This window comes from Papaver somniferum, chromosome 6 (assembly GCF_003573695.1).
Source record: "Papaver somniferum cultivar HN1 chromosome 6, ASM357369v1, whole genome shotgun sequence".
NCBI lineage: Eukaryota > Viridiplantae > Streptophyta > Magnoliopsida > Ranunculales > Papaveraceae > Papaver > Papaver somniferum.
This window is the reverse complement of record NC_039363.1, coordinates 72,922,244-72,985,062: the sequence shown is the minus strand read 5'-3', so window position 1 is coordinate 72,985,062 and position 62,819 is coordinate 72,922,244. Positions and strand designations below refer to the sequence as shown.

The following is a 62,819-nucleotide window of genomic DNA, read 5'->3' as shown; positions in this document are numbered from 1 at the left end:
TTTTATTCGAAGTTCGTGATGAACTAACTTTGGGTCAATTCCCGGCATGTCCCCTAATTTCCAAGCAAAGATGTCCGCGTATTCCTTTAGAAGTTTGATTAGCACGGCTTCTCTTTCTTCATCCATCAAGGTGCCTATTCTGATAATCTTCGGATTTCCCTCAGTACCTATGTTGATTTCTTTAGCTACTTCGACAGGCGTAAACGTGGGTTTTGGTTCCCCCAAGAGAGGAACATTCTTTGATTGCTATTTGGTGTGCTCTCCGTTTTCTTTTGTCGCGGAGGTGCTGGCTTCTGCACTGCCAGTGGTGCTCACGTTCAGAAGGTTTTTTCCGGAGATTTCTTCCAGATATGTATCTATGGTTATTTCCTTATTTTTGGCTCTTCGGGACTGGTGGTTTTCTTCCCGCTCGTTATTGATCTGATTCTATGAGGTCTGACATTCCCGCGCAGTTACTTGGTCTCCTTTAATTTCCATGACTCCCTGGGGTGTTGGGAATCTGAGATATTGATGGTAAGTTGCCGCTACTCCTTTGAGCTCGTGAACCCATCTTCTTCTGATGATGGCGTTGTAAGGTGAAGGTACATCTACGACGCTGAATCGAGTGTCCACTTTCATGGGCCCTGCGTCTACTTGTAAGACAATGTCCCCTAGGGGCTTTGTAGCTGCGCCGTTGAATCCGTAGATGGTGTAGTAAGATGACAACAGTTGCTCGTCGTTGAGTTCCATACGTTTGAACGTGTCATAGAACAGGACGTTGACTGAGCTTCCTCAATCGATGAGAATTTTCTTGACATTGCACCCTGCTATTGGGAGTGTGAGGACTAGAGGATCATTATGGTCTTCCATGTCTTCTTCCACATCGTCTGCGTCGAAGGTCATGGGCGCGTCCATCCATTGTTCGTGCTTTTTTACCTCTTTCCCATCGATCTTATAAAGCTCACAATAATCTTCGAATTGTTTTATTAATTTCTTCCCAATCTGGGCGGTTAGGGATGGTCCTTGAATCTCTGAACATGAAATTGTGTTGAGGGTGCGGTTGCCTTCTGGTAATTGAACCTGCTTGCCTCTCTTGGTTCTATCTTCGTTATCAATCTTCCGTATATATTGCTTTAGGTCTCCTGCGTCGATTAGTTTTTGAATCATTATCTTGAGATTTTTGCACTTTTCTGTTTGATGACCATTGAAACAGTGGTATTCACAGTATTCCTTGGATTTTTCTGATCTAGGAGACTGCTTTCCCTTGGACCATGGCCAATCGAAGTTCTCCCTCCCTTTGATCTCTCTCAGGATGCGCGAATAACTGGTATTCAGCTTGGTATAGACTTGATCTTCAAATTTTCGATCATCTCTTCGTCTATCATCCCTTCGTTCTTTCCTTTCTGCGTTGGGATGCTCTTCTGTGATTCCTCTACAGCCTTGGAGTTAGCTTCGTCGCGTTGGTTTTCTACCTCTGCGCTGTGAATGATTCTTTCCTTGAGTGTTTGGTTCTCTTGTGCTAATATTGCCACAGCATCTGCGTATGCCTTCTGGTTCTTCCTTAATTCTGCTAGCTCGGCCATCATTTGAGCGGAATGATTTGACCCTTGATTTGGTGTTCCTGCCCGCAATCGCTCATCGGCGGATATGGTCTGTTCCTCGTCCACGATCTGTATTACTGGCTCTGGTGGATCTAACCGTGCACCCCAGGACCCCGACGGTTGTTGTGAGGGTTGACCTGCTATTAGAAGCGGTTGCTTGGTCGGGAAAGGTATGTTCTGTTCGTTGGTTAAGGGCATCCCATAGAGGGGTTGTTGTATTCCTGACTCTGCTACGACTTCCTGATGTTCCTGTAGTTGAGCATTGGTTATTCTGGGAGCTCCAACCTTGGATCCTCCAGCTCTTGAAGCTCCTGCTTTGGCTGCCGCGGCATTTACTGTGTTTGCTGCGATGATGTTGGCATTGATGGGGTCCGTGCTTTCCGCATTATCCTGCGCCCTATCTGCTGCCTTCATCTTTTCACCTCTCTGCTTACTCCTAGTTACCACTGGGTCGTCCTTGGCATCTCTTTTGACGAAGCTTTTGCCTTCCCAATATCTTTGCTTTTCTCCATCTTTTAATATTTCCCTGAAAAAGAGAGAAAAAATCACGAAGACAATGGGTCCCACGTGATATCTATTAGCGTTTTGAGTTCTCAAAGGTGTAAAATCTTGAAGATACGAAAGGCATCCATCTATGTAGACGACCGCAGATCCGTTCGAAGTTTTGATTTTCAAGGACGTGAAAACTTAGAAAATGCATGAAAAATCAGATCTACGTAGATAAACGCGGATCTGCTCATAATTTTGGTTTTTGAAATCATGAACGGAAAAAACCGTAGTGTTCCATACATCGTTACTTTCAGAAAATGAAGCCTGAAACAAGTCACAGGAGAAGATAAATCTTTTACCGGGATGAATATCCCTGTTTCTAGCGCCAGATTGTGAACACACAGATCAAAGTCATCTGAGTATTCACAAACAATGCGCGCAGACTCATGACAATACAATAAATAGGCTGCGCCTGAAGGGAACAGATTGGTTATGTCGAATCCTTGACTCAGAGTTCTAATACTCTTCCTCGTCTCATCAATTACAATCATTGTCCTTAGCTCATACAATAAGATAAATAATGGACGAAGTATAAAATGTATGAACATGATATGCTATAAGTAACGAATTGAATATATAAAGTATGGATGTATGAACATAGACGAAACGATTAACTTATATGATTCTCACTCAGATCCCTGTCTCCGAGATTGGGTTTTTCATTATATGGTGGGGATTACCGAAATAGTCGAATGACTTTGAGACTAATATAAGCCTGCGTAGCAGGAGGAACCTCACTTGCACTTTCTTTATTTCTCTGTCTCTCTCCTCTTCTCTTCTCAATGTTTTTCCCCCTCCCTTTCCCCCCTATTCACTTGGGAGAGAGGGGTATTTATAGGGTGGTTACATGGGGTTCACTTTTGAAGCCCGTTATAACCTTATCCTCTTGTGTCTTGTGCCGCTTACGCAGAGGTCTTCGTGTTCTTGGTCTTCTCTGCGTGTTCCAATTGAATATTCAGTGCTATCTGCGCTTCCTCCACAGGCTGACTGACACGTATGCTGTTTGAGGGTATTTAATGCGGGTAGTTGAGATGTCTGTCCGCGGTAGACAGTTGTCCTCTGCCCCTGTCTTGTCTGCGTCAGTCTGACTATCCCCAACCGTAGATCTTAGATCTTTCTGGGGATAAGATAAAGTAAATCTCGGGTTATCCTTCAGTGCTTCGCAGTGTTCTAATGTTTCCGTCTTCCTCGATCCCCTACCGTTGGATCTGGTGGGTGACGACGCTATCTTAATAAGGCGCGTCTCTTGACTGTCCACGTGTGATATCATATCTTGATGTTCTCAGCCGCATGTCCTCCACGTGTGTCTTTGTGAACACGTGGCGGAAGATGAAATGTGTACCTACACTATTCCTGCTTATGTACTCATACTTTTTTCGAGCAGTGTGATCGGAACATCTTCTACTTTTGTTATTTTGAAGGTGACCTTGTTGATGCTGTTGTTCCTTTCATGGGAGAATCTATTACAGATGGTACTCTGGCAGCTTTCTTGAAAAGTATGTCATAACTTCTCATCATCATCTTTCTTTGTAAGATTTTCTGTTCTGTGTGTTTGATTAAAGTATTTGTGCTATATGTAATATGTTCGATGTAGAACCTGGTGATAGTGTTCAAATCGACGAGCCAATTGCTCAAGTTGAAACCAATAAGGTACATATCAGGATTTATTTTCAATCATTCAAATAGTGTCTATTTCACAAACTGCGTTTCCTGAATCTTTGACATGCAATTATTAGGTAACCATCGATGTTGCTAGTCCTGAAGCTGGAGTTATCCAGAAGGTAAATTATTTGCTGTCGCTCTATCTTGTTTACAAAAATGTTTTCTATTTTTGTTCCTAATAAATATGCTTATGTTGGTAAGTTACTCTTTTGATTGAAAGTTTGTAGCCAAAGAAGGTGATACCGTAGAACCTGGGACCAAAATCGCAATCATTTCAAAATCCGGTGAGGGTGCGAATGTGACACATGTTGCTCCATCTGAGGATAAGAATACTGTAAAAGAGTCGCCAAAGCCATCAGCTCCTGCAGAAAAGGAGATAAAGCCTTCAGTAGAAACTGTTGTTGCCAAGGACAAACTTAAAACCCCCTCCCCAGCACTGTCCACAACTTCAGCTACAGAACCCAAGGAAAGGGAAATAAAAGTAAGTTACGTGACTTTTTCCATTTTATGTAAATATGTCTTGTCATTTTTGTTTGTATACCTTACCATAGAGGCTGTAATACATTTCTTTATCTCAACAATAAATAAGTTGTGAAAATAGCACATGGATCTTTGATTACTTAAGTCACTCTGGTCATCGTTGCAGGTACGAATGACAAGGCTTAGAAAGAGTGTTGCTGCACGCCTGAAATGGGCGCAGAACACGTATGCGACGCTGACCACGTTTAACGAAGTTGATATGTGAGTCAAATTTTTATTTTCTCCTTACAAGAAGTTTGGTTACCATGAGGATCCTCTTGTCGCTCTATACCTCCATTGTCTAAGTTCCCCTTAGGATACCTTATTCTTTCATTAACTGATGCATATATAGCATGACAACTGGTTCATATTTAATGTTCGTGGTAATGCAGGACTAACCTGATGAAGCTTCGTTCTGAATATAAGGACGCCTTTGTAGAAAAACATGGAGTCAAGTTGGGATTTATGTCAGGGTTTGTTAAGGTATGTGCCGTCCCTTGGCTGATCTTTGATCGTGGATAAGCAGATACATGTATTTCAGTTGACAATATTTCGGTTTTTGCCCCAGGCTGCTGTCAGTGGTCTCCAGAATCAGCCAATTATCAACGCAGTCATTGACGGCGATGATATTATCTATAGAGACTATGTTGATACTAGTATTGGTGTTGGTACTCCAAAGGTTTGTCATCTTCTGAATAAAAAGTTTTTTTTCTTTTTTCTTCTTCCGTATTACATAACTTTCTTCCCAATTCCGATTTACTATATCCCAATGAAAATGACCCTTTTGTTCCCTTTGTTCGGGTTGGGTGGTTTTGGGCGTGAGCAAATGGCACCGTTTAGACCGTGAGTGCTGCAGATATTAGATGTCTCGCCGGCGTGGCCAGACCGCCTAAGCGCCCTTGTTGCCAAGGGGAACACTCTTCGCTCGAACCTTCTCGATGCCGATAGTTCGGCTTTCCATCACGTTTTCAATCTCTGCACTAATCCACTTCCCCGGTGACACCCCTGCCAAGTACATCCCGCCTTACCGTAGCTGTCCAGTTCGGAGCAGCCGCCCAGGCTTGATCCATCGAGCTGCTGATCCGACCCGGCCACCAACGGTGATCGACCAGTCGTATTTCGATTTTTGGGGACTAGCTGATCCGCCAGCAAGGGATTGACCGCCCTTGCTTGCAAAATCTAATTTACTATATATGCGTGCGTAATTTTCTTCTCAAATTTTGGGATATATTGACTGAACGTTTTCCCCACCTATTCATTTTGTTTTTGAAGGGTCTGGTTGTTCCAGTTATCCGGGATGCCGAAAAAATGAATTTCGCTGACATTGAGAAGGAGATTAGCAGGCTGGCAAAGAAAGGTATTGATGGTTCTCTATCTATCGATGAGATGGCAGGAGGCACCTTTACCATATCCAATGGTGGTGTGTATATGGAAGCCTTTTGAGCACTCCCATAATCAACCCTCCGCAGGTACCTATTACTGACCTGGTTTGTTTTCCAATTAATGCTTCACCTAAGAGTTTAAGGTGTGCCAAATTTAAGTAAACTTGTTTGCTATACCAACATTTGGAGCCTTAATGATCAGCTTGCAGATTATTCTTACTGAAAAGAGTCCAATAACCGGATATTTATTTTGCACTCGGCCATCTTGGGTATGCATTCAATCGTGAGCGCCCGGTGGTAGTTGACGGCAATATTGTTGCAAGGCCAATGATGTACCTTGCACTGACATATGATCACCGACTGATTGATGGGAGAGAGGCAGTTTTATTCTTACGCCGGATCAAAGATGTCGTTGAGGACCCTCGCAGACTTCTCCTCGACATATGAATACAACAGATGTTTGTTGTATAATGATAAAACAGAATAAGCCTGTCATATGAAAACCAAATTTTGGAATCCTGTTTATTTAGATCCTTCGGAGATACTGAAATTCATGGTATACTTGAAAAACTGGGTACAGAGTTTTGTTATTCTTTCTGTTTAGGTTTGAGTTCCTTGTATGGGAACTCCCAAATTTGGTAGCTACCCTGCTCTTACAAGATCTGGCTTGTAACAGATTGATGTAAATTAAGTGACAAATTTCTCAGGGCAGTTGTCTCTAAATGGCATCTCATACCTGATTTACTTTTAACCAAGGGGGAGTGGCAGTTAAGAATTTGAAATTGGAACCTATTGGGCAAAAAAAAACAACCCCAAGCCTAGATATCTCGTCCCACTGTTGCATACATTTTGGCCTCTATCTGATTTCAGTTCGCTCCTCCCAACTTCTGGTGGGCTTATATAGCTATTTCTTTACTAGTACAACATCAATAAGACACCAGAGGCCGCTGCAGAGGCAGCAGAGCCGTGGAGCAATATTCATCACCAACCAGGTTGCCAGGTTGTTTAGACGCACCATATAAGCCTAAGTAAGATACGGGGATGTTTCTTGAGTCACTGAAAACTTAAACATCACAAGTATTTCCTAGTAGTGGCGAGTAAGTAAAACAACATAGACAGATAAACAAGCACATTAAGTACCTAACTACATATCAAACGTAACACCATTTCATACATGTAATATGGTCCATCTCTAAATCAGGAAACGTAACACCATTTCACACATCCAATATGATCCATCTCTAAATCAAGATCGCTTTGGGGGAACGTACGGGATATTATGTTCATCGCAAATTCCCTGCAAAGAGTAAACAAAATGAGTTTATTAGGTAAACTCTGCCACATTACCGAAGATGAAACACCAACAACGAGTTTAGATCACTAATTGCTATCAGATAGAAGATAATTAAGAAATACATCTCAGAGAAGCAAAGACAATGCGAATAGTGTTCTGCCTTCAACTATAAAATTAAAGTCTTACAAACATTACTTAAAAGATTCTAAAAACATATGGTTACATGTCTGAACGATTGAATGCAAGTCACTCAAAAACTCAGTAAATAAGTAGAAATCAAAAGGTGTTCTGAGCTCAGTAAACAATTGTAACAGCCAGTTATGAATAATGTTGTTGAAATTGATGGTTTTAATGGCACAAAGTACAAACTGTAAGCTAACCTGCAATTCTCCTGAAAGCGTCTCTGAAACAGCAAGCGTGTAGCAACCAGGAACGAATCTTCCTGGAAAAAACAAATAGCATGTAACTCTTAAAACTGTTATTATAAATCAACCGCTTAAGGGAAACCACTGAACAAAGCCAAGAACCCATAGAAGTTCTATTTCCAGCATACTAATGTAAGTCATGAGTCATTGAGGGGTTTGTTTCCACCAATCAGAATATAGTTGTCGGTCTCAGACAGGGCAAGATATCCATTGATAGAAACATGACCCAAAGTTACTATGATGTTCTGTTGGATCCTTTTGTTTAAATCTCTTGCGCCCGTAATATGGGTTGAATAATCCAACTCCCATTAAACAAGGTTAGAAGACACAGAAAAATTGAAAAGAGGGACAAAAAACGGTGATCAGGAATGTAGCAACGGCAATTCAAAACAAAAAGTCAAAAATTGCAATGACAGTCCACTATCTGATATTGTGAAAGGATTATTTCATTAGTGTGCCAGTGGCTCATTGGGATCTTTAAAAAATTTCTAATGAACCAGATGGAACAAATAAAGATAAAAAAGTAACCCACTATATTCACTTAGGAATAGCGGTGTACAATGGTTCTGTTCTCATCCTCTTCTAGTAAAGTTGCAAATGTAAGAGCACAGAACTGAGCAAGTTTTGAATGTATTTCCACGAGTCAGGATGGCAATTTTTTCTAAGGATTCCCAATAACAAAGAAGATGCGTCCTCATTTATGTCATGACTCTCCATCTTACTAGATATTCTTGACAAGCAAAACTTCAGAATATGAAACCAATCCATATTTCTTAATGCACATTCTAGTTTGTATACATGAACAATTAAACAACACCTTCTTTGGTTTTTGGCGTGCAGGTCTGTAACTGGAAACCTAGCTTCGAGGCAGAGTTAGGATTAACTACACATGCATATCTGAAAACAGGATGTCATATCTATCACCTAGTGAAGGAAGGTTTAAAGTTCAATCCCTTCTTCGCCTTTCCCCCATAATACTACTTATTTTCATATTCTATATTCAAAGGTTCATTGACACATCATACGTCTTAATCAAGAGTTTCACCATCAGAAGCTCAAAAAGGTTCAAAATATCAATCCTGTTTGCAATTAACTCTTAAGCTAGCAGTACTAGATGGTGAAATGATCCGGTGAACATCTCCCTTGTTGTAAACAAATCAACAAAAATGCACTGAACCAAAGAAGTTCAATCGTATGATGTCTAATCATGAGAAAAGCAAGTTCACTGTCTCATATAATCCTTTACATGCACTTAAGGTACACAAATTTGGAAAACCTCAAAACAATTCTATTTTACTTACCGATTCTCAACCATCTAGCAGCCCAACTTCTAGTCGGATCCATGACAGAAATTATCCTGCGACAACAAAAAACTTCAATAACCACAAAAGATGATAAAGATTCGTGAAAAGACAATACTTCCAAAGAGAACCTACCCAGTAAAATTCGACGTAGTGCACTCGCCTACCATTTCATGATCTTTGTCCATATTGAAAAATTGACAATTTTCACATCCCGATTCCCTGAACTGTAATCAGAAACAAAACCTACAATTGCAATTCCACCATTGAAAACATAATAAGATCGAATAGGTAAAGCTCGAGAAAGAAATAAACCTGGTCGTAAGTTTTGACAAGCCTACAACGAAGGCAAGCCCTAAGTTCGTGTCCGAAAGAAGTTGGTATTTGTGCAACGTTGCTCATATCTCCTCCTGTTCCCTACTTCTTCACTCGAGACTAGAAAAGTAGAAAAACCAAACACACAAGAAAGAAAAGAAAAACCAAGGTTAACCCAGTGTGATAAAAAAAAATAAGGGCAAACTTTCACTTTTGGAATCCAATGGTATATCTAACGTGGCATCAGTCACTAGATGGGGGTGTGTGTATTTTAGACGTGGAAATTCCGTTTGGTCAATTTATAGCATGGCCCACATCAGTTTGGTCCTACCACAAAACCAATGTTCTGTTTGTAGTTGTTTGAAAATATAAAATGGACAAGAGTATCCTACCGCCTTAAGGCCAACCATCTATCAAAAAGTATTACAATTTCTTCGTATTTCAGTCTCTTCATTTTCCATCTGATTTTTTTTTCTCGCTTTTCTTTGTCCTCCTCTTCATTTTTTGTTCATTCTCGATTCTCCATGTCTCCTCTCTTCATCTTCATTTAAGTTCATCAATCAAAACCAAAAAAGAAATGAAAAACATCGTCGAACAAAAATCACCAGGAAAAAACCGAGAAATCAAAAAATCAAATCCCTAAAAATGAAGAAATCAAGGAAGAAAACAGCAGAACAATCAATAATCGAAGAAGAAAACAATCAATTAGTTGTAGTTGAAGAAGTTCAAGAAGGATCAGTTCCAAAAAAATTCCAAATCAAATAAACCAGCAAAATGCACGATTCGAAAAAAAAACCTAAATCTCCAGATCAAAGTACAAGAAGTTGATTTTTGATGTTGAATGTTCTTCTGTAGTTGGTTTTTTTTCTTCTGAATGCATATTCACAATGTTTTTTGTTATTGCATGTTAATTCAGTTATACGTAGGGTATATCTTGTCGGAGTTCAAGGAATAAAATGAAGTCTAAGAAAATCGTAGATCTAGATGTTTGATACAGTGTTGGTCCTTCTTTGACTGAGTTCATTTTGTAGTATGAACTTCTTTCTTCTTTGAGAGTTCACATGAGAGAATAAAGATTAGAAAATTTTTATATCTAGATGCTACACAGTTCATTCTTCTTTGAAAGTTCAGGAAAGATAATGAAGTCTAGAAAAATTGTAGATCTAGATGGTACAGTTCATTCTATAAAATGAACTTCTTTTTTCTTTGAGAGTTCAAGGAAGATAACGAAGTCTCAAGTGTTGGTCCTTCTTTCAGAGCTCATTTTACTGAATGAACTTTGAACTGCTTTCTTCTTTGAGAGTTCATTATGTAGAATGAACATTTTATCTTCTTCTAGCAGCTAAGTGTTGGTCCTTTTTTTGCTATTTTAGACTTAATATTATGGAAGTGACCCGCTAATTACTTTTTTTTTAATGTAGAAAAGAAGATAAAGTGTAGCTTTGCTGCACTCAGCTTACTTGCCCATAAGATTAATGCACTAGGAAAACAAGAGGCTTTATATGAAGACCAAAAACAAATTTTGTATAGTAGTCCATTGGGAAATGTAATCCAAGTAATTCTGGAAGACAACATTGTTGCTGCTGAATGGAATAAGACAACAAATGTTGTACAAATTCTATGTAACTCGCACTAGTTTATTCGTGATAGAAATGATGATGCATTAATTTTCAAACTAGGGGACAACATATGTTCTTATATCCTCACCTGAAGAGTTTTTGCTAGTGCTTGGAATCTCATGTATCCCTGGAGGAGGAATAAAATAATCTTTTTTAGACTCAAGAAACCGGACTGACTACACTTATGGGAGGTTCTACACAACTACAAATTTGATCCACCAAACAAGAATGATTTTGATATAAAAAACAAGGATTTGAGAGAAAAAATCATTGCGTTGAGTAAATGTAAAACATCTAATGAATATCTTGTAACCATGTTTGAAATGTTTACCTTGTCAGCGGTTTTTCTTACTGGTGATGGAGGTTCCATTCACACCAAGTACCTAGGTTGCCTAGAGTCAGTAGGTAGAGTATCTTTGCACATCTCATATACAAGCATTTGATAGAAATCTTGATAAGAGGTTCTACTAAAGGGTATTACCTTTACTTGTTCGTGAGATGCAAAACTGTTAGATGATTGTTCATAATTGTTTAGCGGTTTGTTTGTATATTTCTTCATAATTTTTGTTGATAACTGATTAGTATAATTCTTCTTTTTACAGCTTTGGTTTGCTGAGCATTGAAAAACAATTACACCCAGGTGGAAGGTGCAGACAGCAGAAAATAAACTCTACCGTCCAAGATTTGAAAGGTAGAACATTGATACCATTTGCAAACACTTAGAAATGAATGTTGAAGATTATGAAGAGGTAAATAATTACTTTAAGATGCTACTGTTATTCAACTTGGAGTTCATTCTGGAATGAATTTTGTCTATAAATGTTTAATAATGATGCAATTGGGAATTCATTCCCCAGAATAAATTATGGCTGTTAATGTAGATGCTTCTCAAGTTGGAGTTTATTATTTGGAATGAATTATGATTATAAATGACCCTTGCATAAATGTTTAATAAGGATGCAATTGGGGGTTCATCGTATGAAATGAACTCTAATTCTAATTATATAATATATACTTCTAACTATAAAAATGTTGATGTTGATAATGTCTAACTATTTGGATTTTGATATGTGCGGCTATCATCTAAACTCATGAAAGAATACATTGATGTTGAAAACAAGCATAAGAAAACTTACGGTGTAAATACAGTACTTTCACATAAAAGTGAATCAGGGAAAGATCAATACTGCGGAATTTCTCAAAAATTTCATTCTATCTTTCATCAGTATATGCATAAAGACATAATAGACTTGACTTTTGAGTATATATGAGATAATAACACAAATCACAAACGTAAAGGCACATATATCTCATAAGACATTTGCAATATATAAAACCAATAAGATAAATACTGCAAGTTCATCTTCAAAAACTTAGAATTTAAATAAATAAATCTAAAAACATTGTAAGATGAAAATCGTTGGAAATAGCTATGTGTAATCACAATATTTGCTATACCAAACCCTAGTTATCCTTCTTAAACATAAGATAAATTCTCAAAAAGAAGTTTCCTAGCATTATTTAACAAAAACCTAAGAAAAAATATTCTAAGACACTCAAGAATAGTCAGCAATTAGAGATCGAACAAGAGTAAGATTATCAGTTGCTTTCTTCAGTTCAGTCTTCAGAAAATCAAGTTTCTTTGTTTCAATGGCAAGTTGATCACGTACAACCTTAAAATCTTGGAGAAGATCTCCAACCAAATAAGATGACATCTAAACAGGTTTATTGTCTTCATGATCGCATGCATGGTAACAGGTTATGATGAGAGGATTCTCATGAAACTCAATAACCTTACCATCTTCAGTTTCATCTTCCTTTTTGCTTCCATTCATAGTGTTGTTCATGAGATCACAAGAAGATTTCTTGAGGTTTCAGAATGTACACCTTAAGATATCATAAAATCAATCTTATATATATATGTTTTTCCTAGGAATAAAAACCCTAGGGACTCATATAGTTCCTCCCAGACAAAGTCGGTATTAGAACCATACATCCGATTATGAACCTTTCACATAGGTCGTTTGTGGACGTGAATAAACAAAATTATTTACTACCAATGAACCAACGGAGCCTAACACAAACATGTTTTGAACAGTTTATCGATAAAAGTTTTTAGCCTAAGCAAAACATCTTAGCTCAATAAATAAATTTAGAGCATAAGAGTTTTATTGATAGACAAAACAAATCAACTGCCAAATTAATAAACTTATTTGTAATGCACATAGGGTATTTGTGGACGTGAATAAGAAAAATAATTCAGTCACAGCGAACCAACGGAGCCTAACACAAACATGTTTTGAACAATTTATCGATAAAAGTTTTTAGCCTAAGTAAAACATCTTAGCTCAATAAATAAATTTAGAGCACAAGAGTTTTATTGATAGAAAAAACAAATCAACTTCCAAATTAACAAACATATTTGCAAGGAAAGACTTATTGGAGCTTCTCATCGTCTGGAACAAACAATATCATACAAATAAAAAAAGTTGTTGATCATACACATTATCAAGTGTGAATATTTTCCAGAGCAAGGATCAACAATAAGTTGATCATTTTTCTTTTTTATATAAATTGAAACACAAGTATAACAAAGACCACTTTGTCAAGAAGAAGATGCCTTCTTGAGAATATTGTGCATCCTCACATGTTCTCAATGGAGGAGGCACAAACAGAAGCAGTCAAGTTGTATGTTGCTCATCAACGTTGACTTTCTTTCCCTTACATTCTTGAGAAACAACAGAAACATCAATAAAGTTAGTATCAACAGAATTAATGGGAAAAGAACACGAGATACCTGATGTTGTCGCATTCTTTGCCTTCCTAATACTGAGTTTGAGTGTATTGATACTGGTCTTGAGTTCCGAAACACGATTGTTGATATGAATGTATTCAGGAAGAATTGAGACCTTTCTTTCCAATGATTTCTTAAACCTTAGAAGGTGATTTTGAAAGACTTCCTTTTCGCATATTAGTTTTTTTTCTTTTTGAAGCATCGAAACAGACGTCTGTCCTTACAACATTATCCCTTTGACAATTGTGAAAAGGTTTTGTATTACTTTTACAAGCAAATGTTGGCTCATCACAGAACTTTCTTTGTATTAAAGTTGGAAAATCACAACCAGTAACGTGAAATACAGGTTTGATCACTTCTTTAGACACCCAAACAAGGATATTATGAAGTTTCTCATTCCACAAACGAAAACGACATCTCCTTTCTAAGTGACCTTTATTTCCGCAATAATGACAACTGAATGGAATGTTATTACCTAAACTCATGTGAGCTGGTTTCGGAGGTTGACAAACCTTGTTCTTTTGAACTTGAGCTGCTGGTAGTAGATTTTCACTTCTGCCATCAGTGAGATTCTTCTATTGGAAATTTCTATTAGATTTAACAAAACTAATATTACTAATACTTGGAGCATTTATTCCCTTATATCCCAAACTTCGTGTATCACGATGATTTTTACATGCTCCTAGCATAATGGATAATTTGGTTGAGCTAGAGCTAAACTGTTTCAAGTCTTCTTCCAACAGTTCGACCTTATCATGAGCAACAATTAGGTCAGCCTCTAATTGTTTTTATCGAGAGAGAAAAACACTTTCTCTGTCATTGAAACAAGTTTATCGAGAGTTACACCTTGCTTCAGATTCTGCAAGTTTTTCTTTCAACATAAAGAGATTTCGACGAAGATTTTCACGTTCAAATTTTTTTGAACGCACATCTTCTTCACGATCTTTAAGAATGGATTGTAAGAGATTATATCCACAATCATAATCTTTAAATATTTTTCTCATTTTATTGTTTACTTGACAGAGAGGAGTCGGGAAATCAATCATACATGATGTTGACTTCTTTTTCTTAATAAGATGGTCAAACGGTTTGATATATTGCGGGACTTCCTCATCAACATCTGAATCACTTTTATCAGAAAGTTCATCCAATTGTTCCTCTAGGCGTGTTTCCCAATTATCTACAGTTTTGGGTAACGATAAAGATGTGAGAGTTTTCTCAAGTGAATCCAAGATTTGAAACAAGTCTGAATGTTTCTGGACTGGTGATGCGTCGTTGGAGATAATACTTTTGTCCATAAAGTCAGATTGCTAAAAACACAGACTTATGAGGTCTTAGCATGTTTGCATGCTATGATACCAATTGAAAATGCGGGGGTATAACAACCACACCCAACTATTTCATTCAACAATCCGTATGGAATAAACTCCAATATAATTCTGAGAGCACCAAGTTATCGAGTCTTAATCAAGATATACATTAAAGAGCTTTATATATGTCTCAACACAATCAGTAAATCAAACAGATAGAAATCCGCGAACCTGATTGTTATGAGAATAATTCGGATGGTACCAAAGACCAATGTCCGAGTGTCAATCAAGTATTATCCAACAAACAAGGTCGGATTTATTAACTATGATTGAACTATGCACAACCTATGATATTTCAATTATATAACAAAAATATAATGCGGAAAAGAAATAATATAGACACCAGAAATTTTGTTAACGAGGAAACCGAAAATGCAGAAAAACCCCGGGACCTAGTCCAGACTTGAACACCACACTGTATTAAGCCGCTACAGACTCTAGCATACTACAAGTTAACTTCAGACTAGAATGTAGTTGAGGCTTAACCAAGTCCCACACCGATTAAGGTACAGTCGCGTTCCTTATGCATATTGAATCTCGGAAGACCCTGCGCACTTGATTCCCCTAGTTGAATTCATTTACAGCCTAGAAGTTGCTACGACCCAAAGTCGAAGAGTTATAAATAAATCTGTCTCTCACAAATAAGTCTATTCTATTTGTTGTTTCCGTCTTAAGATAAAAATCAAGGTGAACAGGAAACACAACTAATAATCCGGTCTTATACTCCCGAAGAGCAGCTTAGAAATATTAGTTACCTCACAATAATCTAACTGATTAACAGAAGAAGTTATTGGGGAATCACAAGAGTCTGAGACAAAGAAACTGTTTTGGTTACTTTTTATATCTTACCTATCGGAGATAAATCTCGAGGAAATCTTAGAGAAGATTAAACTCAATACGATAGAAAAAGTAAGATCAGGATACGCATCTACAGAGAAAATAGTTGGACATGGATTCATGAATCCCAAATGAAGTCTTTAAGTCGTTAACCCTAATAATGGTTTTCAGAAGAACTGTAAACCTAGATTAATAGAGAATCGACTCTAGTTTGCAACTAGGACACACGAGAATATCGGGATTAGGTTTCCCAGATGCTAGAGTTCTCTCTTATATAGTCTTTCTAATCAGGGTTTCTTACAATCAAAGATAATATATCTTAGTAACAAAGCAATTAATATTCACCATTATATGAACTCTTGATTTAAGATTCAAGCTAAGTCTGCTTAGAAAATAAGCAGTCAATCTCAACTGTTAGATGATATTATCTTGATACACACAAATGAAATATACATATATTTAGACATGGGTGAGTTGTACCTAAACGTGTATAACAAGTTGGCTTAATAACAGTTAGCCGAAGTTAGACATATGAACATTTTTAGCTTAGCCATATTCAGCTAACACTTCTAGATCAAATGTGATAATCAATCAATTATGATAGATAATCAAATGAATCCAAATGTGATTTAAGAGACTTGTTCAAATGTTCACTATCTCATAGAAATACCCATGAACAATTTGAAGCATATTCAGTTTGGTTTGTAATTGTACAAAGTACTTATACAAGAACCAATTCATGAACATAATGCCACAGTTTGCGAAGCAAGTACGCATACCTTAATTCATTGAAGTTCCAGGGACTTTAGTTCGCAAACGAACCTTAGTTCATGAGTATGAGTTGTCATACTTACCGATGTTAGAACCTAACCACTGTGTTCGCAAACTGAGTACACGAACCACAGTTATGGACTTGCCTAGTCTTGTCGTTCGCAAACCACAATTCCGGACCTATCACAGGTAAACCCGTTTGCAAATACAGTTCGCAAACAAGAGTTCCGCACCTGGACTAGTACTTCACTATTCGCATACCAGGTACATAAACTGTGTTGTATCCAGACATTAGTAGTAGTTCTAAAACTCTCATTCAGTTATTGAAACATCCTTCGAAGACAACAATGGTAATCTTACATATACCACTAGCTTCAAGTAATTTTCAAGTGACTAATTGATCAATACGAAACTTCCCAAGTTAACATCAAATGATCATCTCACACACATCACATAAAATGTTCAAGGTAATTTTTCACATGATCATCTTGACTTAATATTTAGTTTTCAACAAATAAATTGTTTCCAACTAAACTTGTCAAGTAGATGATGAAGTTAATCCAAAGCTAAGAAAGCTTCAACCTGTATTTCGAGAAATAGATAAACGAGATAAAATCGACTCGAAATTTTATATGTGTATAACACAAAGTCTATATAGCTACACGACTTAGTCTCATTAGTAGATAAAATTGAATAAACTTCTGAGTGATAGATAAGTTTTAGTCTCCACATACCTTTTGTCGACGAAGTTCCTCCAAGCTCTTCAATATATCTTTTTCTTCAATTGGTGAACATCGTGAAGTATAAAGCTCAACTACACACTTTTATCCTAATCCGAGACATGTCTATAAGTAGACTGGAAATCAAGTATATAGTTTTGATCAACTAAACTTGACAAACAAGCTTGAGATAGCAACGCTTGAGAGTTCGACCGAGCATTGCTCTTACAAAACATACCAAAACTTGTGAGTTTTGATCGAGCAATGCTCTATTATTTTTCCTGAAATCCAAGGACTCCCTCTGTTAATTCCCATGTGTATGACTGCAACTGACTGCGCATTGTATCATCTTTTACATGCTGACAAAAAACCCTTCCCTGAGCACGATTATGGTTAATATAATGTAGGCACTAGGCACAAATCCTAGACAATATAGTAGATAAAAGGGTTTATTGATTCAAGGAATACTCGTATATGTCTTGGAATTATAATTTTAGAATTCAATCCGCGGGATATAGCACCAAAGGTATCCATATCAATTTACAAAAATCTAACAAAAAAAAAAAAATCCATAAAAACCGCAAATTATATAATCTGTCTAAATTAACTTTTTAGTTTCAATCATCCCACAAAAACAAAAAACAATCTCATCCTCAATTTCTATTTTCTTCTCGCCACTAAACTAATAGCACCAAACCCACCACCAACAACTAGCAACACCATCAACTACTAGCCAATAATAACACCAGCACCACCACCGTCATTGCCACCATCACCACTGCCGCTACCAGTACCAGCACCACCCCACCACCACCACTAATTATCATTATCATTGCAACTAACACCAACCACCATCGGTGCACAACCAACTAACGCCGTTATATGTCAACACCACTAATACCAGTACCACCCCACAACCAGCACCACTGCTACCACCAACGCTAGCATTATCGTGTCACCACCAACCAGCACTACCATCACTATCAACACCACCACCACCAACCAGCGCTACCTCCAACCAGCAACACTACCACCAAAAATTTATCATCAATATTGGTTTCAACAACAAAAACTAGGAAAAAATAAGTTAGAAACAAATTTGGTTTCTGAAAAAGCGGGGATCTAACAACCACACACAATATTTCGTTTCGGTAATCTTTATGGACAAACTCCAATATATTCCCAAGAGAATCAACTAGACAGTCATACTCAATTAAGAAAAATACATCCAAGATTTATATCTCTATTTCTCAATGTAATCAGCAAATCAAACAGGTAGAAATCCGCAAGCCTGATTATTATGAGAAACAACTTGAACGATACCAAAGACCAATGTTCAAGTGCCGATCAATTTATATCAACAACCAAAGGTTGGATTATCTAATTGATTGAACTACGCACAACCTGTGATATTTCAATTATATAGAAACTAGAATGCGGAAAAGAAAAAACACAGACACCAGAATTTTGTTAACAAGGAAACCGCAAATGCAGAAAAACCTCGTGACCTAGTCCAGATTTGAACACCATACTGTATTAATCCGCTACAGACTCTAGCCTACTACAAGTTAACTTCAGACTCGAATGTAGTTGAGCACTAACCAATCTCACACTGATTAAGGTACAGTCGCGTTCCTTACGCCTATGAATCCCAGCAGGACTCTTAGTACTTGATTCCTTTAGCCGATCTCACCCACAACTAAGATTTGCTACGATCCAAAGTTGAAGACTTGATAAACAAATCTGTTTCACACAGAAAAATCTATTGGATAGGTAAATTTTTCTCCCGTAGAAATAATTACGACTTTTTGTTTCGACTTTTGATAAATCAAGGTGAACGGGAACCAATTGATACACCGGACTTATATTCTCGAAGAACAGCCTAATAATATCAAGGGAAATGTAATAAAAGGTCCTACTATTAAGACCCGATTCACAAATAGATCCTACTGCTGCAAACCATTTACAAAATGGTCATACTTCTGATTATAGGGGAGTTAAGTCGGTGGGCCCTCCAAAGTCAGAGTTAAATCAGGTGCTCAATTTACCTATTTGTCCTTAAGTTAACTACTAATAGATCTAGTACCATAGACTGGGTATTGTTACATCTCGAGGAGAGTTTCGACGGATTGGATCAGTCACTACAAAACCAGACTATAATAGGTTATTCATCTCCTTCTTCATTACATGCGGCCGTCTTTTTCCCATTTCTCTTCTCTAACCTTCTGTAACAGTGTTCGATTGAGTGAGGAAGAAACAATTTCGAGTGAGATTGATCATCAACGGTGAGGTTTTCGCTCACATAGTTTGTTTTTATGGTTTTGTTTCACTCTCATGGTATTTGGTGACTGATACGGGTTGAAAACAGGTAACTGGTTGTTCAGAACCCTAGTTTTCTTTCAAGACACAGTCAACATATTTACAAACATAATGAGGTTGGTAATCTTGAACCCATATTGTGCACTTCAAATTATTTTCAGAAACCTTAATTTTTCGAATTTGGGGATTGTTTTCATAAACCCTCATTTTTGTAGATTAGGGATTTATACAATGTTAAATGTTATAACTGTTTGTTGTGTTAGTAATTAATTGTGTAAATTGTATTTTCTGAAACCCTAGTTTTAGGCTATGCTGATTTGGTGATGTATGATAATTTAAGTTGTGTTTGTGTGTTTGAGTAAGTTTGGGAGAATGGCTTTATCTCTGATTCGAAATTGCAGATTAAAAAGAACTCATGCGACAGGAAAATGGTTCTTTCTGAGTTACCAGTTTCTTTTTGATCCCTAAAATCTTGGATTTTCATATGTATCTGTCATTTATATCAATTTGCTTTTGATTTAGTAAACAAAAGGAAATGAATTGTGGTTTTCCTTCTATTTTCAAGGAAATGATACTTGAACTAAATTATGTTTGCCTCTTATGCATGGTGATGCATCTTTCTGATTTGCTCCATTTTTTGTAACAGAAACCAATTGGCGCAAATTGCGATGTAATCCTTTTTGATGTCTAAGGCCGCCTGGAAACTTCAGTTCTCTTAAATCCTGTGGTGTGTTTGAGTAAGTTGGGGACAAGGAGTTTTTGTTCGATATTCCAAGATTTTGGGGGGCTGGAAAATTAGTTGGAGAGAACATAGCTTGTCGTTGTTCTGCTATGCAGTTGGTTGACTATATGGAGAGATCAAGCTCTATTACTCATAACCTGCATAGCTTCGGTACCAATTTACGTCCACAACAGTACTACCAGTATTGTTAAGTGTTTGGTGTTTGCATATGTTCTCCACCATTTTGGCAGGTAGCTTAGTTTCATTTTTTTTCTTTAGCTTTCCCACTAGATGGTCAGATTGATTATTTTTAACCCATGTTATCTTTAACTCATTTTCAATTGTGCACCTAGTAACCATGTGAACCTGCGCTATTGTTTGACTAAACGGTTTCTTTAAAATTTCAATGTATGTTTCAAGACCTTGCTCATGTAGTATGTTCTATCTTGTACTGAGTATTTGTAGGTTCTTTCAGCTATTTTTTCATGCTGACATTCTTAGTTTCAAAATATCCATAGGTATACATAAAACATTTCTAAAATTTCTTCATGCTTTCTTCTCAGGTTAGTGGTTTAATGCTTGCAAGCCATATTGTTTCAAAAGAATCCCAAGCACAGGACATTTGTTCAACCAATGTTTGATCCAATATGAGAAGTTGAGAAAGAAGCAAGCCTTTCTTGGATTATGCAATTCCTATGTTTGCGGTACGCCAAATATCCTCAAGTCCAGTTGTTATTTCATTTTGAAACCATGAATTCCTCTGTTCACTATGTGGAAATTGTCTTTGTCTTGTCATATCACAGTATGATATAGAGTAGTTACATGTTTATAGTCAAATCCCATAATCAATCACTTAAATAGGTTCAAAAACGGATCAGTGATATTTCTACAACCAAGGCAAAACTGATGAATACCATTATGTACAGGAACTGTTCGTGCTATGGCGGGAGAAGGCAGTGCTGCAAGAAGAAGGCAGAATCATGTTCATCTGCTACTGGTGCAACATCACCTGCAAAGTCTTCACCGACAACATCACCGACAACATCACCAACTACAAGTTCATCTATGAGCGGTAGAGGATCATGAGGTTCAAGATGTAGAGGTTGGAGGAAGATATGGTGGTGGGATTACAAGTGTATAAGGCAATGTCAGAGGCCATTGCTGGTGTATGAAAGAATATGAAGATGATTGTCTTCAGGATTGCATAAATGTTGCCAGGTGTCAGGGTTGCCAGGTCTGATGGTTTAACTGCAGTTAAATCTTTGAGTTAAAAGAGAGGGTATTTTCGGGACAAGTAACACCGTTTTTCCCCAGCAGTTATGTCGGACAAAACATGACCATTTTGTAAGCCAATTACAAAAGTATGACTCTTTTGTAACCGAATTATAAAAAGTAGAACCATTTTGTAATTGTCCCTAATATCAATCACCTCACAATGATATTAACCGTATGAAAGCGGAACAAGATATTGTGGAATCACAAACGATGAGACGAAGATGTTTGTGACTACTTTTTATCTTACCTGTCGGAGATTGAATCTCGAGAAAATCTTAGAGAAGATGGTACTCTATATGATAGAACAAAGTAAGATCAGAACATGCAACTACAGAGAAAATAGTTGGGTCTGGATTCAGAATCCCAATGAAGTCTTTAAGTCGTTAACATATAATGGTTTTAGAAAAACCTAGGTTAAAGGAGAATCGACTCTAGTCGCAACTAGTATCACACAGGAGGTGTGGGGATTAGATTTCCCAGCTGCTAGAGTTCTCCCTTATATAGTCTTTCAAATCAGGGTTTGCAATCAATGTTACCTTGGTAACAAAGTATTCAATATTCACCTTAGATGAAAATCTGATTAAATTCAAGATAATATCTTTCAACCGTTAGATCGAACTTAGATTGTTACACACAAATGAAATGTGACTTCATTTAGATATGGGTAACTGTACTTAAACGTGTACACCTTGTTGTCTCAACAATAGTTAACCGAAGTTAGCCATATGAACACTTTCATATCAACCTTGTTCATCTTAATCACAACTATTTCAAATGACTCAAATAAACTAGTTCTAGAGTTGTTCAATTGTTTATATTCTCATAGAAGTATACAAGACATAATTGAAGCAAAATCGATTTTGAGTCACTCGAATAAATTCATGAACATTATAGTCACGGTTTCCAAAAAATTGCATTCCTTAATTTATAAATGTATTTTTCATGAACAACCCGATTTTAGAACTTAACCCACTCAAGTATGCAAACGGGTACGCATACTGTCGTACACGACCAAACTCAGTTGAATTCCTGACTTGAACTGTTAAGCCGGTACGCATACGGGTACGCATACTAAGTTCCCAGACTTCAACTATTAAACCAGTACGTGTACGAGTATGCATACTATGGTTCCCGGACTTGAAATAACTTGCAACGGTTAGCATATAAGTACGCATATTGTGCTATATCCAAATGATGGTTAATAGTTCTAAACTCCATTTTAATCATTGAAACATTCTTGGAAGACGGGAATAGCTGTATCACACAAACTATTAGATTCAAAACAATTTTCAAGTGATCAATCAATCAATACGAAATATTCCAAGTCTACATCAAATGATTGTTTCACACAAATCATGTAAAATATTACCATGCGATTTTCACATGATCATCTTTTGATTTTCTTCAAGAATAAAGATGAACTTGGTTAAAGCGAAAGCTTACTAACACATATTTCGAGAAATATGTAGGCGAGTTAAACTCATCTCGAAATATCAAATGTGTATAAAGTAAAGTCTATATAGCTATACGAATTTTGTCTCAATAGGAAATATAATAGAAATAAACTTCTGAGTGATATATGAGTTCCAGTATCCACATACATTTTGTTGATGAAGTTCCACAAGATCCCCTTAGTAGTTCTTCGTCTTCAATCGATGAACGCCGTGAAGTCTAAAGCTTTACTACACATTATATCCCAATCCGAGACATAGATATAAGTAGATTAGAAATCAAGACTTATAGTTTTGACAACTAAACTTGACAAACAAGCTTGAGATAGCAACACTTGCGAGTTCGACCGAGCAGTGCTCTAACAATCTCCGCCTTTGTCAATTTAGTGACAAAACTATCAATATATATATAGATTAAAAAATAAATAAACTTTGTAGCTTCTCATCCAAATGCTTGATTTACTTGGTTCTTCAATATTACTCGAAATATTCGTCACTTCCAAGTAATCCAGTGATTATGAACGTGTTCAACTCAGCATCATAGTTGTTGAAGATCCATAGCCATAACAGTAAGAAAACAATTGTTCTCAGTCATAGTTATACAATGTCATAGTATTATTACACAACATCAAAGTTCAATTGTATCACTACTTTGACAATAATACAACGGTGATATTGTTAGAGCATTGCTCGGTCAAACTCGCAAGCGCTGCTATCTCAAGCTTGTTTGTCAAGTTTAGTGATCAAAACTATAAGTCTTGATTTCTAGTCTACTTATAGCTATGTCTCGGACTAGGATAGATTGTGTAGTTGATCTTTAGACTTCACGGTGTTCATCAATTGAAGACGAAGAACTACTAAGGAGAGCTTGTGGAACTTCATCAGCAAAAGGTATGTGGAGACTGAAACTCATCTATCACTCAGAAAGTCAATTTCTACTCTATCTCCTATATTGAGACAAAAGTCGTATAATTATATAATATTTGATTATATACATTTGATATTTCGAGATGAGTTTAACTCGCTTACATATTTGTTGAAATATGTGTTGGTAAAATTTCGCTTTAACCAAGTTCATCTTTTATTCTTGACGAAAGTCAAAAGATGATCATGTGAAAATCGCCTAATAACATCTTACATGATTTGTGTGAGACAGTTATTAGATGTAGACCTGGAATGTTTAGTATTGATTATTTCAATAACTTGAAAATTGCTTTGATGCTAATAGTTTGTGAAAACAATTGTTGTCATCCTCTAAGAATGTTTCAATGATTGAGATAGAGTTTAGAACACTTGACCGTTATTGGATTATGGACATAGTATGCATACTTGCATATATGTTAATCCAAGACCGGTATAGTGTGCATACTCGTGTGTGTACTGGCTAGGTCAGGTAAAGTCCGGGAGCCTTGGTATGCGTACACGTACGCGTATTGGAGAACTCAATTGAAGTCCAAGAACTATTGTATGTGTACCCGTACGCGTACTGAATTCAACTGTTGTTTTGGATGTGTGATAGTATGTGTACCCGTTCGCATATTGTCGGACACAATCCAAGTCAAGCTACTTAAGTATGCGTACCCGTTTGCATACTTGAGTGGGTTATGTTCTAGGATCGGTTGTGACATGAACAAATACATTTATATATAATAAGGAATGCATTCTTTTTCAAACCTTGGCTATAATGTTCATGAATTGATTCGAGTGAATCAAACCGATTTTGTTTCAATTGTGTTCTTGTATACTTCTATGAGAATATAGCAATTGAAAAACTCTATAACTAGTTTCATTTGAGTCATTTGAACTAGTTGTGTTTATGATGAATAAGGCCAATATGAAAGTGTTCATATGGCTAACTTCGGTTAACTATTGTTGAGCCAACCTAGTGTAAACGTTTAGGTACAGTTACCTATATCTAAATGAAGGTACATTTTATTTGTGTCTAACAAGCTAAGTCCATCTAACGGTGGAGAGATATTGCTTTTGTCAAGCAAACTTAACTTGGCTCTTAAATCAGGTTTCATCTAACGGTGAATATTGATTGCTTTGTTCCAAATATATCAAATCCTGATTTGAAGACTATATAAGAGAGAACTCTAGCGACTGGAAAACCTAATCCCCACACCTCATGTGTGATGCTAGTTGAGATTAGAGTCGATTCTCCTTTAACCTTAGGTTTATGCCAAAACCTTGTAGGTTAACGACTTGAAGACTTCATTGGGATTGTGAAGCCAAACCCAAATATTTTTTTTGTAGTTGCATGTTCTGATCTTACCCTGTTCTATCGTATTGAGTATTATCTTCTCTAAGATTTGCTCGAGATTGATCTCCGATAGGTAAGATAAAAAGTAGTCACAAACATCTTCGTCTCATCATTTGGGATTCCACAATATCTTATTTCGCTTCCATACGATTAAGATTATTGTGAGGTGATTGATAATACTTGGATGTTCTTCAGGAATATAAGTGGTTTATCAATTGGTTCCTGTGCACCTTGATTTATCATAAGACGGAACAAAACTCATAGGTATTTCTGTGGGAGACAGATTTATCTATATCAATAGACTTTTCTGTGTGAGACATATTTGTTTAGCAAGTCTTCGACTTTGGGTCGTAGCAACTCTTAGTTGTGGGTGAGACCAGCTAAGGGAATCAAGTGCGTAGAATCCTGTTGGGGTTCAGAGACGTAAAGAGCGCAACTGTACCTTAATCAGTATGAGATTGGTTAGGGCTCAACTACATTCCAGTGCGAAGCTTATTGGTAGTAGGCTAGTGTTTGTAGCGGCTTAATACAGTGTGGTGTTCAAGGCTGGACTAGGTCCCGGGGTTTTCTGCATTTGCGGTTTCCTCGTTATCAAAATTCTGATGTATGTGTTATTTATTTTTCGCATTATATTTTCTATATAATTGAAATATCACAGGTTGTGCGGTAAGTTCAATCAGTTCTTGAATCCGGCCTTTGGGTTGTTTATTGAATTGATTGACACTTGGATATTGGTTTGTGATACCGTCCAAGTTATTTCTCTTATTTTCGCAAATTTCTGTTTGTTTGATTGCGGATTGAATTGAGAAATTGAGATATAACTCTTTGATATACTTTTCTAAAGATTGAGTCTGATTGTCTAGTTGATTCTCTTGAAAGTATATTGGAGTTAGTCCATTAAGATTTCCAAACGAAATACTGGGTGTGGTTGTTAGACCCCCGCTTTTTCAGATATGTATCACTCCCCCTTAGTCAATACTTCATCTCACAATGAAAACCACTCACCCTTACATAATGATCTGTAAACCATATGTTTTAGTAATATGAACTACACAATAATTCTCCCCATTTTTGTCAATATAAATTGGCAAAGGTACAAAAAATAGCGGGATCATAATGAAATTCTCATAGAGATACTTCATGACAAATTGAGAACATATCAACTTTGTTTCGATGATTTTACATAGTCGAAACATAGTGTATTCATCAACGAGTTTATATAGATACAGAAGACTCCTATAATATTTCACAGCCGCACTCCCCATTTGGAAATTAAGCAAGTTCAATTAAGAACTCTCACCCATAAAATGTCATTCCCGAAAGAAAAACAACAGCGGCCTTACTTTTACAAGAAAAGAAGGATTTATTTGTATACTTTGGTACCTAACAAAATTTTATTTACGTAGAAACAAATGCGAAATTGAAACAACACTACACTGGAGTTCTAAACCTTGATTTCCCAATAGATAGAGATAATTCCAGGTGCAAAATGGCTAGAATACTAATGAACCAAAACAATACCAATAGACTGCCGTAAGTGTTGAAACGTTGCAATATCTAAAGGTTTGGTGAGAATATCAGCCAGTTGTTGTTCAGAAGGCACAAATTTCATGTTAATAATATCATTTTCATAGAGATCTCTAATAAAATTATACCTTATGTCAATGTGCTTAGTTCTTGAGTGCTCAACAGGATTCTCAGTAATGCGAATCGCACTTGAGTTGTCACAAAAGATCTTCATTATACCAGTGTCAATTCCATAATCAGCAAGCATTCTTTTCATCCATAAAAGTTGAGTAGAACACAAACCTGCAGCAATGTATTTTGCTTCGCATGTATACAAAGATTGTGAGTTTTATTTCTTGTTATGCTATGCCACAATATTTAAGCCAACATAGTAAAATCCCCCTGAAGTACTCTTTCTGTCTTGCACACATCCTGCCCAATTTGCATCTGAGTAGGCAGTAAGATCAGTGTTAGTATCAAAAGTATAAGACAGACCACACCTGATAGTATGTTGGAAATATCACATGATCCTTTTTGCAGCTGCAAGATGAGATACCTTTGGATTAGCCTGAAATCTATCCCAACAGCCAACACTAAACGCAATATCAGGTCTAGTAGTTGTAAGATATAAAAGGCTTCCAATGATAGATCGATAAAGTTTTAGATCCACATTTAATCCTTTCTCATCTCGACGTAGTTTACCAGTTGTGGGCATATGAGTTAGTTTTGGAGTTGACTTATCAAGACCGAACCTTGTCACAAGATCCTTAACATATTTTTCTTGAGATAATTAAGTAAATTCCATCCTTATGTTGTTGAATCTGTAATCCTAAAAAGAATTTTGATTCACCAACATTGCCCATCTCAAACTCCTTACCAAGAGATAATTGAAAATATTTTGCAAGTTTCTCAGATGTTGATCCATAGATGATAGCATCTACATGAACTTGAGCAATGACAACATCTTTCCCACTCCATTTGGTATATAATGTTTTATCAGCTTCACCTCTCGACAAACTTTTCCTAAGAAGAGAAGTAGTTAATTTTTCGAACCAGACACGAGGTGCTTGTTTTAGCCCATATAATGCCTTGTTGAGCTTAAGGACGTGATCTGGGAATTCAGGATTTTCAAATCCCTTAGGTTGAGGAGCATAGACTTCTTCCTTTAAATTTTCGTTTAGGAACGAGGATTTTATGTCCATTTGAAAAAGCTTAACCTTAAGAAAACAAGCATGAGCTAATAACAAACGAATGAACTCAAGGTGCCACATGTGCAAAGGTTTTTCAAAGTCGATACCTTCAATCTGTGAATATCCCTGAGCGACAAGTCTGGCTTTGTTTCTGACAATAATGCCAAATTCATCAGACTTGTTCTTGAATATCCATTTGGTACCAATAATATTGATATTGGGGGGACAAGGTACGATCTCCCGTACATGTTCGCTAAGAGCTTCATCAATATTTCTCGGTTCTACTTGCGATAGATAACAACCAAAATTGCAAATTTTTTGAAGTTGTCCTCTCGTCTTAGCTGTAGAATCCTTTCCTCCAATAATACTGTTAGTATCATGATTCCTTTGAACCCAGAGGTGCCGTGGAGGAGCACGTTCTTGTTCAACAGGACTAGTCTGATTAGGGATCTTCTCCTTGTCACTCGAAATATCAGGATCAACAACAGTTGGAACAAATTTTACTGACTTTGGAATTTCCTTGACTCTCTAAATTGTCTCGGTTGGAGGCAATTCAGCAGGAGGGCTATCATGAAGAAAATTTCTCAGATCATCAATAATGACATTTGCAGATTCCATCATAACTTGGGTTTTGAGATTAAATACTCGAAAACCACGACTATCAGAAACATAGCCAAGAAAGATACCTTCATCGCTTTTAGAATCAAATTTCCTTTTTTGTTCTCGATCTTTCAGAATGTAGCACTTACTTCCAAACACTCTGAGATAGTGCAAATTTGACTTCTTACCGTACCACAACTCATAAGGAGTATTTAGGGTTTTTGACCGTTGGTAGACACGGTTGATCAAATAGCATGCTGTAAAAACAACTTCTCCCTAAAACTTTAACGGTAAGTTTTTGTTATGGAGCATTACCATCGCCATTTCATGAATGTTCCTATTCTTCCTTTATGCAACTCCATTTGCTTGTGGAGTAATGGGTGGTGAGTATTGTTGAATAGTCCCCAGTTTGTCACAAAATTCAAACATCTTAGTGTCCTTGAATTCAGTTCCACGGTCGCTTCTAATTTTCTTTAGCTTGCGACCTTGTTCATTATGGATTCTATTAACAATAGTCTTGACTTCACCAAGAGTTTCATTCTTTGAGCTAAAAATGCCACCCAAGTGAATCTGGTATAATCATCTACCATAACTAAAGCATACTTCTTCCCAACAAAAGTAGGTTGTTAAATAGGCCCGAAGAGATCCATATGCATTAAATCAAGTGGATCTTTAGTGAGAATATCTCGAGATGATTTATGTGGAACTTTCGTTTGTTTACCCTTTTGATAGGAACCACAGACACCCTCAATCTTAGCATTGATTTTGGGAACACCTCTAACAAGTTCTTTATGAATGATCTTAGTTAGAAGGCGATAATTGGTGTGACCAAAACGTTCATGCCAAAGATGAGTAGATTCCACCTTAGTCAAATTACAACAATTGCTAAACTGAGTACCTAAGAGATTACAGTTATTTTTACCACGAGTTCCCAGAAAAGTTACTTTTCCAGTTTTGTCTACAATGTCACATCTATTCGCATGAAAGACAAATTTATGGCCTTTGTCACAAATCTGACTAAAAGAAAAAAGATTAGCAGTCATACCTTTAACGTATACTACATCATGGATTTCAGGAACGCCGGGTAGTTTGATCGTCCCCTTCTTGCTTATGTAGCAATAACTCCCATCTCCGACTGTTACTGGTCCTCCTTCAAAATCGTTTGAATTCACAAACCACGAAAGATATCCAGTCATGTGTCTGCTGCATCCACTATCAATGAACCACTGAAAGGGTGACATTGATTTTAGAACAAAAGCTCCCATACTAACGCTACTAACCCGATTTGGTTTTCTTGTTAGATTTGTACACTTTCTGAGAAAAGAAAACAGCTGTTCAGCTTTCTTGTGAAGATTACTAGCAACCTTTAAACTTTTCTTGAAAGACGTACATGTATGTTGAAAATGATTATGAGAACCACAAAACATACATAAACCAACATCTGTAAACTCATCTGAGAAGTTCTGATCGTATCAGGTTTCACAAAGCCTAAACCTCGCTTATCTCCTGACTTTCGACAATTCTTCAAAGAAGAATTAAAGAAGTTTTTCATAACCATCGAAGGAACTTTGACAGACTTCAAATCCTTATAATTTGCAATATCTGCAACAAGATCAGAATTGATCCGGATTTGTTCATCCAACTTCTTCTGGAAACTAACTATCTCTTCAGAACATTCTCGAAGATCATAGTTTTTGATATAAATTTTGCGATGAAGACCATCAATTTTTCTTATCAATCGTTGGTTTTCTCGACAAATATTTTTGATGATTTTTCTAGATCAAAGCACTCAACCTCATCGATGGTTTCTAGAACACACACGGAGTTGAGTAGATCTAATTCCGGTGAAGCGTTTATAGAGACTTTACTATCCATATAATGTAAAACATCTACTCCCTCCGTTCCATTTTACTTGATGTTTTAGGGATTTCTTTGTATTCCAAAATAGATGATATTTTTAGTATTTTTCTCATATTCTCACTGATTTGCCCTTGCTTTGGAATCACACAATATCATTAATTTTTATTGTAATCAGTACTCTAATATTTAAATCTACTCTATTTTTTATTATGTTCCAAAATGATGGAGAATTTGGTAGTACATCCCAAGTAAATCACTACGGGATTGATAAATATTCCTAGAATCTAGAAACTAAAACTAGGCCATTTAGATTTTATTCTCTCTGATATTTCTTAGTCTCCGTGAAAAACTCTACAACATCAAGTAAATCGGAACGGAGGGAGTATAAAATAATAGGCTTGGGACCACCCAAATCCTATTATTTTAAAGAGATATTACTTAATCGATAAAATAATAATTTATTATTTTATATATATATAATATATTAATTTAAAGAATAATTCTTAATTTAAAAAATTTCTTTGGAAAAAACGAGAGTTTCCATATTAAAAACCTAAAAATAAAGTATCTTAGGATAAATACCGAAATAGATTTTTAAAAGTGAAAAATATAGAAAAAGATAAAACAATAATAATGGAAATATTTTTAGAACGGCATGCATAGGTTTTTAAAGTAATAAATCTTATTAATTTCCATGGAAAAAGATTTTAATATAGATTTTTTTTTGTATTTAACATACAATTTACAATTCAATTTAATCACAAACAATACAAGTTTCTAAATCACTAGGATGTCTTCTCATCTCAAAGGTGTGTGAAAATTATTTTTTATTTTCTAACGGAATTATTATTTTATATAATATTTGGGACCTATTAATGTTTAAAGGGAACTTTTGAAATGTATTATATTATAATTTTATCGAATTTATTATTTTAGCACTAAGGCCCCGAATCGGGACTGAGAAATTTTATTATTTTAGCGAAACTATTATATTATCGAGTATTATTTTAAAAAAGTTTTATTGTAGTCAGATTGCTACATACACAGACTTATGAAGTCTTAAACGTATTTGCCTGCTCTGATACTAGTTGAAAAAGCGGGGGTCTAACAACGACACCCAATATTTCGTTAGGAAATCTGTATGGACTAACTCCAATGTAATTCTAAGAGAATCTACTAGACAGTCAGACTCAATCAAGGAAAATATATCCAAGAGTTATATCTCTGTTTCTCAATGTAATCAGCAAATCAAACAGATGGAAATCCGCGAGCCTGATTATTATGAGAAACAACTTGAACGGTACCAAAGACCAATGTTCAGGGGTCAATCAATTTCAATCAACAACCAAATGTTGGATCTACCAATTGATTGAACTACGCACAACCTGTGATATTTCAATTATATAGAAAATATAATGCGGAAAAGAAATAACACAGACACCAGAAGTTTTGTTAACGAGAAAACCGCAAATGCAGAAAAACCACGGAACCTAGTCCACATTTGAACACCACACTGTATTAAACCACTACAGACTCTAGCATACTACAAGTCAACTTCGGATTGGAATGCAGTTGATCCGTATCCAATCACACACTGGTTAAGGTACAATCGCGTTCCTTACGCCTATGAATTGCAGCATGACTCTATGCACTTGATTCCCTTAGTTGATCTCACCCAGAACTAAGAGTTGATACGATCCAAAATCGAAGACTTGATAAACAAATCTGTCTCACACAAAAAAGTCCATTGAACAGATAAATATGTATCCCACAGAAATACCTACGAGTTTTTGTTCCGTATTTTGATAAATCAAGGTGAACGAGAACCAATTGATACACCTGACTTATATTCTCGAAGAACAACCTATAGTAAATTGACATAGTTTTTCTTAACCGGAAACAATTGAATCACACACACACACACATACACACATAATGGAATATATCAATTATACCGAAATTTTGTTAAGCAAAATAAAAATATATGCAATATAAGCAGGCTTTTCTTAAACAGGAAAACAATTAACTAACAAATTCGTTACCTCAGATTCCGCATCCTCTTCTCCCCACAAAGATATATCATTAAGCGCAAGTTCAAGATAGAACTCTATCCCAGTATATTGTCATCCTCTCGCAATAACAATAGAACAACAACAAGAGAAACCTTTACCAGAGAAAGGTTGAATTGGTTTTAACTAATGCGTGCCAATAGGAAAAGCTGAAAACCTGAAACACGTATGTTTATGCTAAACACAGCTCATGTAAACAAAAATTGATTCAACACATTGTGACTTTTCACATATGAGTTTCAGTCGTAACACCTTATGATCCTTTGATAAAGCCTACCAACATGGGCTAGAACTTAACCCCGCTAAATCAAAAGGTCACACAAACCATAAGGTTCACATCATATAAGATCGAATATTAAGGTTATGAAAACCGAAATCAGACATCCCATAAACCGAAAACACATAGAACAAAAATAGACATTCAAGCACAAGCTATGTATCGGAAACTATCATAAGAAAAATTATAAAATAATAATTTTATTCATAAATAATTGATAGTTTTATTCAAAAAATAGACCTTATATAATAATTGAAATAGATCAAAAACTAATGTCTATTTTCGTGGATTAAGTGTTACCACGTATAACATAATCCCTAGACGTGATCTGATTGTTCACTGAGGTTTCTTCAGTGTTTAAGTTCTTGAGTCTTCTCTTTTCTTTCAGATGATTGAGTCTCCTCTTCAAAATATTCACCTCCACAATCAACTTCAAAAGACTCGACTCGAGCCACTTCTCATTCTTTACGGATACTTCTAATTGTTCAAGAGAAATTTCAAAATCTCGCATTAGGAAGAGCATTAGCTCCAAAGATATTTGATTCTCGTTATGTTTCTTTGAGAAGTAGCATGTAATCTCAGGAGGAAGGTAAGTTTCAAGCATCCATAATTGAAAATAAATATCAATAGTATTTTCACCCATCTTGAACCGCAGACTAAACATGGAGGAAAGAATCGGTTCTTAAGATATTTTATATTTCAAATAGAACTTGGTTTCCAAGTTTTGAAACACCTAATATAAGTATTTTTATTTGATAAAATTCGTGAAAATATACACTTTCGGAAATTAAATCAGTAAGGATTTTCCGAAATATTATTGTCAAGAGAATCCGAAAATATCTTGCACAATTTTGTCATGAACTTTCCTAAGATCGAAAGTATTCTTCTAAAATAGAAAAGTATTCCAAAACTAGAAAAATTCTTTAATTGTTCATGATACAGATATACAAAGTAGTTTTATACTTTTTCTCATATTTCAATACTCTTTTAAGAACTTCCCATTTATTTAAATCGAGCACAAAGTTGGGGAATTCCGATCAACAAACTTAGTTGTTGAAGTGAGCACTTGATTGCTCATCTTTTTTTGTGGAACATGATCTATCTTGATGATTTTAGACATCCTTTTTCTGTTTTCTGCTTTGTAGCAAATTATTGAAGGATACCAGTGTATCAAAATTACTGGATGTCTTTAAATCCTTCTTGAGTCTAAAAATTAGACGTTCATAGTCATCTTTATCTAAGGTTACAACATGGTTGTTTTTCTTAGAATTTATTTTAGATGATCCTCTTTTACCTTTAACTTCAGACTTTGATATCAACTTGTAGGTAGATATAGGATGAAGGTCTTTCATCTCTTGCACCATTGCATTTTTCCAAGCTCAAACATCAGATCTCATATCCTGTTGACAAAGGTATTAACCTTTCTATCATTGTTCCTTTTAGGATAGGAATTTTAATTACTAAAATAATTCATTTGTCTCAAAATAGGACAATGAAGATCTGGGGGCTTTTTAGAGGTAAATTTACTTAATTCTTTTGAAACAAAAGATAGAGCGTCCTGCATCTTTCGAATTTTACAACTCCTTTACATATGACCTTTATTCCCACAATAATAACAATGCTTACTAAAAGGAATTTGAACGATGTACTACCCTTGTGCTGATCTTTGCTCTGAGACCGAGCATGATTGCTTCTAAAACTATTTTATTTCACAGTTTCACTTGAGCTCTTTGGAGAATCAGAAGTATCTGTTGGTTTAGGTAGATCCTCTGTGAAAATGCGGGGATCTAACAACCATACCCAACAATTGGAAATCTGAGAGGACTTACTCCAATATACTTTCTAGAGAATCAACTAGAAAGTCAGAATCAATCTAGAGAAAAGTATATCAAAGAGTTTTATATCTCTAACTCTTAATTCAATTCGCAATCAGCAAATAGAAATCTGCGAGCCCGTTTGAATATAAGAGGAGTAACTTGAACGGTACCAAAGACCAATGTTCAAGGATCAATAAATTTCAATCAACAACCAAATGTTGGATTTCCCAATTGATCGATTCAACGCACAACCTGTGATTCAATTATATAACAAAATATAATACGGAAAAGAAATAACACAGACACCAGAATTTTGTTAACGACGAAAACCGCAAATGCAGAATAACCCAGGGACTTAGTCCAATTTGAACACCACACTGTATTAAGACGCTACAGACACTAGCCTACTACCAATGAACTTCGGACTGGACTGTAGTTGAACTTTAATCAATCTCATACTGATTCAAGGTACAGTCGCGTTCCTTACGTCTTTGATCCCAGAAGATACTACGCACTTGATTCCCTTAGATGATCTCACCCACAACTAAGAGTTGTTACGACCTAAAGTCGAAGACTTGATAAACAAATCTGTCTCACACAGAAAAGTATATTGGAATAGATAAATATGTCTCCCACAAAAATACCTATGAGTTTTTTGTTCCGTATTTTGATAAATCAAGGTGAACAGGAACCAGTTGATAAACCGGACTTATATTCCCGAAGAACAGCCAAGTATTATCAATCAGCTCATAATAATATAAACTGTATGATGGCGAAACAAGATATTGTGGAATCACAAACGATGAGACGAAGATGTTTGTGATTATTTTTTATCTTGCCTATCGGAGAATTAAATCTCGAGAAAATCTACTCAAATGATAGAATCGCGCAAGATCAGAACACGCAACTACAAGAGAAATAGTTGGGTCAGGCTTCACAATCCCAATGAAGTCTTTCAAGTCGTTAACCTACAGGGTCTCGATAGAAACCTAAGGTTAAAGGAGAATCGACTCTAGCTTTTGCAACTAGTAACACACAAGAGGTGTGGGGAATAGATTTCCCAGTTGCTAGAGTTCTCCTTTATATAGTTTTCAAATCAGGGTTTGCAATCTAAGTTACCTTGGTAACAAAGTATTCAATATTCACCGTTAGATGAAAAACCTGATTCAACCAAGCTAATATCTTTCAACCGTTAGATCGAACTTAGCTTGTTACACATAAATGAAATGTGCCCTCATTTAGGTTTATGTAACCGTACCCAAACGTGTACACATGTTGGATCAACAATAGTTAACCAAAGTTAGCCATATGATTAACTCTCATATCAACCTTATCCATCTTAACGATAACTAGTTCAAATGACTCAAATGAAACTAGTTAAAGAGTCGTTCAATTGCTATATTCTCATAGAAGTATACAAGAACACAATTGAAGCAAAATCGGTTTGATTTACTCGAATCAATTCATGAAAATTATAGACACGGTTTGCAAAAATTTCATTCCTTATTATATAAATGTTTAAGTTCATGTACACAACCGATTTTAGAAAGTAACTCACTCAAGTATGCAAACGGGTACACATACTTAAGTAGCCGGACCGAGTCTGGTTACGCCAGTATGCGTACGGGTGCGCATACTACTTCACACTTCCAAACTCCAGCAAAAATTCACTGATGGAGTGTAGAATACATCCTATTTATTATCTATTGTTTATGCTTTCTCTGCTATTTTTCTTGTAAATTATGTATTTTACGCATGTTTTTGAGTTTTTAGGTACTCTGGAGTCGCACGGGGAAAAAGAAGAAGAAATCACCCAAATTGAGCCGAAAGGGCAAAAAGGAAATTTAAGAGGCTGTCATTCTTGGGAGCCTGGTCAAGGTTAAGGGGCAACCCTGTTTGAAGGAGTCTTAAACAAAGACCAGCTGAGGCTAAGGGGAATACCAGCTGGGTGGTTCTTATCAGTTGGGGTGTCTAAATCCAAACTCAGTTACAACCCTAAAACGAGAATTCTCTTACATGCCCCATCATTCCATCGCCTGAAATCAATGAAGTAAAAAGAGAGAGACGAAAATGGAGGCACAACCATTACTGAGAGATCGAGCGGAATTATGAAAGGAGTTCAATAACAGAAGAATTAGGGTTCGAAGTTGTTAAAACTGGTGAGTTTCATGGGTTGGAAGTTCTGTTGAAGGTGATTTAGGGTTTGAGAAGATATTGTAGATGGAAATTTGATTGAACTGAAGAAGTAATTGAAGCTTAAATTGAGATGGGTTTTCCTCGATTCAGAGTTTACAGTGAAGAATTGGAGTTGTTGCCTTCGAACTCAGTGGATGGAAGAGATGTTGATAGTTAGGATTTGTGAACAGAATCTGCTGTTAAAGTTCGGTAAAATGGGTTAGGAGCGAATGGGTTTAATGGTAAAATGGATTTGGAGTAGATGCAGATGTTGTTGAAGTTGTAGAAGAGGAATTCATGGAGGATATTCAAGGGTTTTGAGCATGGTATATTGAAAGAAGTCTGTGATGGTTTGCTGGTGTTGTAAATGAGAAGAGTGAATCCCAGTGATGTTGTTGATGAAATAGGTCAGTGGTTGTGTATAAGGATGAGTAGCTGCTGCTATGAAGAAGTTCTGTGGTTGAAATTGTGTGAATGATTCAGATTGAAGAAGCTGCAGTTGTGGGTGTTGGAAGCCTGAAAATAAATAATTGAAGCGGCTATTGCAGTAACAGAATGATTGAGCTGATAAATTGCGTTAGATGTATGTTAGGATCGCTACAGGGAGAAGAAGAATGGCTTGAACTCGGCCTGAGAAATGCCAGAAAATAAACGAGACTCTGCTGAAATCATTTCTCGGCTGAGTCAACTCATTACCGGCCGATGAGACGATTCAACCCAAGCCAGTAAGACCATTCAGCCAAGTCAAGTCATCTGATTTGTTGTTGACTCAATGGATGACTCTCTCTTCCCTTGACTCCATTGACTACCAACGACCGTTAGTTTGACCGTTCACTTTAACGACATCAGACAATATATTCCTCCGGTGACCGGCAGTGATACTCAGGTGGCCGACGACGACTTTCCAGGCCGGATTCCGGTGGTTCCAGGATTTTCCTGGCGACCAAAATAACAGATTTTTGTATGAGTTTCTCTCATGGGATGTGAAGACCTAGAATTGGAATGGGTTTGAGGAATTGGGCTTGAATTTGGAGGGAGAAGATGGAAGAGTTTTACAAAGACAAGGATTTGGAAGTTGAGCTACAAAAGGAAAGGGATTCTATTCCTAAGAGGATTGCAAACAAATTGAAGCCTATAAATAGAGAAGTTCTCCATAAAAACTTCTACACCTCTCTACACACACAACACTTGTGTTTTTGCTTGCTTTCAAAATTCTTCTTTTAATTATTTGTGTGAACTTTAAAAATTCTCCCTTTAATTATTTGTGTGAATTTGAAAAACATGAGTAGCTAATTTTCTTATTGATTGAGGATGAATTCCTAGTTCTTAACATGTTTTGAGTTCTGTTTTTAAATCTACTTTGAAGTTTTTCACATGATTATCGTTTGTTTTTACTAATAGGAATGTTTATACATTCATGGTTGATTGATAGATTGTTTAGGTGGCCAACAAAATTGATTTGTTAATTGATCTAAAGCTAATGAAAGTTAGGGGATAAGTAATCGTTTCTTGACTCTTTACATAAGTAGCAAACACGAGACCTTGCGGAGGGATTCCGTGGAGCAATTGTGTGTGGAAACAACGTTAGCAAGTAGACCTTGAGCTAAGAGTCTAACTACTAATATCAACCTAATAAATTCTTAAATCTTAATGCGTTTAACTAAATTACATCTTGAGTGAGCTACTACTAGGTGGTTTTGTGTAGTCGAGAACTTCCGTATCCGGTGATACTAGGGATTTAGGGGGTTTAGCACTGAGCTAGATGCTTTACCTACGGTTGGTGATAATCTGTGACTAATAAAAAGTGGAAAAGAACATAACTTGATTTATTGTTTTGCAACGAAGAAGGATTCCTTGATCTAATCTCTCTTATTGATTTCAACTTAAACTTTTAATTGCTTTATTTACTTTCTCTTGTTTTTAAAATATAAAACCAATACCCCCTTTTTGTGACAACTAAAACCTCTTGCTCCTCGTGGGAACGAACTTGACTCCACTATATTACTTGTTAGTTAGGTGGAAAAATATTAATTAATTTGTTGTGGTTACGACACGCATCAAATTTTGGCGCCGCTGCCGGGGAGCAGCGAACGATTTTAGTAGTTTTATTTTTCTTTTTGATTTATTCTTGCTTTGTTAGATTCTATATCGTATCTAACTTAGTTTTCGAGAATCTTGTTTCAGGTACTATATCTTTGGTGAATGCTTAAAGAGGGCAGACCGAGTCCAATTGGTATACGTCTTCGATCCGGCACTCAACTAAAGGACCTCTTTCGAGCGGTTAACACTCCGCTTCCTCCTTCTTCATCTAGTGAGTTCGCAGATTCCGATATAGACGAAGAAGAAATGGTTGATCGTACACTCAAGGATCTAGCTTCTCACAAGCTCGATACACAACAATGGTGTATCCAAACTAACTCAACCTTCGAGATCAATCCGGGGTTGATTAGAGAGTTACTAAAGTTTCATGGCATGGTGAATGAAGATCCAAACAAACATCTTATGGACTTCCAAACCATAGTCATGGCTATGCTTCCACCAGAAACTAATGCGGATGGATCAATGTTGAAAGCTTTCCCGTTCTCTTTGGCGGGCAATGTTAAGGAATGGTTGTATTATTTTCCTTCCGGAAGTATCACCACATGGAATGGGATGAAGAAACTTTTCTTCGAGAGATATTTTCCTGCATCAAAAGCTACTCAAATTCGCAAGGAGATTTGTGGGATGAAGCAAAATGTGGGAGAGTCATTGTAAGAATGTTGGGAGCGATACAAGAGATTGGTGGCAAGTTGTCCACACCATCAATTCAGTGACGTCATGATACTCCAATACTTCTACGAAGCTCTCCACCCAAGTGATGGAACTCTTCTTGACACCGCAGGTGGTGGTGCACTAATGAACAAGATGTTGACCCAAGCTAGAGAATTGATTGAAAGTATGGCTGCAAACTCGCAACAATTTTACACAAGAGAAGAACCAATGGTTAGGAGAGTGCACGAAGTTAGTGATTCATCATCACACCTTGATCAAAGGATGAGTAACATGGAGATAATGATGCAAAGTATGGCTGCAGTTATCATACCTTCATATGATGAGACCGAACAAGTAAATGCTTTATATCCAAATCTAAGGCCAAGGTACGATCCATACTCCAATACTTACAATCCCGGTTGGAAGGATCATCCTAACTTTAGTTATGCGAACAAGCAAGCGGCGACTCCTAATCCATATGTGAAACAAGGTGGTTTCCAACAATCACGCTTCCAACCTCAACAACAATTCCAACCACAACAAGTCAAGGAGCGTGATTCTTCGAGTGATGACAAGCTCAATGCGTTAATGCAAGGCATGCAAGGTCTTACTTCTATGTTACAACAAATCCAACAAAAGAATGAATCGGCCATTAAGGATTTGGAAACCCAAATGGGACAATTGGCAACCGATGTGCATCTATTGATATCTCAAGCATCCACAAAGCTTCCTTCACAACCATTTTTGAATCCAATAGAGAATGTTAATGCGGTTACTTTAAGAAGTGGAATACAAGTGGAGAGTCCAAGTCACCATGAAGAAGCTAGTGAAGAGGTAGTCAAAGACAAAGAGGAAGTCGCACCAAAGGAGAATTCAACACCTACCAACCAATCCAAGGAAACGGTTCCTAGTTTCACTACTCCACCTCATTTTCCTAGTCGTTTTGCTAAATCCAAGAAAGAAGTTCAAGACAAGGCACTCATGGATATCTTCAAGAAGATCGAAATCAACATCCCATTCATCGAGGCCATCAAGATAATGCCAAGGTATGCTAAGTTCATGAAGGAATTATGCACAAAGAAGGATAGGTTGCTTGATACTGAAATTACTAAAGTTGGCGAGAGTGCGTCGGCTATGCTATTGTAGAAGATGCCTACAAAGTGCACGGATCCCGGTGATTTCACGGTGCCAACTACTATTGGTACAAAAAGGTTTGAACATGCTTTACTTGACTTGGGAGCTTCCATAAGTGTAATGTCGGCCGATATATATGACTCCTTGAATCTTGGACCTTTAAAAGAGGCAAGAGTTATTATCCAATTAGCAAACAAGTCTAACATATATCCTAAGGGACTTGTAGAAGACGTGCTAGTGCAAGTGAATGAGCTAATTTTTCCGGTTGATTTCTTCGTGGTGGATATGGACAACAATGAGAATTGTTCATCTACTTCTTTACTTCTTGGGAGGCCATTTATGAAGACCGTAAAGACGAAGATTGACGTTGATAAGGGTACACTTACTATGGAATTCGATAAAGAGATAATCCACTCAACATATTTGAAGCCATGTGTTACCCAAGTGATGTGAATTCCGCTTACTCCATTGATGTGGTTAGTCGTTAGCGCAACAAATGGTGGAATTGAGTCAAAAGGACGAACTTGAGGTGGTGTTGCAAAAGAGCATTGAATTGGACGTCCACGGCTTGTCTAATTTGGATGTTGAAATCTCCAAGGAATTGGTGGAGATGTGTGGAGCCTTGACGGCATTGCAAGAAGCTAAAAAGGGTAATGTTTCATATATTTCTTTACCTATGGATGATGAATTACTTGTACCATCTATTGTGAAGGAGCCTAAGCTAGAATTGAAGCCACTTCCGGACCATTTGAAGTATGCTTTCTTGGGAGATGAAGATGAGATTCCGGTGATTATTGTAAAGAACCTCACACCGGTACAAGAAGACTGTTTTCTTATAGTTTTGAAAGAGCACAAAACGGATATTGGGTGGACAATTGTGGACATCAAAGGAATTAGTCCATCCGTGTACATGCATAGAATTCTAATGGAAGAGAACGTGAAGCCGGTACGTGATGATCAACGTAGGCTTAATCCTCCCATGATGGAGGTTGTGAAGAAAGAGATACTCAAATTGCTAAGTGTGGGAGTGATATACCCAATATCCGATAGCAAATGGGTTATTCCGGTACAAGTGGTACCAAAGAAGTCCTGTGTTACGGTTGTTAGAAATCAAGACGATGAACTTGTTCCTACAAGAGTTCAAACCGGTTGGAGAGTATGCATTGATTATAGAAAGATTAATTTCGCAACTCGAAAGGATCACTTTCATTTACCTTTCATTGATCAAATGTTGGAGCGGTTAGCGGGGCATTCTCATTATTGTTTCTTGGACGGTTATTCGGGATACAACCAAATTGTTATTGCACCGGAGGACCAAGAGAAGACCACTTTTACTTGTCCGTTTGGAACGTTTGCATATAGACGGATGCCGTTTGGTCTTTGCAATGCACCGGCTACTTTCCAAAGATGCATGGTTAGTATATTCTCGGACAATGTGGAGCGCATCATCGAGGTATTTATGGATGATTTCAGTGTTTATGGCAATTCTTTTGATAGTTGTTTAGACAACCTTGAACTAGTTCTTAAACGATGCATAGACACAAACCTCGTCCTTAATTGGGAGAAATGTCACTTTGTGGTAAACCATGGCATAATACTTGGTCACATCGTGTCCTATCGAGGGATCGTAGTGGACAAGTCAAAGATAGATTTAATAAGGAACTTACAATATCCCACTTCGGTGAGGGAAATCTGTTCATTTCTTGGCCATGCAGGTTTCTATAGGCGGTTTATCAAGGATTTCTCCAAATTCTCCATGCTGATGTGCAAGTTATTATAAAAGGATGTACCTTTTGACTTCAACAAGGAATGCAAGGATGCCTTTGACAAATTGAAGGCAATGTTGACAAGTGCGCCAATTATCAAATCACCGGAGGAATCTTCCATTTGAATTAATGTGTGATGCTAGTGATTATGCGGTTGGAGCCGTTTTGGGTCAAAGAGTGGACAAATTGTCCTATGTTATCTATTATGCATCGAGGACCCTTAATGATGCACAAATCAACTATTCTACCACGGAGAAGGAGTTATTGGCTATAGTTTTTGCATTGGAAAAGTTTCGATCATACTTGGTGGGCACAAAGGTTATTGTATATTCCGATCATGCCGCACTTAAATACTTAATAAAGAAGAAAGAAGCTAAGCCAAGGCTAATCCGATGGATCCTATTGCTACAAGAGTTCGACATAGAAATTCGAGACAAGAAAATTGTGGAGAATACCGTTGCGGATCATCTCAGTAGACATGTTATGTCTCAAGAAGAACTTCCATTACAAGACCGCTTTCCGGACGAACAACTTTTCTCCTTGGAAAATTCTACACCTTGGTACGCGGATATATTGAATTACTTAGTGACAAGGAAGGTACCTGATACAATGTCTAACTTCCAAAAGATGAAACTTAAGAAGATAGCCAAGCAATATGTGTGGGATGAACCATACTTATGGAAATATGGCGTGGATCAAATGATACGAAGGTGCGTGCCTAATTCCGAATTTCAATATATTCTCTCTTTTTGTCACACTCTTGCTTGTGGTGGCCATTTTTGTTCTAAACATACCGCTCTCAAAGTTATCGAGAGTGGATTTTCTTGGCCCACCTTGTTTGAATATGCACATGTTTTTTTATAAATCGTGTGATAGATGTCAAAGAAAGGGCAATCTAGGTGCTCGAAATCAAATGCCACTCACACCAATCCTCACCGTTGAGATTTTTGATGTGTGGGGAATCGATTTTATGGGCCCCTTTGTCAATTCAAATGGAAATTTTTATATACTTCTTGTGGTGGATTATGTTTCGAAATGGGTGGAAGCTAGAGCCACCAAAACTAATGATTCTAAAGTTGTTTGTGATTTTGTAAGAGAAAACATATTCACTAGGCATGGTACACCAAGAGTGGTGATAAGCGATGGAGGCTCACATTTCAAGAAGGCTTTCCACGCTCTCCTCAAGAAATACAACATTACACATAAGATTGGTATGCCTTATCATCCAAAAACTAGTGGACAAGCGGAAATTTCAAACCGGGAAATCAAGTCCATTCTTGAGAAAACGGTGAATACTACAAGGAAAGATTGGATCTTTAAGCTTAATGATGCACTTTGGGCGTATAGAATGGCGTACAAGACACCAATTGGAATGTCTCCATATCGGTTGGTTTATGGTAAAGCTTGTCATCTTCAGGTTGAACTTGAACATAAGGCTTATTGGGCGATAAAGAAGTGCAACATGGAGTATGACGAAGCGGGGAAGCAAAGGAAGTTACAACTAAATGAGCTAGAGGAGATACGTAATGATGCATACGAGAGTTCCCGTATTTACAAGGAAAATACCAAGCTTTTTCATGATAAGATGATTTCTCGTAAAAGCTTCTAAGTGGGACAAAAAGTCATTTTACATCATTCTCGCCTTAAACTATTTCCTGGAAAGTTAAGGTCCCGTTGGATTGGACCATATGTTGTTACTATTGTTTTTCCTTATGGTGCAGTTGAAATTACTAGTCTTAGAGACAACTCGGTTTCCAAGGTCAACGGCCATAGATTGAAGCCATACTACGAGAACATCGCATATGTTAATGTAGATGAACTTTCATTTGAAGATTCACTCCCTCTAGAGGAGTAATGTGAAGCAAGAGCTAAGTCGGGCCGTCGACTTTAAAACAAGCGCTTAATGGGAGGCAACCCATAGGTTTTGTATTTCTTACCTTTTATTTTTTATTTTATTTTTGTTTTGTTTAATTATTTTTTCTTGTTCCATATCATACTAGGATTTCCCCACCTTGACTTTACTTGGACGATTCAATTACATTGAGGACAATATAAGGTTTAAGTGTGGGGAGTGGTTAAGCATATTTTAAAAAAAAAGAAAAAAGAATTGCATAAAACCTCCAACTTTTAGAGATTTTAGAGTCACTAGCATACTTCTAGGTATGTTTACATAGAGAATTATGACCGACGTAACTGAACTTGGAAGTGTTAGGGAACTACGTTTGGATTTCTTGCTTGTTAGAGTGTCAAATAATGGATTTAATTATGCCGGTGATGCAGACTAGGAGCAGGGAGACATGCATTATTAGAGTTGTTGATCAATCATTAGTGGAGACTACCCTATTTGTATCATGCGAGGCACCGAACAGATTTCTTTATAAATAACTAAAGAGCTTTCTTTTGAGTGTGTGTCACCGTACGTTAATTACGGGTAGAATGGTGAGCTACCCCACCTCCCACCAATAGAAGCACTACTCTTTGATCTCTTGAGTGCTAATTTTGTCAATCATGAGGGTGACGTCTATAAATGAAAGCCTCCTTCTTTTAGTTCGATATGCAGTTAGCACCATTCTCTCTCTCGACAACAACGGATCCATAGAAACACCATCATCATCAACAAGGGAGCGACATCAAAATCTACAAGGAAAGTTGAAAAGGTTCAATGTTTACAAGCAACGGAAGAAGAAAAGAGAAAATTTCATATCCAAGTAAAGAAACTAGACAATGAGCGGAATTATATATACATGTTGAAGACTTATTTACAAGAGCAAAGAAAAGCAAAAGGTGAGAATTATTGAAGTTTATGATTTTGAGACGATACAAGTTGTGAAGAATCAAGCGGTAAAGTACTTTTCCCACGGCCATGGTTTGTTTTTATTTTCACTTTGTTTTGTATTTTATTTCTCTTGTCTCTAAAAAAAAAAGTAAATTAAAAAAAAATGAAAAAATGAAGAAAAAAAAATGATGGCAAGAGAAATTTTTGTTTTTATCTTTTATTTAATAAGCCGTGGGGAAGAAAAATCTATAAGGAAGTTTCAAGCAACAAGGATTTAAGGTAAAGAGTTACAAATTGTCAAGGAATTACGAAGTTCGAGAGTTTATCATCATAGTTGAAGCCGAAGACAAAGACCAAGAAGATGAAGACGAGGAGCGGAATACGTTTCTATTGGATGCCGTGAGAGTGGTGTTATCATAATTGCAATCGGATGTGAAGGTAAGTAAGTAATCTCATCCTCGATAATAGTGGCTGATTTCCTTTCTTAGAGATCGTCAGAAAAATGGTTTTTCAAAACGTTAAAAGATGTGGGTTTTTAAAATAGTTCGGAAGTTGTCCTTCCCACCATTCAACGTGTTGTAGGAATTCTCTCTTCATTCCTACCTGCACACATGTGAGAACCATAAAAGTACGTGTTTTGAGTGCAATTTCATAAAGCCCTTTTTGGTGAGGCAGAAGTCGAGGCGAAATCCTTATTGATCGCTTCTCAAACACGCATTCTCTAATTATGGTGTGGTTATTTCTCACTCAACATCTAAGAATCAGAATATGTTCTTTAGTATTTCTAACTTCTGATTACTAGCATGTAGAAACTCTATGTCCCCATAGCTCTTTGGATGCTTGGGACGCTGGAACGCTTTGAAGTTGTAAGTTTTAGTTTGATTTGCTCGAGGACTAGCAAAGTCTAAGTGTGGGGGAATTTGATAGGGTGTAGAATACATCCTATTTATTATCTATTGTTTATGCTTTCTCTGCTATTTTTCTTGTAAATTATGCATTTTACGCATGTTTTTGAGTTATTAGGTACTCTGGAGTCGCACGGAGAAAAGAAGACGAAATCACCCAAATTGAGCCGAAAGGGAAAAAAGAAAATTTCATAGGCTGTCATTATGGGAGCCTGGCCAAGGTTAAGGGGGAACCCTGTTTCAAGGAGTGTTAAACACAGACCAGCTGAGGCTAAGGGGAATACCAGCTGGGTGGTTCTTATCAGTTGGGGTGTCTAAATCCAAACTTAGTTACAACCCTAAAGCGAGAATTCTCTTACATCCCCCATCATTCCATCTCCTGAAATCAATTAAGTAAAAAGAGAGAGACGAAAATGGAGGCACATCCATTACTGAGAGATCGAGCGGAATTATGAAAGGAGTTTAATAACAAAAGAATAAGCGTTCGAAGTTGTTAAAACTGGTGAGTTTCATGGGTTGGAGGTGTTGTTGAAGGTGATTTAGGGTTTGAGAAGATATTGTAGATGGAAATTTGATTGAACTGAAGAAGTAATTGAAGCTGAAATTGAGATGGGTTTTCCTCGATTTAGAGTTTACAGTGAAGAATTGGAGTTGTTGCCTTCGAACTCAGTGGATGGAAGAGATGTTGATAGTTAGGGTTTGTGAACAGAATCTGTTGTTGAAGTTCGGTAAAATGGGTTAGGAGCGAATGGGTTTAATGGTAAAATGGATTTGGAGTAGATGCAGATGTTGTTGAAGTTGTAGAAGAGGAATTCATGGAGGATATTCAAGGGTTTTGAGCATGGTATATTGAAAGAAGTATGTGATGGTTTGATGGTGCTGTAAATGAGAAGAGTGAATCCCAGTGATGTTGTTGATGAAATCGGTCAGTGGTTGTGTATAAGGATGAGTAGCTGCTGCTATGAAGAAGTTCTGTGGTTGAAATTGTGTGAATGATTCAGATTAAAGAAGCTGCAGCTGTGGGTGTTGGAAGCCTGAAAATAAATAATTGAAGCGGCTATTGCAGTAGCAGAATGATTGAGATGATAAATTGCGTTAGATGTATGTTAGGATTGCTACAGGGAGAAGAAGAATGGCTTGAACTCGGCTTGAGAAATGCCAGAAAACAAACGAGACTCTGCTGAAATCATTTCTCGGCTGAGTTAACTCATTACCGGCCGATGAGACGATTCAACCCAAGCCAGTAAGACCATTCAACCAAGTCAAGTCATCTGATTCGTTGCTGACTCAATGGCTGAATCTCTCTTCCCTTGACTCCATTGACTACCAACGACCGTTAGTTTGACCGTTCACTTTAACGGCATCAGACAATATATTCCTCCGGTGACCGGCAGTGATACTCAGGTGGCCGGCAGCGACTTTCCAGGCCGGATTCCGGTGGTTCAAGGATTTTCCTGGCGACCAAAATAACAGATTTTTGTATGAGTTTATCTCATGGGATGTGAAGACCTAGAATTGGAATGGGTTTGAGGAATTGGGCTTGAATTTAGCAGGAGAAGATGGAAGAGTTTTACAAAGACAAGGATTTGGAAGTTGAGCTACAAAAGGAAAGGGATTCTATTCCTAAGAGGATTGCAAACAAATTGAAGCCTATAAATAGAGAAGTTCTCTATACAAACTTCTACACCTCTCTACACACACAACACTTGTGTTTTTGCTTGCTTTCAAAATTCTTCTTTTAATTATTTGTGTGAACTATAAAAATTCTCCCTTTAATTATTTGTGTTAATTTCAAAAACATGAGTAGCTAATTTTCTTATTGATTGAGGATGAATTCCTAGTTCTTAACATGTTTTGAGTTCTGTTTTTAAATCTACTTTGAAGTTTTTCACATGATTATCGTTTGTTTTTACTAATAGGAATGTTTATACATTCATGGTTGATTGATAGATTGTTTAGGTGGACAACAAAATTGATTTGTTAATTGATCTAAAGCTAGTGAAAGTTAGGGGATAAGTAATCGTTTCTTGACTCTTTACATTAATAGCAAACACGAGACCTTGCGGAGGGATTCCGTGGAGCAATTGTGTGTGGAAACAACGTTAGCAAGTAGACCTTGATCTAAGAGTCTAACTACTAATATCAACCTAATAAATTCTTAAATATTAATGCGTTTAACTAAATTACATCTTGAGTGAGCTACTACTAGGTGGTTTTGTGTAGTCGAGAACTTCCGTATCCGGTGATACTAGGGATTTAGGGGTTAACACTGAGCTAGCTGCTTTACCTACGGTTGGTGATAATATGTGACTAATAAAATATTGAAAAGAACATAACCTGATTTATTGTTTTGTAATGAAGAAGGATTCCTTGATCTAATCTCTCTTATTGATTTCAACTTAAACTTTTAATTGCTTTATTTACTTTCTTTTGTTTTTAAAATCTAAAACCAATCCCCCCTTTTTGTGACAACTAAAACAACTAAAACCTCTTGCTCCCCGTGGGAACGAACTTGACTACACTATATTACTTGTTAATTAGGTGGAAAAATATTAATTAATTTTTTGTGGTTATGACACGCATCATTCACGGACGTAAACTTTCCACCAGTATGTGTACGGGTATGCATACTTTCCCAGACATCAGCAACCGCCAGTACGCGTACGGGTACGCATACTTCAGGCTCGCGGTTTTGGACTTACACACAAATGTGATTAACACACTATGTTTATATCCAAACATGTTTACTTGATTTTGAACTCTTTATTTAAATCATTGAAACTTTCTTAGAGGATGACAATAGTCGTTTTCACATACTATTAGCATAAAACCGATTTTCAAGTTATTGAAATTATCATAATGAAACATTCCAAGTCTTCACCAAATAATTGGATGTTACTCGGTAATTTTCATATGATCATATTCCGACTTTCGTCAAGAAAGTAAGATGAATTTGGTCGAAGCCAAAGCTTGCCAACACATATTCCGAGAAATGTGTAAGCGAGTTAAACTTTTTTTTGAAATCTCAAATGTGTATAATAAAAAACTATATCGTAAAACGACTTATGTATCAATATATGAGAGAGTAGAAATAGACTTTCCAAGTGATAGATGAGTTTCAGTCTCCACATACCTTTTGTTGATGAAGTTCCACAAGATCCCCTTAGTAGTTCTTCATCTTCAAATGATGAACACCGTGAAGTCTAAGGCTCAACTACACAATCTATGTCCTAGTCCGAGACATCTATAAATAGGTTAAAAATCAAGACTTATAGTTTTGATCACTAACATTGACAAACATGCTTGAGATACCAACGCATGCGAGTTCGACCGATCAATGCTCTAACACTCTGTCGTGGCAACTTCTACAAATTTTGGTGGAGGAAGTACTGATTCCTTGATATCCCAGGCCGTTCATATCACCATCACTTCTTCTGGTTTCCAGCAAGGAGGATAAGTTGGTTGTGATAGCATTGATCCTTTTTAGTTTTGCAACTTCTTCTTCCAAAAGCTTAACTTTGTCAAGAGCATTGATAAGTTTGTCCTTAAGAAGGTTCTCTTTGGAATAAACATGCTTTTCTTTTTCTCCACACTTAACTGTTGATACTTAATTCTTGCTTCAGTTTCAACAAGTTTCTTATTCAACGGATAATGTTTCCTGATGAGATTTTCATGCTCAGGAGTCTTTGAATTCAGACTTTCCTTGCAATCCTTGAGAAGATATCTTGTATTCTGATATCCATAATTGAAACCAGAGAAGATTTTTCTGAGTTTCCTATTTTCTATGCAAAGAGGAGCAAAACCCCAACCACATCTGAGGTAGACAGCCTTTTTGTAGAAACCGCACCAAGTAGTGAAGAAAATACATACACATCTTTTTCAATATCTTGATCAATTTTTGAGTCACCATCTTCGGAATTTCATCAAGTTGTTTTTCTAGGCAAGTCAGCCAGCCATCAGTATCTACATTGTATGGATCAGCTTGTTCAGTAGATTCACAGACGATAACATTATTAGATGTTGGTTCTTCATCTTGTTTCACGTTAACTGAATCATTTATAGGTTCCACTGTATCCATTTTTGTTCAATTCTTATCAACAAAAAGCTTTGTGTAATCGTTGTTTTTTTCCTTTTAAACTCCAAAAACATTAACTAAAAATTGTTTATCTCATATATAAAAATGAAAAAAATACTTATTATTCTTATAGGATGGATCTCACCAAACACGGATTATTAGATCTTATCGTGTTTTCCTGCTCTAATACCAATTGAAAAGACGAGGGTACCCAAATACACCACAATCTTTAATTTATCCACCTATAAGTCCTCTTACCGAAAGTGATTGTCTATGGACAAAGTCGAGACAATACAACAAATCGGTATTCACACTTCATGTGATCGTCTATGGATACGAGATCGAGACAGTACAACAATCAAAGTGTAATTACTTGATAATAGGTTCGGACTTAACTAAACTCTATAGGATCACTATCAAGTAAAGCAGAGTTAATGTTTGTGTAATTTACTTTAAATTATAATAAAAACAATTATAATTGCGAAAAAGAAAACTAAATGACACAACAAGATTTTGTTAAAGAGGAAACCGCAAATGTAGAAAAACCCTAGGTTCTAGTCCAGAATTGAATACTCTCATAATTAAGCCGCTATAAAAAATCTAAACCAACTTCGTATAGTTAAGACCAAGCAACTAAACCTAGTTCACTTAGTTTCTTCAGTATCCCTGCGTTTCCGACTTTCAATGAGTGCACGCACTGGAACAATTCCTTTTGATCATATTCCAAACATTAAAGGAACAACAAATATGTTTGGTAACAACTCTATTGATTCTTTCCAGATAAATATATCTCAAGTCATATGCAAAGGCTCTTCCGTTTAATCTAATAAACTCTTTTTCCTGGTTAGATCAATCCAATCTCTATTACCTAAGTAATAAGATTCAGATTTGTAACAATCAAAATAGATCTCAAGAGAACTATTAAGTGTTACCGATCTCATGCAACTAATCAGTCGAATAAATCTGATTCTAGTTGGATCCAATCCGATCAAGGTTTGTGCTACACAAAGATATGAGAAACCAATAAGAAATCTTATTCGTCTTCAAATCTTACTTAATCTTCAATTAAACCTACACAACACCACTTGAATCTCTTGTGATCAATCACGCACAAAACAGAGTCTGTTAACAATGGATTATCACAAGATGTATTTAGATCTACAAACAGTTTTAAAGATCTGGTCGATACTTCGATCTAGTTTGAATGAATCTCATATCAGAATAGAAGATTCTCAAGAATAAACAAACTAGGTGCAATCAAAGTTCAACAACCTTTAGTCAATCAAATAAATCGAAAACTAATAAAATGCAATTATCTAGTTTCCCACAACGGTACTCGAAGAGCTTCTTGATCCCACAAAAGTCTTTAAACGAGCGGTCATAATAGATTTCGCCTAATTATGTTACTTTCCTCTCCGGATAGACGGCTCCACCAGAAACAATAAAAAGATGAAGTTTACCTGGCTCTTAGGATAGTTTGATAAAATACAAACTAAGGTATTTGTAGACCAAGGATGTTTGGACACCAAGGAATTTCCAAAACCGAAAGTATTCTCAAGATACGCAATAAATAGTTTTTCATAATCCCAGTAAATGTTTTGTCCAACATTTTCCGAAATCTCTCAATAGAAAATCTTCAATTAGTAAATGCACATTACTTATTTTTATTCTCTATATAGAGATACGCATTTAATTGCTAGTAATTAGGTCATATAAAACTAACAACCTTAATTAAAAGATTCTTAATTTAATTCGGACCGGGATCTACTTGAGTAATTAAGGAATATCTTTGAAAAATAAAAGATACGAGTTAATGTTCGTGTTCAATGCATGTTGACATCTTTTATTTGTAAATCATCTTTCATATTTACAATCTTGGAATCGATTATACCACACTTCCAAACAAATTTGAAATTGGTTCATCTGTATTCCAAGACAACTACGTGATTGATCAAAGGTTCAATCGGTTCTACCAATCACTAAGATCGGTTGTACCTCAATATGGAATGCTTGTGACAGATCACATAAGTTACCAGGATCAGTTACATCAATTACCAGGACCGGTTACCACATACTCATGGTATTTCTTGTGATCGGTCAAACCAGTCACTAGGATCGGTTACACCAATTACTAGGACCGGCTACACCAATTACAAGGATCAATTACACAAAAGAAAGGATCTATTACATAACTCATAACAATTACTAGGATCGGTCACACCAATTACAAATATCGATCATACCATCTCAGGTGATTACTTAGGATCGGTTACACTAATAATCAAAACTAGCCATACCAAATCATAAGTCGGGCATTGTGATTGGTTATACCAAGGTACATAACAAGTTATGATCGGTTCTACCATCTCACACATATTGGTAATCCAAAGATATGCAATGAATAGCAATACCAATAAGCCTAGCGATTCTTTCGATTTATAAAACAAGTTCATGAATGTACTTCCTTTAAACAAATGTAAAACATGGTTTCCTAGGATGAAATCTTCATATTTACCCATTCACATAATCACAATATCATTCATAAGATTATGTTGATGTTATATCTACGAAGTTCAAAAGATAAGTGTTATGCTTCGTAGTCTAATTCCTTAATACTATGATCATATGATCATGTCTCATTACTAGAGTAAAATATCCATTCACATCTTCGCAGTTATGTTTTCAATATAGCACGACTTGAAAGATACGTTAGGGATGAAGCAATTCAAGTCAATATTACTAACCTCAATATAAAGGATGATGTCGTCATTGTAGCTCGTTACTTCTTCACGTTCTTCAGGTCTTCGAGTAATACTTGTATGTCTCATATTCCTATACTTTCTAGTCTAACCTATACGAAGTTGTCTCTAGTACATAATCAAGCGACTCTTAGATGAGTTTTGATTCACTAAAATATGACAACCAAACTTGATACCAATGCTTGTTGGGTTCAACCGAGCTATGCTCTAACACCATTGGTGGGCTTTTTGTTAAAAAAATTAGGGTTTTTATTTCATTTTTGTTAAATACGGAGTTTTGGGGATCTTCACTTATGAGTGGATTTTTTGTACACCAAGTTTGATCGCCTTGATGCTTTATCCCTTATTATAAGAGTCCATAGGTACTTCTCCCATAGGTCTAGCCTTGAGCAATCGTAGCAATTTGAAGTCGTAGAAGCTAGAGTTTCCTATAAAGGCAAATAAAAAAAATGTAACTTAAAGCAATATAACTGATTTTCTAAATGGAGAAAAAAAGGTATTGAGTGGCAAGCTGAATATATTTAAAGGACCTTATCTAGATATGACATATATAAATGACTTCACATTTTATTTTTTCGGATTGCACTTTATGTAATACAACTTTTCTCTCTTTTTTCTAGCTCTTACTCAAAAACCTAAAAAAACCTTCACCACCATACTGCTCAGATCTTGTGTATTTAGGTCAGAACCTGAGCATATTTCTTTCATTTTTCTTGTTTTCTTTGTTAACTAGTAATCTGGGTGAACTTAGTTTAAGTTTTTGCTTCAATATACATTATTTTTAGAGATTTTCATGGTGTTTTTATGGGTGTTTTTCCCCTTTTTGTTTGTGCCTTCTTCTTTATGAAGATTATCTATGCGTTTTCATGGCGTTTCTTTGTGATTTTAATAGAGATTTTAGGTGAAAGTTCAAGTGTGGTGATCAACATTCAAGACTTTGGGCATATTGATCTCCTTTTATGAGAAGATTTCTTTTTCTAGAAGAAAAAACTCTATCAAAATGGTTGGATTATAATCCCGAAACCACTCTTTCAATCTTTGGATTGCTTGGAACTCAGTTGGGATTTTGTTACTTCTCTTCAAGAATTACTCTTTGTTAATACCTTTTAGTTGTATTTTGAAATTTGATCTTGATGTTTTTGACGTCCATGTAATTTATATTTTATCATGATTGAAATTTTGTGAGATTTATCAAAAAAAAAAAAATCCTGCATAGATCACAACAACATTGCAAACACAAAAACAAAAAACGATAAAACATGCACACCCATAATCACTTATATAGAACCATATCTACCATATGCCAAAATCCATATAAGGCACACTATCGATTACAATTGGATTGGCACCCCAAGCAAAGTGGTACTGCAGTAGTATCCGTGTTTATGTACGTCTTTTAATAAATAACATAGGACTCAAGGTAATCCCCCTATGGATAAGGTGAAGAAGTTCTCTCCTCAACACGAAAGTGTAGATCATTTTTCTTTATCCACCTTTTGTTTATAATAGTGAAGAATTAGGTACATACAACTCTAGATGTAGGTCAGTAGCACTCCTCTTATATAAAATAGTGAAAAATTACATGCATAGCTAGACGTAAGGTCGATAGCATCCACTGATAGTGCAACGGCACATGCTCTAAACTTTCTGAGCTCCCACGTTCAACGGTGATAAAATCACCCCTTTTTATTGGCCGAAAAAGGAAGTTTGGGAAGTGGTTTTTCTGGAATGGGGCACTTGGCATATCCTAATTGGTGTAAATATTTTAAGGTCATGAAAACCTACTTTGTGAATGAATGTGCATTGTTCACATTATCTGAATGGCCATAAATTAATCTTCTGAATATTCAACGGCTACGAAATTAAATCTTTACATGCCAATTCCCTAAATTACTGAAATACGAAATTTGAAACCAAAAAAAAAATCCAAAAATCAAGAAACAAGTCCTCTAAACTAATGAAATACCAAATTCGTAACCAACAACAATTCCAAAAATCAAACTACAATAATCTATATAAGACCAAAACTGTGAAACTTAAACTTTTCTGTATGAAACTCCAAACTTATTTGCCATATTAACTGTCAGGTTTTATTCATTCCAGTAGCATTCAAAAGTTAAACTCAAAAATCTTCTTAGTAGCACCTTAATTCCGGTGAGAAACTGTTCTCCCTGTTTAAACATATGTAATTTAAAACATAAGCAATGGTTCAATTAATTAATTGTTGGCTATAAGATGCAGAGATTCACTCAAGAACTTAAATGCATGTTGTACCCCTAATTGCAACCATCATCACCTGCGTCATGAGAAATTGATATGCGATATGATAAATCATATTTAATATTTAATCATTTAAAAATAAGCTGGAACAGTGACACGTGTCATTGATGTTATTCGGAAATGCTTCGAATTGATTACTAGAGAGATATAGAACTGAAAAACGCGGGGTATAACAACCACACCCAACTATTTTGTTCGGCAATCTGTATGGACTAAACTCCAATATAATTCCGAGAGCACCAAGTTACTGAGTCTCTATCAAAAAATATATTAGTGAGCTTTATCTATTTTTCAACACAATTAGTAAATCAAACAGATAGAAATTTGTAACCTGATTGTTATGAAAATAACTTGGATGGTACCAAAGACCAATGTCCGAGTGTCAATCAAGTCCTATCCAACAATCAAGGTCGGATTTATAGTTAGAGCATAGCTCGGTTGAACTCACCAAGCGTTGGTATGTCAAGTTTGGTTGTCACAGTTTAGTATCAAAACTCATCTAGAGTCGCTTGATTAAATACTAGAATCAAACTTCGTTTAGGTTAGACTAGAAAGTTTAGGAATGTTGAGACATACAAGTATTACTCTGAAGACCTGAAAAATGTGAAGAAGTAGCAAGGAAAGAATACATTTGTCTTTTCAACATGCCTGGATGTTGCAAGGAAATGCTCTGTTACATTTCAACTTTCTTTTTTTTATAAGCAAATAATAAGAACACACTAATTCTTCCGGTGGTCAGTACTTAGAGCCGGCACTAGCCATACTAGTGGGACAGACCACACCATATGGTCAGAATTTTTCTTTTCCCACTAGAAGAGCTCATGTGCTACATTGTTAGCCACACGATTTACATAAACAAAAGAGATAAACTAAAATTTCAGACACACGGTTTTGATATCTTCAAAAAGGGTTTGAGTGTGGTGATCTTCCTGAAAATTCTTCATGTTAATTTGATCAATGATTACATCTGCACCTTTCCACACTGATCTTCACATCCTTCCTTAGCAAAGCTATCTTTAAAGTCTTTCTAACTGCCTTCGCTTCTGCTTCTTCTGCAGATAAACAGACTAAGTGAGTTGATTCTGCGTGGATGAAAAAATGCTTTGAGTTTCGAATAATCAATTACATTTCCCCGTTGCTACGTTCCAACTATTATATTCAAGGTTATGAAGCAAAAAAAAAAAATTGATGATAGACAACACAATGTAATTAGTAGCGACATGTATACTCTAGTTTAAGAGCAACAGATATAACACAATACATTCATATAGTTGGAATAGTGTTCAGCCAAAGTTTTTTGAATATGCTCAAAGAACTGGATCAATAATTCAATGTACCAAAAGCATGACAAATTTTATAGGATGATTAGACGTAAAATGTCTTTTAGGAATTAGTAATGCAAACCCCCAATCTAAAATTAAAAAGAAAACCTAAAATTGGGTACTAATGTAATTACTAATGTATTTGGACTGAATGAATTGAAATGTAATGAAAACATTTAAATGTCATTTCACAACCATTAACAAAGAAAAAAAATCCTTAATCATATCTTCATTTCTAGGGAAATTTCATGTGATTTTTTTTTTTTTTGAGAATCTCTAATTGTCTGTGGTGAATTGGAAAATTAACTTAGAAATAAGAGTAAAAAATCAACACATAGATAAGAGTAAAATACAAGTGGTAAATCGAAATCGAGTTGATTTTATAAGGCTAAATCTATTCTGATTGTGAGTTGAAATGACCAAAGGAATTGGAGATAGTGATATTGGCGAAGATTAATCAAGAAAGAGACTGTTAATTATTTTCGTACGCAGAAATTGAAAAAAAAAAGAATAAAGAAGTGAGGGTACAGTGATACATCTGACTTTTAGGTTTTTTTTGGCAAAATTTTTTTGCGGACCATGTAAATGAACTACATGAAAACTAAGCACTCACAACAGTACTTAAAAATGGGACCCCATATTTTTCTTTTGGGGTGGGACCCACCCTTTGTGTGTCTAAGTGGTTTTCATGTAGTTCAATACGACGGTACATGAAGAACTACTGTTCTTTTGGTTTGGCTCATTGTGATGCAATGAGAAATGAGCAATCGGGTTTGAAGGAGAGACATCTAAAAAGAGCAGATTGAACAAGGAAGATGGTTAGATATTCATCAAACGGAGTATTGGGCTTAACATCCCTGAAAAGAATTTTAGATGAACATCCCTGAAAAGAATTTTAGATGGCTAATTATCCGTCGTATGTTTGTTTATTTTATATTTATTTTTTTTGACAATAAACAAGGCGCTTTATTGATTATGATAAGCTAGTACATGCGCAATCAGCTTCAAGAGTTGTGCTGAAATCCGATGGACAGACAAACCACAACACTCTGGCTATGTTATTTTTCCTTACATATTTAGCCATTTTATCAGCACTTTATTACAAGATCTATTTACATATAGACAGGACCAATAAGGATTTTGATCTGACAAACTTACACACCTGTTAATTATACATTCATCCTGCCAGGGAGGATATAGCTTTTGGGTTTTAAGGAGATTCACTACATGCCTGTTATCATTTTCAAACATAACTTTCTTGTATTGACATCTATGTGACCATTGCATAGCATGTAAGAATCCCCATGCTTCTGCTTGATTTATATTTCTGACATGTTGGAGGAGTCCCATGGCTTCCACGAATCGCCCTGCATGATCTCTAATTATAATGGCAATTCCCGCAATTGTACAGTTAGGCAACATAGAAGCATCAATATTAATTTTAAAGTAACCCTCTGGTGGCGGTTGCCAACAAAGAAATATAGTAGCCCGTCTCTGCAAATCAGCATTAGTGGTAACAAGTTTAAGATGAAGATGCTGCCACTGAAAATATTGTTCTATATGCCTGGTTATGCTAAGTGCATTTGGGTTAGTATGTTCGAAGACACTCTTACATCTATGTTTCCATAAAGCCCCCATGATGTATGCAATGCAATGCAATGCATGTTTTCATGGTGCTTGAACTGAATACTACTTGTTTTATCTGTCCATTTACAAATCCAATCTTGAATCGTATTGTACCCACTGGTGATGTTAACCAAGTGTGGAACGAATGCACCCCAATTTCTTTTTTTTTTAAGAAAACTAAACTATATTATGGTTGTCAGTTTTCAATTTGACAACCATCAATTTGCATCATTGACGTTTTAACGGTATCATTTAGAGTTATTAATAAACCAAAGATACATGTACCGAGACAAATTCCGCCGAGATTTCCCAGATGTGCCTAGAATCATTCTAAGGTGCAGCTCTAGCTGCCACCTTTAACTAGTTTTATAAACCAAAAATAGATGTACCGAGAACTATATTCATTTAGAGTTATTAATAAACCAAAGATAGATGTACCGAGACAAAGATGTACCGAGACGAATTCCGCTGAGATTTCCCAGATGTGCCTAGAATCATTCTAAGGTGCAGCTCTAGCCTCTAGCTGCCACCTTTAACTAGTTTTATATTTTGCTCATTAAAAGAAAGATCACAAGGGTTCTAAACATATATATATATATATATATATATATAGCACTGAAACAAAATTATATGGAGATCCGCGTACACAAAATTTAATTACAAAATTATACAACTAGAGATAACCATGGGTTCAAGATATAAAACTCATTCCACCAAAAACGGCCATCCTCCATTTGCACTGAAAAATTAGTCGCCTATCAAATAGAATTCACCTACATGTTGCCCTACTTCATGCTTAGGCATCTTAGGAAAACAAGAATCTCAAGTCTGCTTCTGTCAATTTTGTCAAGGCCTCTGAAGAGTCGCCAACAGTGCTGTAAAAGATTAGCATGATGCAAAAGTATCAGTTTTATGTAGCTGCATCATCCTTGTAATACCAGTTCAAACCAACATGAACAAGATTAAACTTACCCTTCAAATATTAATTTCTTCTTCTCTTGAAGTTTTAAAATCCTCTCCTCAACAGTGCTCTCGATTATGAATCTAACAATTCTACACAAATAGATGAAACGTCAGACAGAAATCCCAGAAAAGTGATATAACGACTATACAGTAGGGTAATAGCGGTATATACAAAAAACCCCACCTTATTGGTTTATACTGCCCTATACGGTGTATTCGATCTTGAGCTTGGCTTTCGACAGCGGGGTTCCACCAGGGATCCATCAGAAAAACCTATTTTAATATGGGTGAGCAACCACTGAGCCAAAAACAGACAATCTCAAGAACGGAATGGAAGCTTAATGTCAGAAGAGAGAGTACTTACATGTGACGCGACCGTCAGATTGAGAGCAATACCTCCAGCCTTCAAGCTCATAAGGAAGATCTTGCAATCTGGCTCTTCAGTAAATCTTTTTATTGCAGCATCTCTGGCAGGCCTTGTCATACTCCCTACCAATTGGACACAACTTATACCAGACTGAAAAAGTAGCACAAGTTAGCAAAGAAAATCTTTTAATTTATTCACAACGCCAAATTAAACCTTGCAAGTTAACTTCACCTTCTGGAGGGAGTAATGTATCAAATCCAAGAATGCAGTGAACTGGCTGAATACAATCCCTTTGGCAGAACCATCCTTTTCAATCATATATCTTATTTCTTCTCGCTTGAAAAATGTCCAAATAATACTAGTTAGCACGTTGAAAGCGGGGAAAGTGGGCAACTAGACATTATATAAACATAAGCTGCAATCAATATTAAGGAAAGAGTCTAATAACTGAGCCATGACTCCATAGTCTCCAACAGTCACCACTAAGTATAAAGCGCACTTAAAGAAAAGAAATGAAATATATATCTTACAGCTCCTAGTACCTTGAGAGTCATTCGCAATGTACTTAAGTGCTTTATTTAATAATACAATTTAATTTTCTTCTATACTATTAGACGATTGGAGAAGTAGCATTCCTTCAGACAAGTTTTATCGCTGAACTATTTGCCAAAGAAACTACAAACAGTGCTTAAAAGGAATTTCCCCTTACTAACTTGAACAGTCTATTTGTGAACAATTAGACATATGTGAGCAGAAGGACAAGCTACCCACTTTTACAAGCTTTCTTGTTAAAAGTTAAGGTTTCAGGGTTGAGAAACATGCATATTCTAAACAATATCTGTGATCTGAAAAGGAAGACTATCGTAATCATTTGTCGTAACAGTGCACTCATCCGACTTACACAAAATTGCAAGAAACTCTAACGTCAAAAAGGAAAAGGAAAAGGAAAAGAGAAGGAAATGGATAACATATAAAAGAACATGAGTGTACATATATACCAGGGCATCAATTTTCGTGCTTGTCTGAAAATCCTCAAGACGAAGTCTGTTTAAGATACTAGCACTTCTAAAACCTTTTACAGTTGTTTTAGAGCGCTGGTCCCCTGGATCTATCTTTTTTGTGAAGTCTGCAGTTAATGGTTTTGAACAAGAAGGGCATGTTACTTTTCCTGATTCAGCCGAGTAATCTGTCAAGCAATCCTTACAGAAAACTTGCCCACAGCAAGATGTAACCTGACAAAAATATTAATACGAAAATCAGGAGCCATAGTAATACAGACAATGTTAGAAACACTCCAAACAGACTTGGTTATTCAACATAAAGTTCTCAAATAGCTTACAACTGGATCTTCCACCGGGTCATGACAAAGACCACAATCTTTGCCTCCACCATTGTCATCAATCGCATTCCTTTGTGCTGCACTCTGGGAGTAGATCACTAGGTAAGGATGGTTAACTGCCTGTGAAGTTTCAGAGAATAGCTAAATTAGACGGATTAACATAAATGAGGTTGCTAAAGAAAAACAGAACTTCAAAACTACTTGAGAAACCTAGTAAGTGGAAAAGATAATCAATGAGTCAGCCTTTACCTGTCGCAATCGTGTCAGCAGATCAAAAATGTGAGCATAATTATGCATCAGGTTTCCAGCTTCAACATATCTGTAAATATAAAAGCATAATAAAGAAGCCATGTCACAGAAAGAGGTGCCACGACAAAAAATAAATGCAATTACCAACATTCTTGTGTGGGGGAATATTCAGCAAAAACAATTTCCAAAAGTATCGACTCCTAAAGTTCTGCTTGTGTAGCAGCTGGTGAGGACCAAAAGCAACAAGATACGAGAGAAAACACATTGTTGAAAATTGGAAAACTCAAGTACGTTAATCATGGAACCAATAAAACTATAGTGCACATCAAGAACAAAGTTTCTCAACTTCTCCACAGAAAGAATATATTATTGATGCAAATAGTAGGAAACCAAGAATCCACGTATTTGTAGGGAGAGTAAGTCACTGGTAAGCTAGACAATATTCATATAAAATGAATTAGACAAGACTGTGCTGCTGCTTAGTTATTTTGCAAGTCAAAAGAACATGGTTAAAGGAGAAAGGAGTTACGCACGTATTAAACTGTGACTGACTTTCATTATATAATGATTCATAATAGTCTTCTTCTTTAATATCCAGAGTGTCCCGCCTCAAGGTGACCTAGAAAAAAAAGAAAAACGTAAATGATAATCTCTTAAGCTGACTAGCGAATTTGCACGTATGGACACAAAGCAAGAACTCAAAAGAGTAAAACTTACAATTCTTGTAGGAAGACCAAGATCTGCAGCCCTGCCTGTCTTAGTACGTCGTAGCACAACACTCTTCAAAAGCTTGCCTGTTAGTAAAGTCATGGCTCTTCTTCCTTCTTCGCTGTTTCCAGATTTTTGTATTGGATTAACCACAAACTGATGTAGAGAAAAAGAGAAAATAGTGAATATATTAATCCATGGAGAACTCAATGCACACAACCATGGCTGAGCTCTAAGTCGCGATAGTTCAACTTGTTGACTTCCAATTTTTCAACCAAGATCCAGATGATTTATAGCAAGTTATCAACCAGGTTGGTAAAAGAGCAAAATAATGTTCTGCACTGTAACGCTCACCTTGTTCCACCAGCAAAAATGCCTCACAGATTTGTGATCACAGTTTGGACACTGAGAATCGGGGCTGCAGATTAAAACTATGTTAATATTGAAAATGAAAACAAAAAACTAAAGCTTGAAAGTGCAACTATAGCCAGCCAACATAACATACTGTACAACACTCACCTATGATCTAGGGTTTTGCAATCACAATCTTTGCAGAAGTAATATGAGTAAGGGGATACTTGCAGGAAACGGACCTGATTACCAATTATGGGAGCTCATCAGCATAAAAGCATAAAGTATGCACACACCTGTCAAGTGAATGGAACACAGATAAGAGCTTACCAACGAATAAAGTTCCCCAACACGGTTCTGAAGGGGAGTGCCGCTCAAGGCCCACCTGTATGAAGACTTTAAAGCAAAAACTGCCCTTGCAGTATTGCAGCGTCTTTCTTTTATGAAATGGGCCTGCATCAACAACAACAAATGACTATTAGCAGTTTGATATGCTGAAAAGTTGAATTTAACTAACACTTCATAGTTGTTTTGCTAAGATGATAAAGTTCTCCTAATGCATCTTATTTTATTTGGTAACGCTGGTACTGCATAAAAGTACTAAACAGATACAAGTATTAATAAAACACCCAGGCTCACAAAGTACAACAAAAGAATGACCAAGCATAACAACCATAACCCCGTAAAATGATTCTCGTATGCAATACTGTTCGAAGACGGATAGAAGGTCAATGGGATTTAATGCTTTCCAAAAATAGTTGGTATACACAAAGAAAACTAACCTCATC

At 36.3% G+C, this 62,819-nt stretch overlaps 1 protein-coding gene, 1 long non-coding RNA gene and 2 pseudogenes across 2 annotated transcripts; 2 read left to right on the top strand and 2 right to left on the bottom strand.

Moving 5' to 3' along the window:
• Positions 1-3,550: 3,550 nt before the first annotated feature.
• On the top strand, positions 3,551-6,139 carry LOC113285767 (annotated as a pseudogene).
• Positions 6,140-6,711: 572 nt separating this feature from the next.
• LOC113285766 (transcription elongation factor SPT4 homolog 2-like) lies at positions 6,712-9,209 on the bottom strand. The gene is made up of 5 exons (XM_026534542.1): positions 9,028-9,209; positions 8,848-8,939; positions 8,713-8,768; positions 7,367-7,428; positions 6,712-6,989 (listed from the first exon to the last, which is right to left on the bottom strand). The coding sequence occupies exons 1-5, from the start codon at positions 9,112-9,114 to the stop codon at positions 6,939-6,941; spliced, it is 348 nt and encodes a 115-aa protein (XP_026390327.1). The 5' UTR covers positions 9,115-9,209; the 3' UTR covers positions 6,712-6,938.
• Positions 9,210-19,304: 10,095 nt separating this feature from the next.
• Positions 19,305-21,627, top strand: LOC113285765. The gene is made up of 5 exons (XR_003328924.1): positions 19,305-19,422; positions 19,506-19,572; positions 20,103-20,428; positions 20,741-20,881; positions 21,104-21,627. It is a non-coding gene; the product is annotated as an uncharacterized LOC113285765 (long non-coding RNA).
• Positions 21,628-58,539: 36,912 nt separating this feature from the next.
• Positions 58,540-62,819, bottom strand: part of LOC113287981 — a 6,247-nt pseudogene continuing 1,967 nt past the window's right edge.

Coding starts and splice junctions, on each gene's coding strand:
- LOC113285766 (XM_026534542.1), bottom strand. CDS start 9,114: ATGAGCAACGTTGCACAAATACCAACTTCTTTCGGACACGAACTTAGG. Junction 7,429..8,712: donor TGCTAGATGGTTGAGAATCG/GTAAGTAAAATA, acceptor TGTTTTTTCCAG/GAAGATTCGTTCCTGGTTGC. Junction 6,990..7,366: donor CGCTTTCAGGAGAATTGCAG/GTTAGCTTACAG, acceptor TACTCTTTGCAG/GGAATTTGCGATGAACATAA.